Genomic DNA, 72089 nt, shown 5'->3' on the forward strand with positions numbered 1-72089 from the left:
CCGTAGGAAAATTACATGGTTGCTCATGGGACTATCAAAAAATCTGAAGCAATGCAAAAGTACGAAAAATAACATAAAAACAGAAAGAAATACAGAGGGGCTTGCTCCATTACCTTGCAAAGAAGGAAAAACAGAAGGTCAGGTATAAACAGTACAGAAGTCCAGATTGTACGTCGACCCTTAGATGATCTGGAAAAAAAGTGCATGCATACTTCGACTAATCCCATGATTTCCCACGAGACAAACTCTAAAAATAACATCTCAGGAACTAAATTTATTAAAAAAAAGAAAAAAAGAAAATATATAGCACCATGCACCTTCGCCTTGCAAAATATGGAATGCAATATGGAAAACCAGAAGTTCAACCATTAAATAGAAAGAAGTCCAGCATCTACTGAAGATGGTGATTATCAAAAATAACAACCATTGACTGAAGTCCAGCATCTACTTAGAGCACGGAAGTTCAGTTGCGGAAGTTCTAGCAGTCTAGCTTGTACAAAAAGAACGAAAATTGATTGAAACAACAACCCCGATTAAATTTGGTTCCCAGATTTACTCGTTTGGGTCAATTACGACACGTCAATAGCCATTTCGAATGTCGTCCTACTCCAGATAAAAACATCCAAAAAAGATCAGCCATCAAATCAGTGTGCTCGATGTGGCGACCGGATTTTCCGGGTATTAATTTCTAGAAAATGGCCTTTGTGCTCATCAGCCCCAGGATTACTGTTAGCTGATGAGGCACCAACTTGATACAGGAATTCCAAGCAAAAAGCAAAATATGTAGTACAAGACCATTCTGGCCTGTGAGTACAACAATTTGGTTTCAAGAGGTTGATGGCGGAACGTTTTGTGGATCATCAGCGTCTATGGGACTCCCCTTCCCACAGGAACAGCTGACCAGGTTAACTCCTATCTTCGCGAGGCTGCTATCACCATTGCTTAGCTTCCGGGGCTGTCATCACGTTCGCTCCTCTCCGCGCAAGAAATCTGGCCAAGACAATAGCCAGGGACAAGCCAGTGAGTACTTTTGAATGTACTCGCAAACATTATGAACACGGGTATAATATAACAATGATAATTCTGTATTGAAATATTTTATGATCATGACGTCAGTCACAAAAATAGAAAAATCTCTGATGCATGCAAGCAAGTTATTTAAGGATATGCAATAACATAGCAGTGATAGAATTATAAAATAAATAACAAGTATGTCATAGTCGGGCGTCTCAGCGACACCACATAAAGGGCTTATAAAATAAATGCCACAGTCGGGCGTCTCAGCGACACCACATAAAGGGCTTATAAAAACAATACCACAGTCGGGCGTCTCAGCGACACCACATAAAGGGCTTATAAAATAAATGCCACAGTCGGGCATCTCAGCGACACCACATAAAGGGCTTATAAAATAAATGCCACAGTCCGGCGTCTCAGCGACACCGCATAAAGGGCTTATAAAATAAATGTCACAGTCGGGCGTCTCAGCGACACCACATAAAGGGCTTATAAAATATATGCCACAGTCGGGCGTCTCAGCGACACCACATAAAGGGATTTAGAAATAATCACAGTGAATATCCAGTAGGTAAATCCATGTTCTGGTTTAGCAGTCTTTCTCCTCCGAAGACCGACACTAAGACCGACACTTGACCCATCCCAGACTGTAATCCTTAACCATGGACATGGCTATTCGAATAGGATTTAATCTCTGCAGAGAGTGTACTCTTTACCCACGAGTAACGGATTCCATTAGTCCATCGGGACTAATTCCGTCTACGGTATTTCAATTGAAAACACACCTATCCGCACACACCAGTCCAACTTACCGGTGTCTGGAATCACCCACGACACCCGTTAAGCGAAACTCTAAGTGGGGAGGCTACAACCTTGACGTAACATGGGATCACAAAATTTATACCGCGCGCAAACTGGGGGAGCTACCCCTTTGGCTACAACCAAAACACCCATGCTCCCGGACCAGGTGGCATGTCTACCGGATGCCTCCAGTATCTTCCACCACGGTGTGTGCTAGGAAACGGGTTGACAATTTACTGAACCGTACCCTACCTATGGCAGGGACAAGTGGAAGAACGAAACAAGTATGGGGGTTACCGGAACAAGAGTCGATCTACGGTTGACTCAGGAGGTTTAAATATTCCCTGCATGATTAGCATAACGAATATATTTCATCCAACAGACAGAATCACCACTCATCATACCCCTCATGCCATGCCAGACACACTCATCTCGACGAGGAACTAGGGACAAGCTCGGGTCTAACCAAGACAGAAACTTTCCCGTTTTCCTTCCGGTAGGCATGAACGGCATACGAGGATGATCATTATGACAAACATGTCCATTTTCAACAGCAAGGAAGTTTTCAAGTAGGCATTTATGCAAGTGATCATATCACCACATAAAATAACGAGTTCCACGCATTGAGGTAGTGTCATAAACATGTCAAACAATGCATGCAAAATATTATGCCTGGGTTCAGTATGCTTGCCTTCAAGGTGTGGAAAGGCAGGGTGCACTCCAAAACTCTTGGAAGCTTTCTCCTCTCTTCAAAAAAAATCCTATTTAAAAATATATTTGAATTAACACACAATTTCAAAACAGCACAAAAAGTTGTCTTGCAAAATTTTAAAATAAATCTTAAAATAGACTAGACAATATTTGAGAGAGGTAGGAAAAAGAATCAACTCATTTGGAGTTGTATTTAGAAAGTTAAGCTCAGTCAAAGTTTTGGTCAAAATTCGTTAATTTAAAATAAAACAGAAAAGAAAAACGATTCGAATATATACGTACACGTCGAAAGTGTAATCTGGAAAGACGTTTCCACTTATCCAGCGTGGACCGCGCCTGAGTCACTGACAGTGGGCCCGCCTGGCCCACAGGTCAGGTTTGACTGGTCTTCCCTCCCCTCTTCTTTCTCTGTCCAAGCGGGGCGGAACTCCAGCGAGGCTCGCCGGCAAACGGTGGCACCGTTCGGGAAACCGAGGCCACCCGCGGTCTCAGGTGATTGAGGCGATCCTACCGGTGGTCGCTTTGGTCTCTGGGGTGGATGAAGCTGCCGGCGGCGAGGTTCGCAGCGGACGGTGGCCGTCGGGCAAAGTGAGCTTTTGGCTCCGGCGGTCCCTGACCAAAATCGAGCAGGGGGATGGACTCACGAGAGAGAGAGGGGGTTCCTGGTGAAGAGAGTGGAGAGGGGGAGGCCCTGGTTGCGCCGAACGGAGCCAGGAGGTGGCGGTGGCCGAGCTAGCCGGAGTGGGGGAAGACGGCCTCTTCCTCTCCACTTGACGGCAACGGGGGCACTAGGAGTACGGTGCGAGGTTGCTTGTGTGCTCGGAGGGCTCGAGGGGCTTCCTTTTATAGCGCTCCCACGTCGGTTCGCGGCGGCAGTGGATGAGCTCGGCGGCGACCAACGTTCTGTAGCTTGCAGGGCACCATGGCGGGGCTGGGGATGGCGGCAGAAGCTAGGGGACGAGCCAGTACTGCTCCAAGGGCGAGCTGGCCAGCGGGCGTGGCTCGCGCGACGCCGACGAGTGCAGGGGCTGTCAGGCGGCAGTGGCGGCTACCTGTTGGCTTGTTGGAGACGTGGCGAGGGCTGCGGTGCTCGTGGGGAGCAGAAGGGGACATGGCATGCTGGCTGCGGTCGGCCAAGGGCCAGAGTGAGTGCGGGGCGAGACGCAGCGGCTCGGTTGCGGCACGTGCAAAACGCGCGCTCTGGGCGCGCCCAGAGCACGCACAGGACATGCTCAACAGAATGCTAAGGCATGTTAGGGGGCTCTAAACCACAAGAGGGTTAGCAGGGTGGGGTTAAAGGCTAGGGCAAATCCATGGGGCATGCTGGTCTGGTCAGGGGATCAAGTTCATAATGTAAACAAAAACTCATGCCAAAACTGTCCATGCCCTCAAGGTGTTTGACAAAATGCCAAAGGCACCTAGGCAGTTCTTGGAGTGGCCAAATGTCCCAGAGTGGGGTCTCTTTAGATGAAAGAGAGGGTCGTGGGGTTAGTTTGACAAATGAAGAAACTTGCTAGTGCAAGTTTTGCAAAACTTCAATTCTGGACCGGGAGTAAATGGCATCATTACATGAACCAAAAATGTCCCAAAGGGTGCATGCTCCTGGACTTAGGGGTTTGGTAGGGTTGACTACAAGAAGGTGAAGGCACAAGGTCACTAGAGCAAAAATAAATAGGGTTGCAGTAGAAAACACAAGGCTGGACCAGAATGAAAAATAGGTTGATTCACTCAATTTTTCCAAAGAGCATCACTAGGTTTTTGCATAAAGTTGGATGGCATGCTACCACTGACATCCCATAATTTTGGTGGAGGATGTAAAGAAATATTTAAATAGGCTGTAGTGCAAAAATGCCCACTGGACCAGATTTGGAAAACAGTTGTAGAACTCAAAATATGCAATGAATGAAATATATTTTTGCATAAAAGTGATTTAGAAACATCACATGACATCTCCAAATTTTAGTTGGAATTTTAGTTAAATTTATCAAATGGTTGTAGTTCAAAAAGAGCTCCAAAATTGATGAAAGTCATTTTAAGGAATAATGCTCAGGAAGATATAATTCAATAAATTAAAATTCTACTGATTAAAAAAAATTGTTATATTGAGAGAGCATAGAAATCCAATACACTTTTGGAAAGTTTCCACTTGGGTAAAACTCCTCAATATTAAAAGGTTCTGAAGTCAACAGAAAAAATCCAGAAAGCAACAATTTTTAAACTCCTGGCAAAATTTTAATAATTAAAACCTGGTTAAATTTTTGGGGTGTTACAAATACTATCCCCCTTAAGAAAAATCTCGTCCTCGAGATTTGCTAAGGATTATTTTTGAAAATGAGACTTTTACCAGGTCAAAACGATTACTTACTTAAGCGGTAAAATGCGGCTACAGTGAGAGGGCAATAAGTGGTGAGGAACTACAGTGTGGGACACTGGCGTTGTGTGGAGAAATCCACGTTTAGGAAAAACGAGCGATTCCTGCGTTGGATGTAGTAAATTTAGAATAAATTCTAAATTCTAAATTACGCTAGTCGTACCCGAGAGCACAGTGCTCCCTCTGGCTGACAGGTGGACCCAGGGCCCACTGTCAGTCTCTCCTTCTTCCTCTGGCTCTCTCTTCTTCCTCTCTCCCGCACGCTTTCTCCCCCGGCGACGTCTAGCGCGTAGGACATCTAGGCCGTACTGCGGTAGTGCGCGGCATGCTTGCTGCCGGTGCAGTGTGCACTCACTTCGCGGGCCAGTGTGCTGTCGGCACTGCTCGCGGATTCGCCTTCGAACACCGGTGATTGGGCGACGAGCGGTGCTGGTGGACTTCGCCCACTGTACACCGATCTCGAGCTATAAAACGACTCCGGTGCTCCTTCTTCTACTTCGCACCTGGCTTCGTTTCTCCTCCTCCTCCTCCATTACTGCTTACAGGAGCTTGAGACGAGGCTCTAACGGCGGAGGCGGCGCCGGACTGGTACGTGATCCTGGTGTGTAGAGGGCTGGCGGCAATGCTAGGGCTCTCGGTGCTCCTGTGTGCGTTGATCCTAGATGATCGCCGTGATGCTGCCGCTCGAGTGCTGGCTCTCCGCGGTGGCGGTGATCACGAGGACTAGGTGTGATGCCAGGTGTTAACTGTTGTCGGTGTGCCGGAGGTGATGAGTATCCGGATGATTCTCCGCTAATCTCTCCTTTGGAGGCTGTGGTGTGCTTAGGGAGGGAATTGGTAAGATGCAACACGGTTAGGTGTCTTTGCAAGCAGAGTAAGAGTCCGAGTGGTTGTGGGTCTGCTGCCGTGGTGCTGCGTGAATAAAAATAATCAATGACGTGAGAAGATAGGTGATGCAGCAACTCAGGGAAAAGAAATTTCACTCCAGGATTTTTTGCGGGGACAATGGTTAAAAGAAATCACAATGAAAACTACTCATATTAGTAGAAACTAAATAAATGACTCGTCGCACAAACTTGGGGTACCATGCATAAGTTACAACGCAATAATAAATGTTGCAATAATAAACACAGTAGTGACGTCTAAAATGCAAATGGTAACTGGACGGGGTCTTGTGAAAATGTCTCAGGTACTGGAACACACTCCTCTTCTATCGGAGGAAGTGGATTGACCAGTCGATGGATGAGTCTCTCCTGGTCGGGCCTCAGTGCTCTGCCGATGGCAATCTGAGGAGTCAAATCAGCGAGACTCTGGAGATAATCCATTACTCGCTGGTTCAAATGTTCTTGAGCGATGATGTACTGGACAAGGTTGGCCAGTACTGGGTCTCTCTCAAATCGTCCACCAGGAAAAGATGTTACTCCTCCGAGTGCTGCACGGCTCGGAAAGTAATAATACCCTCGTTCGCTGGCATAGGGTACCGCGAATCGAAGACGAGCAATTGCTTCGTACGCAGCAACTTCTATGGCCATGTGTGGGGTTGGCATAGATCTCCCCATGAAGGAGACCTCCGTTGGGTCTTGGTTGGAGTCTACGGGAGGGATGTGTACTGCTGCCCAATATTTCGAGGTGGAAGGGGTGATCCTCGATTTGAACAGCTCGTACTGGGGTGGCTGGGTAGAACCCATGGTACTGCAGGTAAAGTCCCACAATATTTTGACAAAGCTACCCGGGGTTGCATCTGGGGTTCTCAGATAAATATTAGGGCTCGGCATGGCCAGAAATGATTGTGAGGGTGGTGCACGAGGTGAGGGTGCTGGGTAAGGTCACGAGGTGGCCTTCTTATATAGCATCCGGGCTGGTTTATTTACCGTGGTGAAAGGTAATAAATTTGCCGGATCATCTCAAATGGTCGGGGTCAAAACCACAGATACACATATCTCAAAAAGGGGACGTGTTACTGTGGGTGTCGTCGGGGTTGGTTTTGGTAGTTGTGCCTGAAATAAAAATGCAACTGCAGGCTGACACAATCATGCAAGGGCTACTACTAAAACAGAGGCAAAACAACAGACTGCGTTTATTTACACAGTCACACGATTACAAAGCGAGGATACACCGAGATTCGGCACTACTCGGGTGACTTAGTCTACCTCGTTTACATCCAAAGGGGCGTGCCTTGTGGATGTCGAGGCTTCTCCACGGGCCTCACCGTCAGGATTAGCTGGAGGTGGTAGAGGGGCTGCAGGGTCGGGGTGGCGATGATGACCATCGCGGGGATTGTTGGCCACAATCCCGTTGGAGTGTGCTTCCAAAAGGCGACGGAGCACTTCTGGGGTCATCAAAGCACCTTGGTTGATAGTTGGGGCTGACCTCAGGGTCTCGATCGGGTGTCCTAATAGTACGACTGGGTTGTCGGTGTCGGGTTTGTCTTCCCTGCTTGCCGGGGCTCAGCGAACCAGCTCTCCACGAGCTGCGATCAGATCAATGATGATTTGATCGAACAGGTCCTCTAGTGCACCTACATAGCGTACTAGGTGCAACAATGCAGGATCCGTCTCATGATCTCCGTTGGCAACTTGGGGTGGTCTACCATACCCTTCACGCCCGGGGTAGTAGTAGAACGAGCGACAGTTAACTCTGGGCGACAACTGCCGGAGTTGAACTATAGCCTCTCGAGCAGCTAGCTTGATGGCTTGTGGCTCAAAGGAAGTTGTCCTTCCGGTGAACCTGTAGGGGCGTTCTGGCGACAGACTCCTACCGTAGATGTGCACAGTGGCCCAGAATTGACGGTCCTCACCGCTCATGGGTCCTTGGCACACAACATATTCTGGGGGCTCTTCTAACACATAGGCATGACAGGTGAGGTTTGCGAGTATGGTCACAAAACCTCCAAGGTTGGTTGCTGTGGTCCTATTGTGCACTACGGGGCCAGGCATTATGGCTTGGTTCGGGGAAGAGGCTGTGTTGTGCTGGGTTGAGGCTAGTGTGCCCTTTTTATAGAAAAGGGAACGAAGTCTTCCTTCGCACGCTTGCGGATGGGACATATGGGGCGTCGGTCACTAGCGCGTGATCGATGGGCTAAGATGATAGGTTGGGCACCGACTGCCAAATCGTGTCGGGGTCACAGTGTGGCTATCTTGCACGAGAAGCTTGGCCGGGGTTTGGTTAAGGTCTGATGGGTTGGTTTACCTAGGTTTTTCGACCTGGCTAAGATAGGATTAGCCAATGGTCAGCCTGGCTCTGATACCAAGTTTGTGTCGACCAGATTTTCCAGGTATTAATTTCTAGAAAATGGACTTTGTGCTCATCAGCCCCAGGATTACTGTTAGCTGATGAGGCACCAACTTGATACAGGAATTCCAAGCAAAAAGCAAAATATGTAGTACAAGACCATTCTGGCCTGTGAGTACAACAATTTGGTTTCTAGAGGTTGATGGCGGAAGCATTTTGTGGATCATCAGCGTCTATGGGATTCCCCTTCCCACAGGAACAGCTGATCAGGTTAACTCCTATCTTCGCGAGCTGCTATCACCAAAGCTTAGGTTCCGGGGCTGTCATCACGTTCGCTCCTCTCCGCGCAAGAAATCTGGCCAAGACAATAGCTAGGGACAAGCAAGTGAGTACTTTTGAATGTACTCGCAAACATTATGAACACGGGTATAATATAACAACGATAATTCTGTACTGAAATATTTTATGATCATGACGTCAGTCACAAAAATAGAAAAATCTCTGATGCATGCAAGCAAGTTATTTAAGGATATGCAATAACATAGCAGTGATAGAATTATAAAATAAATAACAAGTATGCCACAGTCGGGCATCTCAGCGACACCACATAAAGGGCTTATAAAATAAATGCCACAGTCGAGCGTCTCAGCGACACCACATAAAGGGCTTATAAAATAAATGCCACAGTCGGGCGTGTCAGCGACACCACATAAAGGGCTTATAAAATAAATGCCATAGTCGGGCGTCTCAGTGACACCACATAAAGGGCTTATAAAATAAATGCCATAGTCGGGCGTCTCAGCGACACCACATAAAGGGCTTATAAAATAAATGCCACAGGCGGACGTCTCAGCGACACCACATAAAGGGCTTATAAAATAAATGCCACAGTCGGGCGTCTCAGCGACACCACATAAAGGGCTTTAGAAATAATCACAGTGAATATCCAGTAGGTAAATCCGTTCCAGGGATACTCAATACTTCAAATATTATAAAGGGGTTAGTCCATAATAATCATAATTATCATAAGTCACCAGTCACGATCCATGATCTGGTTTAGCAGTCTTTCTCCTCCGAAGACCGACACTAAGACCGACACTTGACCCATCCCAGACTGTAATCCTTAACCATGGACACGGCTATTCGAATAGGTTTTAATCTCTACAGAGAGTGTACTCTTTACCCACGAGTAACGGATTCCATTAGTCCATCGGGACTAATTCCGTCTATGCTCTTTTAATTGAAAAGACACCTATCCGCACACACCAGCACAACTTACCGGTGTCTGGAATCACCCACGACACCCGTTAAGTGAAACTCTAAGTGGGGAGGCTACAACCTCGACGTAACATGGGATCACAAAATTTATACCACGCGCAAAGTGGGGGAGCTACCCCTTTGGCTACAACCGAAACACCCATGCTCCCGGACCAGGTGGCATGTCTACCGGATGCCTCCGGTATCTTCCACCATGGCCTCTCTGTACGGTGTGTGCTAGGAAAGGGGTTGACAATTTACTGAACCGTACCCTACCTATGGCAGGGACAAGTGGCAATACGAAACAAGTATGGGGGTTACCGGAACAAGACTCAATCTACGGTCGACTCAAGAGGTTTAAATATTCCCTGCATGATTAGCATAACGAATATATTTCATCCAACAGACAGAATCACCACTCATCATACCCCTCATGCCATGCCGGACACACTCGTCTCGACGAGGAACTGGGGACAAGCTCGGGTCTACCCAAGACAGAAACTTTCCCGTTTTCCTTTCGGTAGGCATGAACGGCATACGAGGATGATCATTATCACAAACATGTCCATTTCCAACAGCAAGGAAGTTTTCAAGTAGGCATTTATGCAAGTGATCACATCACCACATAAAATAACAAGTTCCACGCATTGAGGTAGTGTCATAAACATGTCAAACAATGCATGCAAAATATTATGCCTGGGTTCAGTATGCTTGCCTTCAAGGTGTGGAAAGGCAGGGTGCACTCCAAAACTCTTGGAAGCTTTCTCCTCTCTTCAAAAAAAATCCTATTTAAAAATATATTTGAATTAACACACAATTTCAAAACAGCACAAAAAGTTGTCTTGCAAAATTTTAAAATAAATCTTAAAATAAACTAGACAATATTTGAGAGAGGTAGGAAAAAGAACCAACTCATTTGGAGTTGTATTTAAAAAGTTAAGCTCAGTCAAAGTTTTGGTCAAAATCTGTTAATTTAAAATAAAACAGAAAAGAAAAACGATTCGAATATATACGTACACGTCGAAAGCGTAATCTGGAAACGCGTTTCCACTTATCCAGCGTGGACCGCGCCTGAGTCACTGACAATGGGCCCGCCTGGCCCACTGGTCAGGTTTGACTGGTCTTCCCTTCCCTCTTCTTTCTCTGTCCAAGCGGGGGCGGAACTCTGGCGAGGCTCGCCGGTGAACGGTGGGACCGTTCAGGAAACTGAGGCCACCCGCGGTCTTAGGGGATCGAGGCGATCCTACCGGTGGTCGCTTTGATCTCTAGGGTGGACGGAGCTTCCGGCGGCGAGCTCCGCAGCGGACGGTGGCCGTCGGGCAAAGTGAGCTTTTGGCTCCGGCGGTCCTTGACCAAAATCGAGCAGGGGATGGACTTACGAGAGACAGAGGGGGTTCCTGGTGAAGAGAGTGGAGAGGGGGAGGCCCTGGTTGCGCCGAACAGAGCTGGGAGGCGGCGGTGGCCGAGCTGGCCGGAGTGGGGGAAGACGGCCTCTTCCTCTCCAATTGACGGCAACGGGGGCACTAGGAGTACGATGTGAGGCTGCTTGTGTGCTCAGAGGGCTTGAGGGGCTTCCTGTTATAGAGCTCCCACGTTGGTTCGAGACGGCAGTGGATGAGCTCGTCGTCGACCGACGTTCTGTAGCTTACAGGGCACCGTGGCGGGGCTGGGGATGGCGGCAGGAGCTAGCGGATGAGCGAGTACTGCTCCAAGGGCGAGCTGGCGAGCGGGCGTGGCTCGGGCGGCACCGACCAGTGCAGGGGCTGTCGGGCAGCAGTGGCGGCTAGCTGTTGGCTTGCCGGAGACGTGGCGAGGGCTGCAGAGCTCGTGGGGAGGAGAAGGGGACATGGCGTGCTGGCTGCGGTCGGCCAAGGGCCAGAGTGAGTGCGGGGCGAGACGCGGCGGCTCGGTTGCGGCACGTGCAAAACACGCGCTCTGGGCGCGCCTTGAGCACGCACGGGACGTGCTCGACAGAATGCTAAGGCATGTTAGGGGGCTCTAAACCACAAGAGGGTTAGCAGGGTGGGGTTAAAGGCTAGGGCAAATCCATGGGACATGCTGGTCTGGTCAGGGGATCAAGTTCATAATGTAAACAAAAACTCATGCCAAAACTGTCCATGCCCTCAAGGTGTTTGACAAAATGCCAAAGGCACCTAGGCAGTTCTTGGAGTGGCCAAATCTCCCAGAGTGGGGTCTCTTTAGATGAAAGAGAGGGTGGTGGGGTTAGTTTGACAAATGAAGAAACTTGCTAGTGCAAGTTTTGCAAAACTTCAATTCTGGACAGGGAGTAAATGGCATCATTACATGAACCAAAAATGTCCCAAAGGGTGCATGCTCCTGGACTTAGGGGTTTTGTAGGGTTGACTACAAGCAGGTGAAAGCACAAGGTCACCAGAGCAAAAAGAAATAGGGTTGCAGTAGAAAACACAAGGCTGGACCAGAATCAAAAAAGAGGTTGATTCACTCAATTTTTCCAAAGAGCATCACTAGGTTTTTGCATAAAGTTGGATGGCATGCTACCACTGACATCGCATTATTTTGGTGGAGGCTTTATAGAAATATTTAAATAGGTTGTAGTGCAAAAATGCCCACTCGACCAGATTTGGAAAACAAGTGTAGAACTCAAAATATGCAATGAATGAAATATATTTTTGCATAAAAGTGATTTAGAAACATCACACGACATCTCCAAATTTTGGTTGGAATTTTAGTTAAATTTATCAAATGGTTGTAGTTAAAAAAGAGCTCCAAAATTGATAAAAGTCATTTTAAGGAATAATGCCCAGGAAGATATAATTCAATAAATAAAAATTCTACCGATTTAAAAAAATTGTTATATTGAGAGAGCATAGAAATCCAATAAACTTTTGGAAAGTTTCCACTTGGGTAAAACTCCTCAATATTAAAAGGTTCTGAAATCAACAGAAAAAATCCAGAAAGCAACAATTTTTAAACTCCTGGCAAAATTTTAATAATTAAAACCTGGTTAAATTTTTGGGGTGTTACACTCGAACAACGAACCACGACGGGAGGCCGAAAGTGCAATCAGCAAATTCGGAATGAATGATCCAGCCAAATTGAATTAACAAAAATGGGAAGGATTCAACCGACATTTCGAACGTCATCATGCTCCAGATATAAACATCAATCTGATTCTCATCACGTCGTCCCTCGGACAGAAAACTACGACGGGAGGCAGAAGATCCAAATCACCAGATTTTGATTTAAATTAGCCAGCATAATCAAATTAACAACATGGGCAGGATTTAGTGTCACTAATGCACGCAAATTCACACCCAATTTGAACAGAAAACCTACAAATCTACAACAGCGGACGAAACCACTCCCGCGGAAGAAGAACAGAGCCGGCAGAACACCAAATCGAATTCGTTCCAAAAGAACAACAAAACATGGAGTAAACTCGTACCTAAACCCAATTCTCATCGTTTTAGAGATTCTATAACATCCAGTACATGCAAAAGACTTGTGACAGACCCATGTTCATCACCGCCCAAGAGCAAAACCGCCAACGAGCTAGATTCCTAATCAAAACAAGCATTTATATTCTAAAAACATGTAAACATTTCACTTACATCACAAACAACACGAATGATCAAAAAAACTCGCGGTAGAAGGCATGGTTGAGAAGATAGCCCGAAGGTCGGGTTCGTCTAGAGGGAAGTTCAGGCGCGTTACTCGGGCAGTTCAGGTTGTGATCAGAATAATATTCTGATCCCATGATCAGAATAGTGTTTATACACACACACACACACACACACGCTGGAGGCTCAGCGTTCCTTTGGTAGGGTTTGCTATATTCACAGTCTCTCACCCTCTCTTCACCGGATCTAAACTAGACTGCGTTGGCCTCTTGTCTCTCTCTCTTCCCCCTCACAGCTAGTGAAGGAGGCGTCATGACCCCGTCGCACCGGGAAGGGGAGGAGGTGCAGTGTTCACTCTATCACCTTCGGCGAGGGAGGCAACCCACTGCCGGCTGCGCTATTCTCTTTCACCCAGCGCCTATGCGGGAGGGCCACTGACCCCTTCTTCCTCGCTATTGTACGTAGTGTGGGCAGATCTATCCTCCCGCCGCAAGCCTTGCCACATCCCGACGACCCTAAGGTATAAGTTTCTTTGAAACCATCGTTGTTGTAGCTGCATGTGGATCTTTTTCGATCTGTAGTTGAATATAGGTCTTGGTTCAAAGAGGAAAGAAGAGTACGGTGGGGTGGAGCATGAATCTAGGACGTGGTTCAATGAGGAAAGGAGGGACGAAAAGTAGTATAGACTGGCTATCCAGCCACTTTGTTGGTCGAAAAGGGAAAAAGGGGGTAACCTAGTAAACACATCTCTAAGGAACCGGTCTCTTTGCTGAAAAGGAAAAGAAACTGGGGGGGCCAGGTAGTTTGTGCAGGACTAGATTTGCTGCCCTCACATAGGAAAAAGGTTGAAAGAGAACAAATATGGGACCAACGCAGATATGCTGCTTGGCTACATACTCTACATCACCCATTTATACGTGTGGACGCACGTGGTGCTGGCATGTCCCATACAACTATTTTGCTATTGTTAATCTAAGGATGTCACCGAAAAATTGAAGCAATGCCACTGTTAAAAGTAAATTACATTCTTAACGAATGTTGTTTTAAGAGAATGTCTCTATTAATATAAATCAATGCAACCATTTTAGAAATGCTACTATCCTACTTTGATTTCCATCAAGATAAGTTAGATGCTTTTTTCTGTCACCGTTTGTTTCATCCTCCTTTATCGGCAAGTCATTGTTTCCTTTTTTGCCTCTGTTAAAACAGGGGTATCTATTCAACTTGTTGCTATTGCGACATTTTGCTTCGCTACGCGAAACACTTTGCTTGATTTCAGTGCACCTGCACAAAACGAGATTGGATTTGCTATTCGTGTTGGTAGATTCGTATTTTATCCTGGTCGTCTCATGAAAGGTTAGTACAGGCCTTCATCCACAAGATTGTGCAGTGTGCTTTGAGATGTTGTGCTACTTGTATTGGTACTGTTTTTAATAAATGTTGAATTGAAGCTATTGTATTGATGTCTTTTCCCATTAAGTAGTGAAAAAATGGGACCAACCCAGACATGATGCTTGTTGCTTTGTTACAACAAACTTTGCATCACCCCCTTTATAAGTAGATGGAAGCACATATTGTTGTTGCGCCCACTCTCCCCTGGAACTATTTATGCTTTTTGTTAATCTAATGCCGCTGGTAAAATTAAGCAATGCCACTCTCAGAATTAACTACTAAATCTTATTTAAAAACTGCAACACTTATTATGGATTGGCGAGATTACCATTTTTGTGGTCGCATTTTTCATCCTCCTTTATTAGCTAGTAATTGATTCCTCTTTTGCCTCTATTTAAATAGGGATATCTATTCAACTTGTTGCTATTGTGACATGTTGCTTCGCTACGCGAAACACTTATGTTTTAAGAGTGTTTTCTGCAGTTCAAGTTGAATGTCACACCGGCGACTTTACTTAATTTTGGTGGAACTGCACAATAGGAGATCAGATTTTCATATATGTGTTGGGATTTTGTTCAAATCCTCCTCCCGAGCTGTTTCAAATCTTGGTCAAGAAAGGTTAGTACCGACTTTCATCCACATGATGGTGCAGTGTGCTTTGAGATGTTGTGCTACTTGTATTGGTACTGTTTTGGATAAATGTTGAATTGAAGCTATTGAACTGTTGTCTTTTACCATTAAGTGAGAAAAAACGTTCCAACCCAGACATGATGCTTGTTTCTTTGTTACAACAAAACTCTGCATCACCCCCTTTATATATAGATGGAAGCACATGCTGTTGTTGCGCCCACTCTCCCTTGGAACTGTTTATGCTTTTTGTTAATCTAATGTCGCTGGTAAAATTAAGCAATGCCACTCTCAGAATTAATTAACTACCGAATCTTAGTTCAAAACTGCAACACTTGTTAGGATTGGCGGGATTACCATTTTTGTGGCCGCATGTTTCATCCTCCTTTATTGTCCAGTAATTGATTCCTTTTTTGGCTCTATTAAAAAGAATCAGTCGCATTGTTTTAGGAATGGTACTATCCTGCTTTGTAATTCTTTCTACATGTTTAACCAAGGTATTGTTAAGATAATGCCTCTGTTAAAATGAATCAGTCGCATTGTTTTAGGAATGGTCCTTTTCTGCTTTGTCGTTCTTTATACATGTTGAAACAAGGCATTGTTAAGATAATGTCTCAGTCAATATGAATGAATCACACTGATGGAGAATTGCTGCTCTCCTGCTTTGTTTCCCATTAAGATAAGGTAGATCAGTAGATGCTTTTCTTCTGGGAGTACAAGTCATCAACCGCTATTTCTCAGTAGTTGTTTCCCTTATACCTGTTGTTGCTTACAGGGGTATCAAAATTAAATCTTGGTTTTATTCTGACTTTGATTTTAGTTGAACTTCACAAAAGGAGCCAATGTGTCCAAGGCAAACTGCTACATTACTGGGTCCAATTGGTAATTCCACTTTGCAAAAAGAAGTAGTCACTGTTTGCGCTACATTACAGAAGGAATGACCGAGAAGCTTTACAAAGTATTATTAGACACTGGTGACATGACTAGTCTGCAGAGAGCATAGGCAACTCTACAACACATGGAGTGCACTGGGCAAAAAGTGCCCAAACAAGTACGAGAAGACGTGATAGGACTCCACGATCATAGGCTTGTCAAAGTTTAATCATTGATGTTAGCAAGAAGACATTAGTTTAATATATTGGAATTGGAAAACCTTGTCAAAATTTTCTCATTGATGTTAGCCAGAAGACATGCATTTGATATTTTTGAGTGGGACGCCCTTTGCTGTGAGCAGCATTGATCGTTTTTCCTATTCCTGTGTTCAGTTTAGAAGTAAATAGTTACTCTGCTAAGATATTCCTAAGAGTTTGTTCTGAATATTGTCTATGTAATGTCGGGCCTTGTGTTTGATTGCAAAGTTGAGCTTGGAATGTTGTGGCATGTGGCATTACGAGCTGTTCACCGTGCCTCCTGGGAATAATGCTTCATATTATTTTGCATGTCGATCTAATGCCAGTGATTTTCTTGTTAAGAAGATCATCCTCTTATGTTGTTTCCATGCTAAAGAGTCTTATGTTTCATTCATATCCTATATGACAAGTCAGGTAGGTTAGACGTGAAACCATATGATCTTCCGACCAACTCATCATCTTAGGCCGTGATTGAATCGTCGTTTTCTGACCAAAACCGCTTGTAAAACTGACGCTTGTAAATAAAAGCAGATGGTCTCGGGCGAAGCGCTTGATTGGTCGATTTCGACTAGTAAAATATACACTGGTCTCTCAAATTACACGCGTAACCCGCCGATTTTACTTACAGACCTCGGGCCCTCGGTTTCATTATGCCTATATTTTATGCGTTGTTTCGGATGACGAGTAAATTACACTTGTATCTTAATACAGGCGTGAAATAAACCAGATTCCCAAGCGCGGCCTTACCGTTTCATGTCGTCTTAGTCTCTTGAAGGTGCTCATAGGTGTCCGATGATCCTGCCTTCCTGAATGAGTAGCGGGCGCTGTATCAGACCATCCGTAGGGCCCACGAGGCCCTCTTTATTATGTACTAGGGCCATATCCGTATGTATGCAAGTGCCTCCTTATTATGTACAACTATATTTTTTTTGCTTCCTCCTGGTTTCCTGACATCATGGTCCCACACCATTGTCAACCTATGTAGTCAATATAAACGAGAGAATTGCACAAGGTGCGGCCGACAGCTGGGACCAAGCAACTCGAGCAGTATTTGTGTTTTTGAGGCGTGAGCACTGCCGAGTTTTTCTTGGCGATGTTCTCGTTGTTGTTCAGAGGAGAGCAGGGTATTAACTGGGTGGGTTGTGGCCCATCTAGCCCAGGCTAGATATCCAGCCTAGATATTAATTTTTTTCAAGATGAAAATGGCTAGCCCAGCTATATGTTTTTTTGAGGAATACCTAGGCAAGGCCAACTTGTTATTCAACGCCTCGCCGGGCTGCAAATCTTTCCTAGGAGGGATGCATTAGGCTTAACAGGAAAATGGGCTTTAAAACATAATAAATGTGATGTAATTATAATATCTGGGCAGTAACTATTAAAAAATGCACCAAACACAAAATTAGTTTCTAAAATATTATTTATGAATTTTGAAAATCTTAATTTTTAATTGTTGCGCGTGCAATGTTTCATTTGATTTTTATGTAATACAAATTTATATTTAATCTGACTATAAATTTTGGGATAAAACTATTTCGGATCCCATCAAAATGTCGGAGATTTTATTGAATTCTGTCTTGAACGGTTGGTTGAAATTATTAATCATTGTCCTAGCTAGAAAATGGGCTGTACTTTTAACAAACTGTAAATGGGATGTAGTAAATTCTATTAGAATTCAAAAATGGGTTGTACATTCTTACAAATCGGAAATGGGCTATAAGTTCTCTGCCACACACTTGTGGGCCTACTAAGTTGACGCGTCCCCCCGTAAAAGAAGTTGACACGTATTCCTCTCTCCGTGGGCATCCACTGCCGCACCTTCCCCGGCTCCGCGTCCTCCCCTTCCTAGGCCTCACCGTCGTCCACCGTCATGGTGCTCTTGGCGTGCCGTGGTCAATGTGGTCAACGACCGACTCCCATCGAAAGAGTATTGTACGTGGGGAGGCTGAAAGCTGGGTCCACGACAGCCGCAAGGAAGTGCCTCCTTATTACGCGCAAAATAATTATTCCTCCACCTGATAGCAGGGACCCACCGGACGGGCCACCGTATTTCGCGAACTACGTTTCCCCCTGACTTCTGGGACCCACCGGACGGGCCACCATATTTCGTGAAAAAATGTTCCCCCCTCTGTCAGCTCGGACCCACCGGAAGTGCCTCCTTATTACGCACAAAAAATGAATACTCCCCCTACTAGCTGGGACCCTCCTTGGTGGGAGGCTGACTTGTGGGCCTACTAAGTTGACGGGGACGGAGGGCTTTGTCAACTTAGTCAATATGAATGATTCTAGCTCCAGTGACCGTACGATGTCCATCCAATGGCCGTAGTGCTTCTTCAACCTCTAGTCTTCTCGCTCCAGCCGCCTAAAGCAGTGTCGGTCGTGCCGCATGCTCCTGCCTCCCGTGGCTGGCTGTGCTGCCACGAAAGCCTCACCGACCTACTATTCCCGCCACTGGCCAGGCCCTGCGGCGACGGCAGCCTCACACCGCAGCCAAACCAGTGAATCCTCGTACTCCTCTCCACACGGGCTTCCACAGCCGCGTCTTCCCTAGCTCCGCGTCGTCCCCTTCCTAGGCCTCGTCGTCGTCCACCGCCCTGGTGCTCTCGGTGCAGCATGGTCAACGTGGTCAAGGAACGACTTCCATCGAAAGCGTTCTCTACGTGGAGAGGCTGTCAGCTGGGTCCATGGCGGCCGCAAGGAAGTGCCTCCTTATTACGCGCAAAATAATTATTCCTCCACCTGACAGCAAGGACCCACCGGTCAGGCCATTGTATTTCGTGAAAAAAATGTTTCCCCCCATGACTGCTGGGACCCACCAGCTACATCTTTGCACATAAGGAAGTGTGTCCAGGCAAAAAAAAATGATTCTCCCCCTGACTGCTGGGACCCAGCAGCTACATCTTCACACGCAAGGAACTACCTGATAGTCGGGACCCACTTGGTCGAAGCTACATAGTGTTGTCATTCTGGTAGCGAACGTGTACGTACATACTGGTCGATGTAGAGGCACGCACATGTCGTAGTTGAGGTGCGCACATAGCATGTACATGTACATACAACGGCCAGTGTGCAAGAAAGAAAATACGACCAGGTACGTACATACGGATGGGGTCTCGAACGCCTACTCGCGCATACGTATGGCCAGGTCTCGTGTACATGGCTGGGTCGGAACGGAGAAACAGCGTCGTCGTCGTGTTCATGGGGAGCCAGCCGGCTGGGTCCGAACGGAATGCATCATCGTGTTCATCGGGAGGGCTTGGACGGAACAGGCGATGGAAACGAGGCCTGGCGTACCGCAGAACAGAGGAAATGGCCTTGTGTTCGACCGACCAAGTACGAAATGGGATCCTGTTCATCGGGAGGGGTCTGGCGTGCCGCAAAATTGAGGAAACGGACTTGTGTTGGACCTCCTATGGTCGAAACGGGGTCCTGTTGATCGGGAGGGGTGTGGCATACCGCAAAACAGAGGAAACGAACTTGTGTTGGAGCGCTACGATCGAAACGGGGGTCCTGTTCATCGGGAGGGGTGTGGCGTACCGCACGGGACTCCACGTGATACTGTTCATCTCCACCGTCGACCTCCTCTAGCCTCCACGGGCAACTGTTCATCCACCGTCGACCTCCTCCAGCCTCCACCTGCGACTGTTCATCCACAAGCTCCTGTTCATCCAGCCTCCACCGTGCGCTACTCCACCGGCTACTGTTCAACCACCCCTCTCCACGGGCTCCTGTTCGACCACCCCTCCACGGGCCACTGTTCATCCACACCTCCACCGTCTACTGTTCATCCGCACCTCCACGGGGTCGTCCTGTTCATCCAGCCCTCCACGGGGTCCTGTTCATCCAGCCCCAACCGGCTAGATCGATCGGGGTCTTGACGCTCAGAGTTCATCCAGAGGCAGCATCGATCGGCTTCAGTTAGCAGCAGTAGCATAGGAATTGCTCGATCGGGTTAAGTTAATAGCCATCGATTGATAGCTCGGGTTCAGTAACACGTAGCCTGCAGTGTAATCACTCGGGTTCACTTAGAGCCCAATGCCTCGCTCAGGTTCAGTTAGATCCCAACGCCTCGCTCGGATTTAGTTAGAGCCTAATGCCTTGCACACCGCGCGTATGTGTACGAGAGAAACGCGCATCGCTCAGCCCCCGACCACCCACCATAATCGGGAACTCCCTGAAATTTTCCTCGCCCTCGCTTCTACCATGATGTTTTCCGTCATGGACGGCCCAAAGAATGTCATGCAGCTGCGTCTCCGGCCCGCCCAGGACGAAAAGCCCATTTTCTGCTATGATGATACCGGGTTTTGTCACAATTATCGTCATAGAAGTGTCATAACTATGACAAAAAAAATTTCGTTCGGCCCAAAATGTCACGGATGTGTCTTTTTTTTGTAGTGTCCCCCCTTCCATTTCCTGTTCAAATCAAGTGCTAGATTCATGCTACAACTTCCCCCCTTTCGTCGATGTTTGAACCAAGTCCTAGATTCGAGTGAATGAAGTAACTTTACCTCTAATAATACTAAAAATTTAGGTGGCTTCGGAAGAGCTGATGAAAGTAGAAAAATGTCCACATGTAGACATGTGGGGAGTGGGGGCAGTAGAGCAAGGCCGCTTTCGAAGGAACTTATACCTTAGGGTCGTCGGGATGTGGCTAGAAGGCCGGTCATATCTGCGCACAATACGACAGGGAGGAAGAAGGGGTCGGAAGACCTCCCGAGTCGGCGCTGGGTCGGAAAGAACATCATGGGCAGAGGATCGGGACCCGTCGGCAGCTGTGGGTTTCCTCCCTCGCCGTTGATGACCGCGTGAATGATGCACCTAGTCCCCTGCACACCCCGGCCGAAGGGATCCTGCAGGATCTGTGACCAGCGGTGAGTAGAGAGAAAATGTCACTACCGCTTTCTTGTTTAGATTTGGAGAGGATGGGAGAATGAAGGGAGCAACCCTAGTAAAGCAAGCACTCAGGCCCCTGCCTGTATATATAGAGGAGTGATTACTTTTTTATATCCATAACAAGCATTTCAATATGTGTGCGTGGCATTAAAGAAAAGAAACTATCTATTTAACATGACTAACTATATGTCGCACTTACTGTAGTGTACTACTCCTACTTACTAGTAGTATTTTTCACTTGTGCTCCTTGGCCCTCCATTCATTGAACAACTCCACGGGTGAATAAACATACATTACTATTTATATAGAACGAACAAGCTCGAACTATTTTGGCTTTGAGATATCAATCGTACAGTTTGACCAGATGGCATCAATGGACTCAGTAGTTTGAAGTAACCTATACGTATAAACACATGCATGGTTTACATTCCAAATCGCTAGCTAGTGCTTGAACTGTATTTGTTTACATGTACCACCTTTTTCTTTTGGTTTTCTACTCCATGGCGCAATTCATTGATACAAAATTATACTATTAGTATTTAAACATTGAGGGCGGGGCTTTTCCCGGGCAGTACGCATGACAGCTTTTGCGTAGCCGGTTTGACAAAGAGGCCAGGAGAGTGAGGGAGTAAAATTCAACTTACTACTGGAAAGGTAGGGTTGTGCGATTTGATGGCTCGTTACTATTGGAAAGATGGGCTCTTGTGATGTGACTACTCACTATAGTCATTATTACTGCGGTGCTATGACCGGGGTGATGCACCCTTCCGTTCCCCACTCTAATCTGGTGCATGACACATCGACCCGGATGCTGGCTCTCCCGCATGTTAGCGAAGTAAGAAGGAGCAAAGAATCATGCAGTATATTTAGTACTATGTAGTATATAATACTACTCACGTCGGAGGAGTGCGAAACATGACAACCCAGTGAACCAGTGATGGCCCACAAGTATATGGGATCAATTGAAGCCTCTTCAATAAGTAAGAGTGTCAAACCCAACGAGGAGCAGAAGGAAATGACAAGTGGTCTTCATCAAGGTAATGTGTGCAAGTGCTAAAATTGTAAGTAACAAAGTAGTTTGATAGCAAGGTAGTTGTAACGAGCAAGTAATGGTAGTAGTAACAAAAGTGCAGCAAGGTAGCCCAATCCTTTTGAGGAAAAGGAAAGGACAAAATGATCTCTTATGATAAGCAAAGTGTTCTTGAGGGTACACGGGAATTTCATCTAGTCACTTTCATCATGTTTGTTCGATTCATGTTCATTACTTTGATAATTTGGTATGTGGGTGGACCGGTTCTTAGGTGCTGTTCTTACTTGAAAAAACCTCCTACTTATGATCAACCCCCTTGCAAGCATCCGCAACTAAGATAAAACTATTAAGAATAAATTCTAACCATAGCATTAAACTTTTGGATCCAATCGGTCACTTATGGAATAGTGCATAAACTAGGGTTTAAGCTTCTGTCACTCTCGCAACCCAACATCTAATAACTACTCCACAATGCATTCCCTTAGACCCAAATATGGTGAAGTGTCATGTAGTCGACGTTCACATGACACCACTAAGGGAATCACAACATACATATCATCAAAATATCGAACACATATCAAGTTCACATGATTACGTGCAACATGTTTTCTCCTGTGACCTCAAGAACAAAAGTAATTACTCACAAATTGTAAACATGCTCAAGATCAGAGGGGTATTAAATTGCATAATGGATCTGAACATATAATCTTCCACCAAATAAACCATATAGTAATCAACTACAAGATGTAATCAACACTACTAGTCACCCACAAGCACCAATCTATAGTTCCGGTACAAAGATTGAACACTAGAGGTGAACTAGTATTTGAGAGGAGATGGCGTTTTTGAAGATGTTGAGGGATATTACCCTCCACAAGATGGGAGAGTTGTTGGTGATGATGATGACGATGATTTCCCCCTCCAGGAGGGAAGTTCCCCCGGCAAAATCGCTCCACCGGAGGGCAAAAGTGCTCCTGCCCAAGTTCCGCCTCGAGACGGCGGCGCTTTGTCCCGAAAGTCATCTCCTTATTTTTTTCTAGGTCAAAACGACTTATATACTATAAGAGGGGCACTTGAGGTGCGCCAAGGGGAGCACAACCCACTAGGGCACGCCTGGTGGGCCCCCTCTGGTACTTATTGGCTCCAATTATTCTCATTTATTCCATAAAAAATCCTCGTGAAGTTTCAACTCATTTGGAGTTGTGCGGAATAGGTAGCCTAATGTAGGTTTTTCATGTCCAGATTTCCAGCTGCCAGAATTTTCCTCCTTTGTGTGTACCTTTGCATATTATGAGAGAAAAACCATTAGAATTACTCCAAAAAGCATTATTATGCAATAAAACAACATAAATAACAGTAGGTAAACATGATGCAAAATGGACGTATCAAATCCCCCAAGCTTGGACCTCGCTTGTCCTCAAGCGAAAACCGAAATCGAAAAAAATGTCCACATGCTCAGAGAGACGTGTCGATAAAAACAAAATACGGACATAGAAGCATCATGTAACTTATTATGACAGCAACAAACTTTAACATAAAACTTTTATCATAGACTTCTCATGGACAAGTAACAATTCATCACAACGTCGAAGTATCAAGCATAAACTCTATTGAAAACCAACAAACTATGTTCTCAGTCAACTTTGCAACTACAATTCATCATCTTTTCAGGAAGGGACACGTGTCGGAGCCTTTTTGGCAAGTCCACATACTCAACCATCATATAGTCTTCTATGATTGCTAACAGTCACCGCGTACACATGAGCAAAACTTTTCAACTGGACACGTAGAAAGATAGGGGCTTATAGTTTCGCCTCCCAACGTATTCACCTCAAGGGTGATGACAACAATAATAACTCATGCTACCCATATTCAATTGGATATATGTGCCTAGATCTTTCCTCACCACATGATGCTTGCCAAAAGAGAAAATAAAAATGAATAGAGAGAAGAATTTTGACTCTTGTATGAAAGTAAATACATAAAAATAAAAGATAGGCCCTTCGCAGAGGGAAGTAGAGGTTCCCATGCGCTCTTTGTTTGTATTCTCAACCCCTTAGTGCAAGAGAACACCACGTTATATTGCCCCCTGTGATAGCAACCTTTATTATGCAGTTCATCGATTTTATTCTTTGCCATCACAAGTTCGTACAACACTCAATTTTCTCTTACACTAAATGATCTAACACTTTTAGAAGCAATTTTTATTGCCTTATTGCACCTATGACAACTTACTTGAAGGATCTTACTCAATCCATAGGTAGGTATGGTGGACTGTCAAAACAAGATTTGGGTTTAAGGGTTTTGGACGCACAAGTAGTATCTTTTTACTTTTTTGGTGTTCTTGTTGTTTCCAATAAAATACAAAATTATGCCTCTATTTAGATGTGTTTTTGTGGTTTAAATTAGTGTTTGTTCCAAGCAAGGGCTTTGGGATGATTTGGGTGAGAGTTGATTTGATCTTGCTGAAAAACAAAAACGTTTGTGCTGATGAAATTATTTTTCATTTTTATCAGAAGAGTGCTGAGTTGATTCTTTTTGAAAAATATTAATAAAAAAATTATTCACATTGTCCTGATTTTTAAAAAAATTGGAGTTACAGAAGTATTCGAAGTAGTTAGATTGCTACAGAATGTTCTGTTTTTGACAGATTCTGTTTTCTTTGCGTTGTGTGCTTGTTTTGATGATTCTATGGTTTTCTTTGAAGAGTTTTTGCCATAGAAAAGTTGGAATACAGTAGATATAATGCAAAACTAAAATATGAATGGGTTTGCAACAACACTTCTAGTAGTGGTTTGCTTTCTTATACAAACGGATCCCATGAAGGTTTTGTTGAGTTTTGTGTGATTGAAGTTTTCAAGTTTTGGGTGATCTTACGATGGATGAAGGAATGTGAATTATCAAAAGGCTAAGCTTCGGGATGCCCAAGGCACCTCAAGATAATATTCAAATAGGTAGCAAGCAACTAAGGTTGGGGATGCCCCGAGTGGCATCCCCTCTTTCTTGTAACAACCATCGGTATTTTACTTGGAGCTATATTTTTATTCCTCACATATTATGAGTTTTGCTTGGAGTGTCTTATATGATATGAGTCTTTTCTTGTTTTGCTTTGTGCTTTAAGTCTTGAACCCTTTCTGGACACACCCTTTTCAGAGAGCCAAAAATTATGCTATGCTTGCTCCTATGCTTCACTTAAATTTTTAGAGCCATGGAATTGCTCTAGTCCTCCACTTATATCTTTTTGAGCATGGTATGCTTTCTTATTTTGGAAGAAATGCTCTCATGCTTCACTTATATTTATTTGGGAGTTAGTAATTTTTTTATAAATTATCTCTTGCTTCACTTAAATTATTTTGAGAGAAAGAAATATTATGCTAATGATCTTCACTTAAATTTGTGTGAGCTTATTAAAAGCAACTTATGAAACTAGTCACAAAGTGATAGATATCCATGGAGGATATAATAAAAACTTTCATGAAGATCATTGGACAAAATAAACTTGTTTCTTAGTAATGGTTTTGAGATATGACGATGTGATATGTGAGTCATGATGATGAGTAATTGTGCTTTAGTAAGAATATTGGTGTTAAGGTTTGTGATTCCCTATGCAAGCACGAAAGTCAATATTTATGCAATAACATTTATATCCAACTTTTGGTGCACTATTCGGTGTTACTTATGCTTAATGCTTGGGTACGAGATTTTTCGTTTCTTGGTTGGTCGCTTCTCAATCTTTTTGCTAGCCTTCATTTTTGCACTAAGTATGATCACTACTTGTGCATCCAAAACCCTTTAAACTAGTTTTGCCATATGAGTCCACTATACCTACCTATATGCGGTATTTTCATGCCGTTCTAAGCAAATTTGTATGTGCCATCTCTAATTTTCAAAATAAATTTCTCTTTTGTGTGCTCGTACCGCTCGTGAGGCGGTGAGGGGTGGCCAATATTTACCATGCTAGATGTGTTATTCTCATGATGAGTGTTTATTCACTTGTCATTGCACGAGAGTGTGGCAAAGGTATTAGGTATGCCCAGTCCCGAAATGAAAAATGAATTTACTTTATGTTGTCAAATAATAAATTCCATGGTAAGTGTTGGTATGGAGGGCACCCGTGGATACGGTTAGCCATGGAAAGTGAAAGTATGGTGGAAAAAGGAATAAACTTTATTTTCTGTTTGGGAACCGCCTATGATGTATCTAGCATGGAAAGTGTTGGGAGCTCTAAGTCGTTTTCGTTGGTGGGAAAAGTATGCCTCCCAAAATGTTTTTATCTCTCGATTTTTGCTTTGAGCTCTGTTACCTGTACAAATCCCTACTTCCCTCTGTGAAGGGCCTTTCTTTTACTTTATGCAATTTTTATTTTGAATTTGAGTTTCCATCTTCTCTTATAAAGCACCAACTAAGGGGCACTATGATCGTATTTGAGCATTGGGTGTAGCTAATATTCGAGAGTGTTTCATGAATGGATTAATGATTGAGCATAATGGGCTAGGTATAACTTGCTTTAGTGTTGATATTTTGAAAGACATGGTTGCTTGTTGGTATGCTTGAGTATTGAAGTCTTCGAGTCAAAACTAGACTATTGCTCTATAAATACCCCAATATTCCAGAAACCCTAGGGGAGTCGATGAAAATCAATTCCATCCGCCACAAGTTCCAGAAACACCAGATCCAATCTGGACACCATAACGGAGGGGTTCATCATGTCCATTGGTGCCTCTCCGATGATGCATGAGTAGTTCTTTGTAGACCTACGGGTCCGTAGTTAGTAGCTAGATGGCTTCCTCTCTCTCTCTCTCTCTCTCTCTCTCTCTCTCTCTCTCTCTCCTGATTCTCAATACAATGGTATCTTGGAGATCCATATGATGTAAGTCTTTTGGCGGTGTGTTTGTTGGGATCCGATGAACTTTGAGTTTATGATCAGATATATGTTTTTATCCATGAAAGTTATTTGAGTCTTCTTTGATCTCTTATATGCATGACTGATTATAGCCTCATATTTCTTCTCTGATATTTAGATTTTGTTTGCCTAACTTGATTTATTTATCTTGCAATACGAAGAGGTGCTTTGTGATGGATTCGATCTTACGGTGTTTTATCCCAGTGACAGAAGGGGAGATGACACATATGTATCGTTGCTATTAAGGATAACAAGATGGGGTTTGTTTCTACATAAATAGATCTTGTCTACATCATGTCATCGTTCTTATTGCATTACCCCGTTTTTCCATGGACTTAATACACAAGATGCATGCTGGATAGTGGTCGATGTGTGGTGTAATAGTAGTAGATGCAGGCAGGAGTCAGTTTAATAATCTTGGACGTGATGCCTATATAATGATCATTGCTTGTATATCGTCATGATTATTTTAACTTCTATCAATTGCCCAACAATAACTATTTTCCCACCGTTTGCTATTTTTCTCCAGAGAAGCCACTAGTGAAAGCTATGGCCCCGGGTCTCTTCTTATCATATTTTCCTTTGCAATATATTTTCCTTTGCTTTTATTGTCAGATCTATTAAACCAAAAATACAAAAATACCTTGCTGCACTTTATTTTATTTGCGATCTATTTATGCTATCTATCACAACTTTATCATGTCTTCTCGCCAATTTGTGGCACTGTTACCTGAAAGGGATTGACAACCCCTTTAACATGTCGAGTTGCGAGTATTTGTTATTTGTGTGCAGGGGATGTTTACATTGTGTTGCTTGGTTCTCCTACTAGTTCAATAACCTTGGTCTCATCACTGAGGGAAATACCTACCATCACTGTGCTGCATCATCCCTTCCTCATTGGGGAAATACCGACGTAGTTCAAGCAGGCATCAGGGGGCAAGCACCACATGTTGAAGGATCTATGACAATATAACTTTTATGTGAATATGAACCAACATAAATCACTACATTGTCTGCCTTTTCCAACGTCAACAATTTTGGCATATAATATTTTGCTGGGTGCTCACAATCACAAAAGATTTCCAGGATAGTGTATTTGCATGTGAATCTTCTCTTCCCTTATTAATTCTTTCATGAATTGCATCACTGACCAATGCTATGTTTGTCAATCTACAATAAAATTTTGTACTTCTATGTTTCCTTATGTGGTGTTATTACTCTCCGTAAGATTAGCATATGATATTTTTCATTTATTCCCTTTCTTTTTATTGAACAAGAAAGTAAAGAAAGCAAAACTCAAACTAAACTTTATTATATATCTCACACACAATTACAACGATAGATCACTAAGCAAACTTTCAAAAAAAGGATCGAACTAAACTTTTTTTGTCTAAATCAAAAGATAACTATGGATTGAACTAAGATAAGTAAAGGCAAAAGATAGTGGAGCTCATACGATACCGGGGCACCTCCCCCAAGCTTGGCGAAAGCCAAGGGGAGTGCCCATACCCGATACTTAATTTTCTTTTAGTGATGAAGAAGGAGGTGGTGGCGATGAAGAGGTAGCGATCTTCTCCAAGATAGATCTGAATGCCTCTCTTAAATTGCAAATCTCCCAAAGATCATGGTGAAGCAACTTAGTGTTCTTGTTTACTTCAGCCATGATATGCTTATTTTCCGGACGCCAAGAGTTTGTTCCTGCATTACTTTCTCTTGGATGAGATATGACCCAATTGGACGGTATATGCACATGAGGAGTGTTTTTGAACCCATAGTTATGAATCAAATTGTGAAAATTGTTTTGATTTGACCTGTGTAAAGGCCTCCTGGAAGGGAGTTCTTCTTGTACTTCAGAGCCCTCTCGATTGTTTCATTATCTCATGGCTTGATGAGGATTAGGACGAGTAGAGATACCAGCTAGTGTGCCTCTCTCGGATGCTGGAGGGTGAACTCCAAGAGAATTCCGTTTGTCTTCCTCCATGGAAACCTCCTGAACTCTTTCCCCCTCTAGCTCCTCCTGCAGCAACCCCGCATCGTCTTCTCCATTGTTGGAAGAGGGGGAAGACATAATGCCTCGCTTAACAGATCTGACAGAAAACAGCAAGAGAAGAAAACAGAAGATTTCTCCGTGATACGGAGGTCAATAGGTTTGGGGGTTATATAAAGATTTTTTATCTTGGGTAACAAGCAAACCGAAGAAAAATGGAGTTCGGAAGGTACCCGAGGTGGGCACAACCCACGTGGGCTCGCCTGGCAAGCCAGGCGCGCCCTGGTGTCTTGTGCCCACCAGGGTCACCTTCCTGGTAGTTTCTTATTTTCCTAATTTTCTAAATATTCAAAAATTGACGAAAACTACTTTTGCGGATTTTTCAGAGTCGGTTTACTTATCGTATCACGTACCTCCTCTTTTTCATGATTCTGGAGTGTTCCGGAAGGTTTCCTTTATGTGTTCCTCTAGTGTCATAGTTTAGACAATATTGTTTTCAGCGTTAATGGGCGTACTTGAGATATAGTGTTTTATTCGTTGCCCAATAACAACCTTCGAGTTAGTACCTTCAGCATTATTTATTTTGGTGGCTCCAGATTGATAAACCTCCGTGATAACATAGGGTCCTTCCCATTTAAAGAGGAGTTTTCCTGCAAAGAATTTTCAATGAGAGTTGTACAAAAGAACGTATTCTCCAACTTTGAACTCACGTTTTGGATTCTTTTATGATGCCATCTTTTAACCTTTTCTTTGAATAACTTTGCATTTTCTTAAGCTTGGGTTCTCCATTCATCTAATGAGCTAATATCAAATAACCTCTTCTCACCAGCAAGTTTGAAATCATAGTTGAGTTCTTTAATTTCCCAATATGCTTTATGTTCTAACTCAAGAGGCAAATGATAAACTTTTCCATAAACTATTTTATAAGGAGACATACCCATAGGATTTTTATATGCTGTTCTATAAGCCCAAACTACATCATCTAATTTCTTAGAGCAATTCTTTCGGGACCTATTGACAGTCTTTTGTAAAATTAATTTTATTTCGCTATTGCTAAGTTCAACTGACCACTAGACTGAGGATGATAGGATGATGCAATTCTATGGTTAACATCATACTTGGCAAGAATTTTACCAAAAGCATCAGGAATAAAGTGTGAACCACCAACAATCATTAAATATCTAGGGACTCCAAACCTTGGGAGAAATAAATTCCTTATGCATTTTAATAGAGGTGTTGTGATCAACACTACGGGTTGGAATAGCTTCTACCCACTTAGTAACATAATCAACAGCAGCCAAAATATGAGTATACCCATTAGAGGAAGGAAAAGGTCCCATGAAATCAAATCCCCAAACATCAAATGGTTCAACAACAAGTGAATAATTCATGGGCACTTCTTGACGCTTACCGATGTTACCTATTCTTTGACATTCATCACAAGATAAGACAAACTTACGAGCATCCTTGAAGAGAGTAGGCCAATAAAACAAGATTGCAATACCTTATGAGCAGTTATGTCTCCCGCATGTTGTCCTCCATAAGTTCCGGAGTGACATTTCCGTAGGATTTGTTCCTGTTCATGCTCAGGTACACAACGTCTAATAATACCATCCACTTCTTCTTTATAAAGAGGTGGGTCATTCCAAAAGTAATGTCTTAAATCATAGAAGGATTTTTTATTTTCTTGGTATGTAAAGCTAGGTGGTATGTATTTAGCAACAATATAATTAACATAGTCAGCATACCAAGGAGTATTATGAGAAACATTTATTGCGGCTAACTGTTCATCAGGAAAGCTACCATTAATAGGTTGTGGGTCTTCAAGAATATTTTCAAGCCTAGAAAGGTTATCAGCTACGGGGTTCTCCGCTCCTTTTCTATTAGTGATATGCAAATCAAATTCTTGTAGTAGAAGAACCCACCTAATGAGTCTAGGTTTAGCATCTTTCTTTTCCATAAGATATTTTATAGCAGCATGATCCATATGAACAATTACTTTTGAATCTACAATCTAGGATTTAAATTTATCACAAGCAAACACATCTGCTGAAAATTCCTTTTCAGTAGTAGCATAATTTCGTTGGGCACTGTCTAAAGTTTTACTAGCATAGTGGATAACATTCAATTTCTTATCAACTCTTTGTCCTAGAGCAGCACGAACAGCATAATCACTAGCATCACACATAATTTCAAAAGGCAAGTTCCAATCAGGTGGTTGAAAAATTAGTGCAAAAATTAAGGCTTTCTTTAGTGTTTCGAAGGCTTCCAAACAATCATCATCAAAAACAAAAGGGATATCCTTTTGCAAAAGATTTGTAAGAGGCCTAGAAATTTTAGAGAAGTCTTTGATAAATCTTGTATAGAAACCAGCATGACCAAGGAAACTACAAATACCTTTGATATCTTTAGGACATGACATTTTCTCAATTGCAGCAACTTAGCTTTGTCCACCTCAATACATCTTTCAGAAATTTTATGGACCAAAACAATACCTTCGTTAACCATAAAGTGGTACTTCTCCCAATTCAGGACAAGATGTGTTTGCTCACATCTCTGCAAAACTCGATCAAGATTGCTTAAACAATCATCAAAAGACTTCCCATAAACAAAAAAGTCATCCATGAAAACCTCAACAATCTTTTCACGAAAAATAGAGAATATAGCAATCATACATCTTTGAAAGGTAGCAGGTGCATTGCATGAACCAAAAGGGATACGTATATAAGCATAAGTTCCAAAAGGAAAAGTAAAAGTGGTCTTTTCTTGATCAGGTTGAGAAACATGTATTTGTGAAAAAATAGAATATCCATCAAGGAAGCAAAAATGTGTGTGCTTAGATAATATTTCTAGCATTTGATCAATAAAAGGCAGAGGGTAATGATCTTTCCTAGTTTCTTTGTTTAATTTTCTAAAATCAATTACCATTCTATAGCCAGTGACAATTCTTTGTGGAATAAGTTCATCTTATCATTAGGAGCAACAATAACTCCCTTCTTAGGGACACAATGAACAGGACTTACCCATCTACTATCAGCTATAGGATAGATTATACCAGCTTCTAGCAGTTTCAATATTTCCGTTCTTAACACTTCTTTCATCTTCGGATTTAACCGACGTTGGGGATCAACAACGGGTTTAGTGTCAGGTTCCATATTAATCTTGTGTTGGCATAGAGTGGGACTAATGCCCTTAATATCATCAAGAGTATATCCAATGTCAGCTTGGTGCTTTCTTAGAACTTTCAATAATCTTTCTTCTTCATGTTTTGAAAGGTTAGCACTAATAGTAACATGATATATCTTTTTCTCATCAAGATAAGCATATTTCAAAGTGTCTGGCAATTGTTTTAATTCAAACAGAGGATCACCTTTAGGTGGAGGAGGACCTCCTAGAGTTTCAATAGGCAGATTGTGTTTACGTAGAGGTTGTTGTTCAAACAAGATTCTGTCTATTTCATTTCTTTCGTGCATATGCAAATCATTTTCATGGTCTAGCAAAATTTCTCTAAAGGATCAATAGGAGGCACATCAATAGAAGCAAGACCAATAATTTCATCCTTACTAGGCAAATATTTACTATGATGCTTTCCACTAAACTTAGAGAAAATTAACTCATGAGATTCATCACCAAAACTAACACCAACAATTTGTTTCTCACAATATATTTTAGCGTTAACGGTGTTCAAGAAAGTTCTACCAAAGATAATGGGATAAAAGTCATCTTGTGGGGAACCAAGAAAAAGAAAATCGGTACAGTATTTTATTTTCCCACACAAGACTTCAACATCTCTAACATTCCCAATTGGTGATATAGTATCTCTATTGGCAAGCTTAATAGTAACATCTATTTCTTCTATCTCAGCGGGTGCTATGTCATTCATAATTTCTTGATATAAGGTAAAAGGAATAGCACTCACTCTAGCACCTATGTCACATAAACCATGATAACAGTGATCTCCTTTCTTAACTAAGGCAATAGGCATGCCAACAACAGGTCTATGTTTATCTTTTTCATCGGGTTTGGTAATTCTAGCAGCTTCATCACAGAAGTAAATAACATGCCCATCAATATTATCTACCAAGAGATCTTTAACCATAGCAACACTAGGTTCTACTTTGATTTGTTCAGCTGTTTTAGGTGTTCTAATATAACTTTTGTTGACCACAGTAGAAACTTTAGAATGTTCCTTCATCCTAACAGGGAAAGGTGGTTTTTTAATATAAGCAGTGGAACAACTGGATCAACATTATAAATGATAGTTTCATCTTTAGCTTTTACCGGTTCTTTAATTTCTTCTTTAATTGGTGGGTGATATTTGAACCACTTATCTTTAGGATGATCAACATGAGTAGCAGAAGAATCACAAAAGGAAGCTACTATCTCAGAGTCAAGTCCATATTTAGTGCTAAACATTTGAAAAGGATCAGTATTCATAAAAGATTTAACACAATCAAACTTAGGCTCAATACTTGACTCTTTACCTTCTTCAAGTTCCAAATCTTCAGAGTTGCGTTTAATTCTTTCTAAAAGATCCCGACGGAATTCAATAGTCTTCTTCATAAAAGGAACCAGTAAAAGAAGTATCAAGCATGGATTGATCATTACGAGAAAGTCGGTCATAAAAGTTCTGAATAATAATCTCTCTTGAGAGCTCGTGATTGGGGCATGAATATAACATTGACTTAAGCCTCCCCCAAGCTAGTGCGATACTTTCTCCTTCACGAGGCCAAAAATTATATATATAATTCTGATCACGATGAACTAGATGCATAGGATATTTTTTTGATGGAATTTCAATTTCAATCGATTCCAGTTCCAAGATCCAATATCATCGCATAGCCTATACCATGTCAATGCCTTTCCCTTAAAAGATAAACGGAAAACCTTCTTCTTAGCTTGATACGTCTCCAACGTATCTATAATTTTTGATTGTTCCATGCTATTATATTACCTGTTTTGGATGTTTATGGGCTTTATTTTATACATTTATATCATTTTTGGGACTAACCTACTAACCGGAGGCCCAGCCCATATTGCTATTTTTTTTTGCCTATTTCAGTATTTCGAAGAAAAGGAATATCAAACAGAGTCCAAACTGAACGAAACCTTCGGGAGTGTTATTTTTGGAACAAATCTGATCCGGAGAGCCTGGAGTGCAAGTCAAGAAAGCTCTGAGGGCCCCACGAGATAGGAGCCCCCCCCCATAGGGCGCGCCCCGCTATCTCGTGGGCCCCTCGGGCGTCCACCGACGTACTTCTTCCTCCTATATATGTCCACGGACCCCGAAAACATCCAGGAGCACCACGAAACACAATTTCCACTGCCGTAACCTTTTGTATCCGCGAGATCCCATCTTGGAGCCTTCGCCAGCACTCTGTCGGAGGGGGAATCGACCACGGAGGGCTTCTACATCAACACCATAGCCTCTCCGATTAGTTGTGAGTAGTTTACCACAGACCTACGGGTCCATAGTTATTATCTAGATGGCTTCTTCTCTCTTTTTGGATCTCAATACATTGTTCTCCCCCTCTCTTGTGGAGATCTATTCGATGTAATTTCTTTTTGCGGTGTGTTTGTCGAGATCCGATGAATTGTGGGTTTATGATCAAGTTTATCTATGAATAATATTGGAATCTTCTCTGAATTCTTGTATGTATGATTGAGTTATCTTTGCAAGTCTCTTCGAATTATCAGTTTGGTTTGGCCTACTGGATTGATCTTGCTTGCCATGGGAGAAGTGTTTAGCTTTGGGTTCAATCTTGCGGTGATCTTACCCAGTGACAGAAAGGGTTGCAAGACACGTATTGTATTGTTGCCATCGAGGATAAAAAGATGGGGTTTATATCATATTGCATGTGTTTATCCCTCTACATCATGTCATCTTGCTTAAGGCGTTACTTTGTTCTTTTGAACTTAATACTCTAGATGCAGGCAGGAGTCGGTCAATGTGTGTAGTAATAGTAGTAGATGCAGGCAGGAGTCGGTCTACTTGTTATGGATGTGATGCCTATATACATGATCATGCCTAGATAACGTCATAATTATTCGCTTTTCTATCAATTGCTCGACAGTAATTTGTTCACCCACCGTAATACTTATGCTCTCGAGAGAAGCCTCTAGTGAAACCTATGGCCCCCGGGTCTATCTCTTATCATATTTCCTTACAATCTACTTTTATTTGCATCTTTACTTTTCTGCATCTATATCACAAAATACCAAAAAATATTATTATCTCTCTATCAGATCTCACTTTCGAAAGTGACCGTGAAGGGATTGACAACCCCTTTATTGCGTTGGTTGCGAGTTCTCAGTTTGTTTGTGTAGGTGCGTGGGACTTTTGAGGAGCCTCCTACTGGATTGATACCTTGGTTCTCAAAACTGAGTGAAATACTTATGCTACACTTGCTACATCACCCTCTTCTCTTTGGGGAAAACCAACGCTAGCTCAAGACGTAACAAGAAGGATTTCTGGCGCCGTTGCCGGGGAGGCCTTTGCTCAAGTCAAGACATACCAAGTACCCATCACAAACCCATCTCCCTCGCATTTACATTATTTGCCTCTCGTTTTCCTCTCCCCCACTTCACCCTTGCCGTTTTATTCGCCCTCTCTCTCCCAATCTCCTCCTCTCTTTTCCGTTTGCCTTCCCTTTGCCATGGCCGAGTCAAAAAGAACTAAGGGTTTTCTCCTGAGATCTAGTGCCTTGGACAACCCATCTATCCTCTCTAAGCTCATGAACAATGACACTATAAGACCCACTAGGGTCTCCAATGAGAGCTTGAATAATTTTGATGAGGATGAATCTGGAATTTTTTGTTATTTACTTGATGAGTCTTTAAAATATGCTTGGGATAGGTTATTAAGAATTCGGGCTAGCTATGTGCCACAATATCAAATTGAAGATTACTTAAAGAGTTTTTATGTGGGCTTGCCTGCTTCCTTTAAACAAGTTTTAGATTCTATTTTTGAAGGAAGTTTTCTTGAAAGGGATGCTATAGATACTTATGAAAAGATGAAAACCATATTTGGGCACCCTTTGAATGATAAGGTTGAATCAACTACTCTCTTGTGCTTTTATCAAAATGAAATTATTAAAGAGATGAAGTATAGTTTGGAGGCAAACTTCCGTAACGTGCTTAATCTTACTTCTTCCATTAGTGGACATGTGCTTACTTTGAATATAATAATGAATGCCATAAAAAGAAGATCCCCCTCATCAAGTGCCAAAGATGGCACTAGTTAGATCTATCTTCGCTTTTATGCCTAGCTAGGGGCGTTAAACAATAGCGCTAGTTGGGAGGCAACCCAATTTTTCTTTATGTTTTTTGTTTTTGTTCCTGTTTAGTAATAAATCTTGCATCTACTTTCTGTTTAGATGTGTTTTTATCTTTTAATTAGTGTTTGTGCCAAGTAGAACCTATAGGATAAACTATGATGATAGTTGATTTGATTCTGCTGAAAAACAGAAACGTTGCGCTCACGAGAAAAAATTCAATAAATCACAGAAACGTGATTTTGCATTGATTCTTTTTGCTTCTGATCAATATACTAATTGTCCAGTGCGACCTATTTTGGTAGGATTTTTAGAGTTCCAGAAGTTTGCGTTAGTTACAGATTGCTACAGACTGTTCTGTTTTTGACAGATTCTGTTTTTCGTGTGTTGTTTGCTTATTTCAATGCATCTATGGCTAGTAAATTAGTTTATGAACCATAAGAAAGTTGGATAAAAGTAGGTTTAACACCAAAATAAATAAATAATGAGTTAATTGAAGTACCTTATGTGGTGGTTTTTTTTTCTTTCACTAACGTAGCTTATAAGATTTCCTGTTGAGTTTTGTGTTGTGAAGTTTTCAAGTTTTGGGTAAAGCCTTTATGGACTATGGAATAAAGGGTGGAAAGAGCCTAAGATTGGGGATGCCCATGGCACGCCAAGATATTCAAGAGTATCCAAAAGCCTAAGCTTGGGGATGCCCCGGGAAGGCATCCCCTCTTTCGTCTTCGTTCATTGGTAACTTTACTTGGAGCTATATTTTTATTCGCCACATGATATGTGTTTTGCGTGGAGCGTCGTGTATTATATGAGTCTTTGATTTTTAGTTTACCACAATCATCCTTGATGTACACACCTTTTGGGAGAAGCCTATTTGATTAGAATTTGCTAGAATACTCTATGTGCTTCACTTATATCTTTTGAGCTTGATACTTTTTGCTATAGTGCTTCACTTATATATTTTAGAGCACGACGGTGATGTCTTAATTTTGAAGAAATTTCTAGTCTCTCATGCTTCACTTATATCATTTTGAGAGACTTTTAGAACAGCATGGTATTTTCTATTGTTACAAAGTTGGTCCTAGAATGATGAGCATCCAAGTTGGGTATAATAAAAACTATCATAGGAAGTGAATTGGATGCTATGATCAACTTGATACTTGATAATTGTTTTGGGATATGGAGGTAGTAATATTAAAGTCATGCTAGTTGGGTGATTATGAATTTAAAGAATGCTTGTGTTGAATTTTGTGATTCCCGTAGCATGCACGTATGGTGAACCGCTTTGTGATGAAGTTGGAGCACAATTTTATTTATTGACTGTATTCCTTATGAGTGGCAGTCGGGGACGAGCGATGATCTTTTCCTACCAATCTATCCCCCTAGGAGCATGCGCGTAGTGCTTTGATTTTTAATGACTTCTAAATTTTTGTAACAAGTATATGAGTCCTTTTGATTAATGTTGAGTCCATGGATTATACGCACCCTTTCACCTTTCCACCATTGCTAGCCTCTTTTGTGCCGCGCAATCTTCGCCGGTACCATACACCCACCATACTCCTTCCTCAAAACAGCCACCATACCTACCTATTATGGCATTTCTATAGCCATTCCGAGATATATTGCCATGCAACTTTCCACCGTTCCGTTCATATGACACACATTAATTTTTGTCATATTGCTCTTTGCATGATCATGTAGTTGACATCATATTTGTGGTAAAGCCACCTTCATAATTTTCATACATGTCGCTCTTGAGTCATTGCATATCCCGTTACACCGCCGGAGGCATTCATATAGAGTCATATCTGGTTCTAGCTTTGAGTTGTAAATCCATAAAAGTGTGATGATCTTCATTATTAGAGCATTGTCCTCATGAGGAAAGGATGATGAAGGCTATGATTCCCCCACAAGTCGGGATGAGACTTCAGACTTTACAAAAATAAAGAAAAAGAAGAGAAATAAAAAAAAGGCCAAAAGAAAAAAAAAGGCGAAAGAAAGAAAAAAAAGAAGAGAAAAAAAAAGAAAAAAAAAGAAAATGAGAGAAAAGGAGAGAAGGGACAATGCTACTATCTCTTTTTCGACACTTGTGCTTCAAAATAGCACCATGATCTTCATGATAGAGAGTCTCATATGTTGTCACTTTCATATACTAGTGGGAATTTTTCATTATAGAACTTGGCTTGTATATTCCAATGATGGGCTTCCTCAAAATGCCCTAGGTCTTCGTGAGCAAGCAAGTTGGATGCACACCCACTAGTTTTCTTTTATTGAGCTTTCATATATTTATAGCTCTTGTGCATCCGTTGCATGGCAATCCCTACTCACTCACATTGATATCTATTAATGGGCATCTCCATAGTCTGTTGATACGCCTAGTTGACGTGAGACTATCTTCTCCTTTTTTGTCTTCTCCACAACCACCATTCTATTCCACATATAGTGCTATGTCCATGGCTCACGCTCATGTATTGCGTGAAAGTTGAAAGAGTTTGAGATTATTAAAGTATGAAACAATTGCTTGGCTCGTCATCAGGGTTGTGCATGATTAAATACTTTGTGGGATGAAGATGAAGCATAGCCAGACTATATGATTTTGTAGGGATAACTTTCTTTAGCCATGTTATTTTGAGAAGACATGATTAATTTGCTTAGTATGCTTGAAGTATTACTATTTCTTATGTCAATATGAACTTTTATTTTGGATCTAAACATTCATGCCACAACGAAAGAAAATTACATTATGAATTATCCTAGGTAGCATTCCACATCAAAAATTCTCTTTTTAACATTTACCTACTCGAGGACGAGCAGGAATTAAGCTTGGGGATGCTTGATACGTCTCCAATGTATCAATAATTTTTGATTGTTCCATGTTATTATATTACCTGTTTTGGATGTTTATGGGCTTTATTTTATACATTTATATCATTTTTGGGACTAACCTACTAACCGGAGGCCCAGCCCATATTGCTGTTTTTTTGCCTATTTCGGTATTTCGAAGAAAAGGAATATCAAACGGAGTCCAAACGGAATGAAACCTTCTGTAGCATTATTTTTGGAACAAATCTGATCCGGAGAGCCTCGAGTGCAAGTCAAGAAAGCTCTGAGGGCCCCATGAGATAGGAGGGCACCCCCCTGTAGGGCGCGCCCCCTGTCTCGTGGGCCCCTCGAGCGTCCACCGACGTACTTCTTCCTCCGATATGTCCAAGGACCCCGAAAACATCTAGGAGCACCACGAAACACAATTTCCACCGCCATAACCTTCTGTATCCGCAAGATCCCATCTTGGAGCCTTCGCCGGCACTCTACCGGAGGGGGAATCGACCATGGAGGGCTTCTACATCAACACCATAGCCTCTCCTATGAGTTGTGAGTAGTTTACCATAGACCTACGGGTCCATAGTTATTAGCTAGATGGCTTCTTCTCGCTTTTTGGATCTCAATACAATGTTCTCCCCCTCTCTTGTGGAGATCTATTCGATGTAATCTCTTTTTGCAGTGTATTTGTCGAGATCCGATGAATTGTGGGTTTATGATCAAGTTTATCTATGAATAATATTGGAATCTTCTCTGAATTCTTTTATGTATGATTGAGTTATCTTTGCAAGTCTCTTCGAGTTATCAGTTTGGTTTGGCCTACTAGATTGATCTTTCTTGCCATGGGAGAAGTGTTTAGCTTTGGGTTCAATCTTGCGGTGATCTTACCTAGTGACAGAAAGGGTTGCAAGACACGTATTGTATTGTTGCCATCGAGGATAACAAAATGGGGTTTATATCATATTGCATGTGTTTATCCCTCTACATCATGTCATCTTGCTTAAGGCGTTACTCTGTTCTTATGAACTAAATACTCTAGATGCAGGCAGGAGTCGGTCGATGTGTGGAGTAATAGTAGTAGATGCAGGCATGAGTCGGTCTACTTGTTATGGACGTGATGCCTATATACATGATCATGCCTAGATAACGTCATAATTATTCGCTTTTCTATCAATTGCTCGACAGTAATTTGTTCACCCACCGTAATACTTATGCTCTCGAGAGAAGCCTCTAGTTAAACCTATGGCCCCCGGGTCTATCTCTTATCATATTTGCTTTCAATCTACTTTTATTTGCATCTTTACATTTGTGCATCTATATCACAAAATACCAAAAAATATTATTATCACTCTACCAGATCTCACTTTCGTAAGTGACCGTGAAGGGATTGACAACCCCTTTATTGCTGTTGGTTGCGAGTTCTTAGCTTGTTTGTGTAGGTGCGTGGGACTTTTGAGGAGCCTCCTACTGGATTGATACCTTGGTTCTCAAAACTGAGGGAAATACTTACGCTACACTTGCTGCATCACCCTCTCCTCCTCGGGGAAAACCAATGCTAGCTCAAGACGTAGCATAGCTTCATCTCCGGGTAACCCTGCAAGCTTAAACAATCCACAAATTTCATCCACATATATCAAGTGCATATCAGGATGTTCGGTTCCATCTCGTGCATAAGGATTAGCTAGTAGTTGTTCTACTATACCTGAAGGAATTTCATATTCAATATTTTTAGTTGGTGCATTAGGTTGAGGGGCAACTAATTTTGGTTCCGATCGAGGTGAATTTCAGCACCTAGTAATAAATTTTCCACAGTAACAAGTGATAATAAATTTCAGCACCTAGTAATAAATTTTCCTTACCAATTTCCACTTACCAAGAGCGCTTCACTCCTCGGCAATGGCGCCAGAAAGTGGACTTGATGACCCACAAGTATGTGGGATCAATTGTACCCTTTCCGATAAGAAAGGGTGTCAAACCCAACGAGGAGAAGAAAGAAATGACAAGTGGTTTTCAGCAAGGTAATGTGTGCAACTGCTAAAATTGTAAGTAACAGAGTAGTTTGATAGCAAGGTAGTTTGTAACGATCAAGTAACAGTAGTAGTAACAAAATGAAGGAAATATGCCCTAGAGGCAATAATAAAGTTATTATTTATTTATTATTTCATGATAAATGTTTATTATTCCTCCTAGAATTGTATTAACCGGAAAATAATACATGTGTGAATACATAGACAATATAGTGTCACTAGTATGCCTCTACTTGACTAGCTCGTTGATCAACGATGGTTAAGGTTTCCTAACCATAGACATCAATTGTCATTTGGTAAACGGGATCACATCATTAGGAGAATGATGTGATTGACTTGACCCATTCTGTTAGCTTAGCACTTGATCATTTTAGTTTATTGCTATTGCTTTCTTCATGACATATACATGTTCCTATGACTATGAGATTATGCAACTCCCGATTACCGGAGGAACAATTTGTGTGCTACCAAACGTGACAACGTAACTGGGTGATTATAAAGGTGCTCTACAGGTGTTTCCGGTAGTACTTGTTGAGTTGGCATAGATCGAGATTAGGATTTGTCACTCCGATTGTCGAAGAGGTATCTCTGGGCCCTCTCGGTAATGCACATCACTATAAGCCTTGCAAGCAATGTGACTAACGAGTTAGTTGCGGGATGATGCATTACAGAACGAGTAAAGTGACTTGCCGGTAACGAGATTGAGCAAGGTATCAAGATACCGACGATCGAATCTTAGGCAAGTAACATACCGATGACAAAGGGAACAACATATGTTGTTATGCGGTTTGACCGATAAAAGATCTTCGTAGAATATGTAGGAGCCAATATGAGCATCCAGGTTCCGCTATTGATCATGTCTACATAGTTCTCGAACCCATAGGGTCCGCACGCTTAACGTTCGGTGACGATCGGGATGAGTTTATGTGTTTTGATGTACCGAAGGTAGTTCAGAGTCCCAGATATGATCACGGACATGACGAGGAGTCCCGAAATGGTCGAGACATAAAGATCGATATATTGGATGACTATGTTCGGACTTTGGAAGTGTTCCTGGCAAGTTCGGGCATATACCGGAGTACCGCGGGGTTACCGGAACCCCCGGGGAGTATAATGGGCCTCATGGGACTTAGTGGAGAAGAGGAGGGGCGGCCAAGGTAGGGACGCGCACACCCTCCACCTCTAGTCTGAATTGGACAAGGAGGGGGCGGTGCCCCGCGCCCCCCTTTCCTTCCCCCCTCTCTCCTCCTTCCCCCTTCTCCTACTCCTACTAGGAAAGGAAGAACCTACTCCCGGTGGGAGTAGGACTCCCCCCTTGGCGCGCCCTCCTCTTGGTCGGACGCCTCCTCCCTAGCTCCTTTATATACGGGGGCGGGGGCACCCCAAGACACACAAGTTGATCAGTTGATCTTTTAGCCGTGTGCGGTGCCCCACTCCACCATAATCCACCTCGATCATATCGTAGAGGTGCTTAGGCGAAGCCCTGCGTCGGTAGCATCATCATCACCGTCATCACGCCGTCGTGCTAACGAAACTCTCCCTCGGCCTCAACTGGATCAAGAGTACGAGGGACGTCATCGAGCTGAACATGTGCATAACTCGGAGGTGCCGTGCGTTCGGTACTTGGATCGGTCGGATCATGAAGACGTGTGACTACATCAACCGCGTTGTCATAACGCTTCCGCTTATGGTCTACGATGGTACGTGGACGACACTCTCCCCTCTCGTTGCTATGCATCACCATGATCTTGCATGTGCGTAGGAAATCTTTTGAAATTACTACGTTCCCCAACAGTGGCATCTGAGCCAGGTTTATGCGTAGATGTTATATGCACGAGTAGAACACAAGTGAGTTGTGGGTGATACAAGTCATACTGCTTACCAGCATGTCATACTTTGGTTCGGCGGTATTGTTGGATGAAGCGGCCCGGACCGACATTACGCATACGCTTACGCGAGACTGGTTCTACCGACATGCTTTGCACATAGGTGGATGGCGGGTGTCAGTTTCTCCAACTTTAGTTGAATCGAGTGTGGCTATGCCCAGTCCTTGAGAAGGTTAAAACAACACTAACTTGACGAAATATCGTTCTGGTTTTGATGCATAGGTAAGAACGGTTCTTGCTCAGCCCGTAGCAGCCACGTAAAACTTGCAACAACAAAGTAGAGGACGTCTAACTTGTTTTTGCAGGGCATGTTGTCATGTGATATGGTCAAGACATGATGCTAAATTTTATTGTATGAGATGATCATGTTTTGTAACAGAGTTATCGACAACTGGCAGGAGCCATATGGTTGTCGTTTATTGTATGCAATGCAATCGCCCTGTAATTGCTTTACTTTATCACTAAGCGCTAGCGGTAGTCGTAGAAGAAATAGTTGGCGAGACGACAACGATGCTACGATGGAGATCAAGGAGTCGCACCGGTGACGATGGTGATCATGATGGTGCTTTGGAGATGGAGATCAAAGGAACAAGATGATGATGGCCATATCATATCACTTATATTGATTCAATGTGATGTTTATCCTTTATGCATCTTATTTTGCTTTGATTGACGGTAGCATTATAAGATGATCTCTCACCAAATTTCAAGGTACAAGTGTTCTCCCTGAGTATGCACCGTTGCCAAAGTTCGTTGTGCCGAGACACCACGTGATGATCGGGTGTGATAAGCTCAACATTCACCTACAACGGCTGCAAGCCAGTTTTGCACACGGAGAAATACTCGGGTTAAACTTGACGGCCTAGCATATGCAGATATGACCTCGGAATACTGAGACCGAAAGGTCGAGCATGAATCATATAGTAGATATGATCAACATAGTGATGTTCACCATTGAAAACTACTCCATCTCACGTGATGATCGGTTTTGGTTTAGTTGATTTGGATCACGTGATCACTTAGATGATAAGAGGGATGTCTATCTAAGTGGGAGTTCTTAAGTAATATTATTAATTGAACTTAAATTTATCATGAACTTAGTACCTGATAGTATTTTGCTTGTCTATGTTGTTCTAGATAGATGGCCTGTGTTGTTGTTCCGTTGAATTTTAATGCGTTCCTTGAGAATGAAAAGTGGAAAGATGATGGTAGCAATTACACGGACTGGGTCCGTAACTTGAGGATTATCCTCATTGCTGCACAGAAGAATTACGTCCTGGAAGCACCGCTAGGTGCAAGACCCACTGCATGAGCAATGCCGGATGTTGTGAACGTCTCGCAGAGCAAAGCTGATGACTACTTGATAGTTCAGTGTGCCATGCTTTACGGCTTAGAACCGGGACTTCAACGATGTTTTGACCATCATGGAGCATATGAGATCTTGTAGGAGTTGAAGTTACTATTTCAAGCAAATGCCTGGATTGAGAGATATGATGTCTCCAATAATTTCTATAGCTGCAAGATGGAAGAGAATAGTTCTGTCAGTGAACATATACTCAGAATGTCTGGGTATAATAATCACTTGATTCAACTAGGAGTTAATCTTCCAGATGATAGTGTCATTGACAGAATTCTCCAATCACTGCCACCAAGCTACAAGAGCTTCATGATGAACTATAATATGCAAGGGATGGAAAAGACAATTCCCGAGCTCTTCGCGATGCTAAAGGCTGCGGAGGTAGAAATCAAGAAGGAGCATCAAGTGATGATGGTCAACAAGACCAGCAGTTTCAAGAAAAAGGGTAAAGGGAAAAGAAAGGGGAACTTCAAGAAGAACAGCAAACAAGTTGATTCTCAGGAGAAGAAACCCAAGTCTGCACCTAAGCCTGAGACTGAGTGCTTCTACTGCAAAGGGACTGGTCACTAGAAGCGGAACTGCCCCAAATATTTGGTGGATAAGAAGGATGGGAAGGTGAACAAAGGTATATGTGTTATACATGTTATTGATGTGTACCTTACTAGAGCTCACAGTAGCACCTGTGTATTTGATACTGGTTCTGTTGCTAACATTTGCAACTCGAAACAGGGACTACGGATTCAGTGAAGATTGGCTAAGGACGAGGTGACGATGCGCGTGGGAAATGGTTCCAAAGTCGATGTGATCGCCGTCGACACGCTAGCTCTACATCTACCTTCGGGATTAGTTTTAGACCTGAATAATTGTTATTTGGTGCGAGCTTTAAGCATGAACATTTTATCTGGATCTTGTTTGATGTGAGACGGTTATTCATTTAAATCTGAGAATAATGGTTGTTCTATTTATATGAGTAATATCTTTTATGGTCATGCACCCTTAAAGAGTGGTCTATTTGTCTTGAATCTCGATAGTAGTGATACACATATTCATAATGTTGAAGCCAAAAGATGCAGAGTTGATAATGATAGTGCAACTTATTTGTGGCACTGCCGTTTAGGTCATATTGGTGTAAAGCGCATAAAGAAACTCCATACTGATGGACTTCTCGAATCACTTGATTATGAATCCCTTGGTACTTGCGAACCATGCCTTATGGACAAGATGACTAAAACGTTGTTCTCCGGAACAATGGATCGAGCAATAGATTTGTTGGAAATCATACATACTGATGTATGTGGTCCAATGAATATTGAGGCTCGTAGCGGGTATCATTATTTTCTCACCTTCACAGATGATTTAAGCAGATATGGGTATATCTACTTAATGAAACATAAGTCTGAAACATTTGAAAAGTTCAAAGAATTTCAGAGTGAAGTTGAAAATCATCGTAACAAGAAAATAAACTTTCTATGATCTGATCGTAGAGGAGAATATTTGAGTTACGAGTTTGGTCTACATTTGAAACAATGCGGAATAGTTTCGCAACTGACGCCACCCGGAACACCACAGCGTAATGGTGTGTCCGAACGTCGCAATCGTACTTTACTAGATATGGTGCGATCTATGATGTCTCTTACTGATTTACTGCTATTGTTTTGGGGTTATGCTTTAGAGACGGCTGCATTCACGTTAAATTGGGCACCATCGAAATCCGTTGAGACGACGCCTTATGAACTATGGTTTGGCAAGAAACCAAAGTTGTCGTTTCTTAAAGTTTGGGGCTGTGATGCTTATGTGAAATACCTTCAACCTGATAAGCTCGAACCCAAATCGGAGAAATGCGTCTTCAGAGGATACCCAAAGGATACTGTTGGGTACATCTTCTATCATAGATCCGAAGGCAAGACGTTTTTGCTAAGAATGGATCCTTTCTAGAGAAGGAGTTTCTCTCGAAAGAAGTGAGTGGGAGGAAAGTAGAACTTGATGACATAACTGCACCTTCTCCCTTATTGGAAAGTAGTTCATCACAGAAACCAGTTCCTGTGACACATACACCAATTAGTGAGGAAGCTAATGATATTGATCATGAAACCTCAGATCAAGTTACTACCAAACCTCGTAGGTCAACCAGAGTAAGATCCACACCAGAGTGGTATGGTAATCCTATTTTGGAGGTCATGTTACTTGACCATGGCGAACCTATGAACTATGAGGAAGCGATGATAAGCCCAGATTGCGCGAAATGGCTTGAGGCCATGAAATCTGAGATGGGATCCATGTATGAGAACAAAGTGTGGACTTTGGTTGACTTGCCCGATGATCGGCAAGCCATCGAGAATAAATGGATCTTCAGGAAGAAGACTGACGTTGACGGTAATGTTACTGTCTACAAAGCTCAACTTGTTGCGAAAGGTTTTCGACAAGTTCAAGGGGTTGACTATGATGAGACTTTCTCACCCGTAGCGATGCTTAAGTCTGTCCAAATCATGTTAGCAATTGCCACATTTTATGATTATAAAATTTGGCAAATCGATGTCAAAACTGCATTCCTGAATGGATTTCTAGAAGAAGAGTTGTATATGATGCAACCAGAAGGTTTTGTCGATACAAAAGGTGCTAACAAAGTGTGCAAGCTCCAGTGATCCATTTATGGACTCGTGCAAGCTTCCCGGAGTTGGAATAAACGTTTTGATAGTGTGATCAAAGCATATGGTTTTATACAGACTTTTGGAGAAGCCTGTATTTACTAGAAAGTGAGTGGGAGCTCTGTAGCGTTTCTAATACTATATGTAGATGACATATTGTTGATTGGAAATGATATAGAATTTCTGGATAGCATAAAAGGATACTTGAATAAGAGTTTTTCAATGAAAGACCTCGGTGAAGCTGCTTACATATTAGGCATCAAGATCTATAGAGATAGATCAAGACGCTTAATTGGACTTTCACAAAGTACATACCTTGATAATGTTTTGAAGAAGTAAGAAATGGTTCTTGCTTGTGTTACAAGGTGTGAAGTTGAGTCAGACTCAGTGCCCGACCACTGCAGAAGATAGAGAGGAAATGAAAAATGTTCCCTATGGTTCAGCCATAGGCTCTATCATGTATGCAATGCTGTGTACCAGACTTGATGTGTGCCTTGCTATTAGTTTGGGAGGGTGGTACCAAAGTAATCCAGGAGTGGATCACTGGACAACGGTCAAGAACATCCTGAAATACCTGAAAAGGACTAAGGATATGTTTATCGTTTATGGAGGTGACAAAGAGCTCATCATAAATGGTTACATTGATGCAAGCTTTGACACTGATCCGGACGATTCTAAATCGCAAACCGGATACCTGTTTATATTGAACGATGGAGCTGTCAGTTGGTGAAGTTCTAAACAAAGCATGGTGGCGGGATCTACGTGTGAAGCGGAGTACATAGCTGCTTCGGAAGCAGCAAATGAAGGAGTCTGGATAAAGGGGTTCATATCCGATCTAGGTGTCATACCTAGTGCATCGGGTCCAATGAAAATCTTTTGTGATAATACTGGTGCAATTGCCTTGGCAAAGGAATCCAGATTTCACAAGAGAACCAAGCACATCAAGAGACGCTTCAATTCCATTCATGACCAAGTCCAGTGTAACACCCACGATGCGGCTATATCTCCCACGTGTCGAAGCACGACTTAGAGGCATAACCGCATGGTGGTTTTGTTGCAAGAAGGGTCATCTTCACACAATCCCATGTAATGAACAAGAATGGGATAAAGAGAGTTGGCTTACAATCGCCACTTCACACAATACATAATTAAGATCATACATCATTCAAAATACACTCATAGACCGGCTACGGTCAAATTCAAAAGAAAAGAAGACAACCCCAAATGCTAGATCCCCGATCGTCCCGACTGGGCACCTCTACTGATCATCTAGAAATGATACATAGTAACGACCAAGGGCCTCATCAAATTCCCACTTCAGCTCAGTTGCGCCATCAGCGCTGGTATCCTCGGCACCTGCATCTGTTTTGGTAGAATCTGTGAGTCACGAGGACTCAGCAATCTCACACCCGCGAGATCAAGACTATTTAAGCTCATAGGTAGGAAAAGGGGTAACATGGTGGAGCTGTGGCGAGCACTAAGCATATATGGTGGCTAACATACGCAAATGAGAGCGAGAAGAGAAGAAGCACAATGGTCGAGAAGCTAGAAGTGATCAAGAAGTGATCCTGAAACTACTTACATCAAGCATAACTCAAACCATGTTCGCTTCCTGGGCTCCGCCGAGAAGAGACCATCACGGCTACACACACGGTTGATGTATTTTTAATGAAGTCAAGTGTCAAGTTATCTACAACCGGGCATTAACAAATTCCCATCTGCCTCATAACCGCGGGCACGGCTTTCGAAAGATTATATGCACTGCAGGGGTGTCCCAACTCGGCCCATCACAAGCTCTCACAGTCAAGAAGGATATACCTTCTCCCGGGAAGACCCGATCAGCCTCGGAATCCCAGTTCGCAAAACATTTCAACAATGGTAAAACAAGACCAGCAAAGCCGCCCGACGTGTCGACAAATCCCGATAGGAGTCGCACGTATCTCGTTCTCAGGGCACACCGGATAGGTCAGCCTACGAGTAAAACCAGCCCTCGAGTTGCCCCGAGGTGGCCCCGCAGTCTGCCCGTTTCGGACCAACACTCGAAGGAGCACTGGCCCGGGGGGTTAAAATAAAGATGACCCTCGGGCTCGCGAAAACCCAAGGGAAAAAGGCTTAGGTGGTAAATGGTAAAACCAAGGTTGGGCCTTGCCGGAGGAGTTTTATTCAAAGCGAACTGTTAAGGGGGTCCCATAAATCACCCAACCATGTAAGGAACGCAAAATCAAGGAACATAACACCGGTATGACGGAAACTAGGGCGGCAAGAGTGGAACAAGTCACCAGGCATAAGGCCGAGCCTTCCACCATTTACCAAGTATATAAGGTGCATTAATTTAAACAGGAGATATTGTGATATCCCAAAAATATCCATGTTCCGACCAGGAACAAACTTCATCTTCACCTGCAACTAGCAATGCTATAAGAGGGGCTGAGCAAAAGCGGTGACATAGCCAAACAACGGTTTGCTAGGACAGGGTGGCTAGAGGTTTGACATGGCAATATGGGGGCATGGTAAACAATGGCAGGTAGAGCTAACATAGCGATAGAGCGAGTACTAGCAAGCAAAGATAGAAGTGATATCGAAGGTATGTCATCTTGCCTGCAAAGTTCTCAGTGTTGTCGAAATCTTGATCCTCGTAAGCGTTCTCAACAGGTTCCTCGTGCACGTACTCGTCTCCCGGCTCTACCCAAAGCAATAACACAAGCAAAGGAACCACAATAAATCACGGGCGATGCACAAACAACATGATGCAAAGCATGGCATGATATGTGAGATGTGATATACAATGCATATGCGTTCTTCGGGAGGGAAGAGATGAACAAGGCATGAACTTGGCCAACCAAGTATGCCGCTGGAAAGATGAGATGATTTCGATTCAAATCAATATAAAGATCACCGGATTCGGATGCACAGTTTGCAAATGACAAGCAAGACAAGATATGATGCAAACTGCTTAAAACAGCAACATGGCCACTTGGATGCAAAGTGTAAATAAGCTATAGCACCCAAACATATGAACAAAATGCATAGCAGCGATGTACATGAGATGCTCTACGAAACATGAACACTGAGCTCAATCTATTAACCACTAGAGCATGACTAAAACAGCATGGCAATAATGCAAAAGATAACAGTTTCTACAGACTTAGTGAAAATACTAGACATAGCAGAAACAGATTCAACATGGCATCTTTACAAGCTTGATTAACTCACTACCAGGCATGACATGGCATGGAACAAGTACTAGCATGGAGTAGGCATGAAAATGGAGCTAACAATGTGCAAAACAACCACATAGCATATTTGAAATAAATCACGTGAAAAAGACAAAACAGCAACATGAAGTAAAACGACATGTTCATGAACTTGCTCAAATGCAGAAACTAATGCCACCACTAGATTGGTGGGATTTTTCTACCCCAAAAAAATATATAATATGTTGGGGTTGCTGTAGAAAAATATTCACAAGTGCATTAAGTTAAAACCTGCCCTAAATGGAATATGACAGATTTGGCATTCCCCTAAATTGGAAACGTCCAGAAATGGACTTACCCGAAATGGATAGATTCCAAATGCCAGAAATGGACTATTTGCTGGGAACTAAAATAAAAATAAAAATAAAGGGAAAACAGGGGCTAAGGGAGGATGACAGGTGGGGCCACCCTGTCATACACACACACGGTGCAAAACAAACAGAAAAAGAGGGGGGGGAGCTTTACTTGCGCCCGCAGGGGATTAAACCCGGGATGCTGGGGTGCAACCGAGTGGCTCGAGCCACTGGGCTAGGCGACGATGGCTGACAGAGGAGGGGGTTCTTCTCCTCTTACCTACTGCTACAACGTCTATCAAAATAGAGGAAACAGAGGAAAGCAACGGCGCGACCAGAGGCGGCGGAGGGATCACCGGAGCAGCTCCAGCGACCTAAAGGAGTGGCGGATGGGTGCTACGGGATCGCAAGAGGATCCCGCACTCGCGCTTGGAACGCACGATGCCCAACGGCGACGGAAACGATGCTGGCGACGAGGTCCAGAGCGGGTGGCGACAAACTAGTCCATGACGAGCCGCTGGGTTAAACAAGCGACAGAGAGCACGGGTCTACCCTACATGATACGAAGATGCCGATGGACACACGCAGAGGCGCTAAGGAGGTCGGAGCACTCGCCGGAGACGAGGTCCGACGGCAGCGAGATCGGGCAAACGCGGCGGCCGCGGTTAGAGCAAGGAAACGAGGCGGAAAAGGGGGCAGGAAGCTGTGCGTGCGCACCACAAGCACAGTGGTGCACTTGGCTTGGCGGGAGGTGGACAAAGACGGCGATGGCGATGGTTGAACTCGTTCGGCGGCTGGGTTCGAAGAGGAGGAAGAAGAGGTCGTTGCAGGGGCTCCGGCTCCATGTAGTCGACGACGGGGACGTAGTGGGCGACGGGGAAGAAGAGGGACACGCTAGGCGGGGTAGAGACCGAAGGAGAGCATGCCGGTGACGAGGACGTGCTCCCCGATGCGTTTGGGACGGCGATGTACAGGAGTTGTGCCTCACGAATTTCATCTTCCAAAGTAGGAGAGACTATGAGGTTGGCGAGAAAGCCTTGAGGAACAACTTGAAGATTCAGCTTGCGGAAAGCCTCACAAAGATCCGGTTGAAACGGCTTGAGAATCGGACTGTTGCAATAAGCCTTTCTGCTCAGAGCATCTGCAATCACATTCGCCTTGCCAAGAGTATACTCAATACTCGGATTGTACTCTTGAATCATTTCGACCCATCGAGTTTGCCTGAGGTTAAGGTTGGGTTGAGTGAAGATATACTTGAGGCTCTTGTGATCGGTGAAAATGTCCACTTGCCTTCCCAATAAGAGATGTCTCCATGTTATCAATGCATGGACAACTGCCGCCAACTCAAGATCGTGAGTGGGGTAGTTCTTGTCGTTGGGCTTCAACTGACAAGAGGTATAGGCCACAACTTTTTTCTCTTGCATCAACACAACACCGAGACCTTGAAGGGAAGCATCACAGAATACTTCGAATGGTTTGGATTCATCAGGAGGAGTCAAGACAGGAGCTGTGACTAGCTTCTCTTTGAGGGTGTTGAAAGCAACGTCACACTCAGGCGTCCAGACATACTTGACATGCTTCTGGAGGAGGTTGGAAAGAGGCTTTGCAATATTAGAGAAGTTCTCAACGAATCTTCGGCAATAGCTTGCAAGACCAAGAAAACTGCGAAGCTGCTTGACATTCTGAGGAGGTTCCCAATTCACAACTGCAGACACCTTTGCGGGATTAAGAGCAATGCCCTTGGCAGAGATGATATGACCAAGGTAAAGAACTTCATCAAGCCAGAACTCACATTTGGAAAACTTCGCATAGAATTGATGCTCTCTGAGCTTGTCAAGCACCAATCGCAAATGTTTGGCATGATCCTGCTTATTCTTGGAGAAGACCAAGATATCATCGAGATACACCAGAACAAATTCATTGGTGTAGGGGTTGAAGATAAAGTTCATCATGCGAGAGAACGTTGTAGGAGCATTGACAAGGCCGAAAGACATGACAGTATATTCATAAGAACCATAGCTTGTTCTGAATGTTGTCTTGGGAATATCTTGCTCACGAATGCGAATCTGATGATAACCCATATGAAGGTCAAGCTTGGAGAAAACTTTAGCACCTTTGAGTTGCTCGAAAAGCTCATTGATGTTGGGAAGTGGATACTTGTTCTTGATTGTCTTCTTGTTCAATGGACGGTAATCGACACAAAGTCGGTCCGTGCCATCCTTCTTCTGGACAAAAAGAACTCTACAACCCCATGGGGATGAACTCGGTCTGATCAAGCCCAGACGCTCTTGTTCATCAAGCTGCTTCTTCAATTCGTTGAGCTCCTTGGGTCCAAGCTTGTAAGGATGCTTGCAAACGGGTTCCGTTCCAGGCTCAAGATCAATAACGAACTCGACTGGCCGATGAGGAGGAATACCCGAAAGCTCTTCTGGAAAGACATCTTGGTACTCACAAACGACTGGAATCTGAGAAATAGCATCCAACTCGCCCTTCTCATTGAGAGAAAACAACCGAATGGTTTCATCGTGAGTGGCATAGATGATAACATCCTCAGAAGGGTGTGTTAATTGAATTTGCCTGGCAGCACAATCAAGCTGAGCCTTGTGCTTAGAAAGCCAGTCCATCCCGAGAATTAGATCAATATCAGAGTCACCAAGAACAACTGGAGAAGACAGAAATTTATAGTCGCCCGTCTTTATACCAACATTTGGAACCATCAAACGAGAACTCATGTGCTTGCCCGGGGAAACAATTGCTAGAGTTCTATCCAAATATTCCGAAGTGAAATCATGCTTGGTAAAGAACGGTATTGACATGAAACAATGCGATGCACCGGTATCAAATAAGACTTTTGCAGGAATATCATTAACTGAGAAATTACCCATGATCACATCTGAAGAATCCTCTGCCTGAGCTGCATTCATCATGTTCACCTTTGCATGCTTTGGATTATGCTTGACCACTGCATTGCTTGAAGATCTCACAGGAGGAGGAGGAGGAAGGCGCCTTTGATTGAAGCATTTGTTTGCGTAGTGACCTTTCTGCTGGCACTTGTTGCAAGTCACTTCTGAGAGCGGACGATGATAAGGAGCATTTGACCTTGGAGCTTGAGACTGAGACTTGTTCTGATAGCCTGGGTTGGGTGGGTGGGAAGATCCACGAGCACCTGAGTTCTTCTGTTGGTAAGGCTGACGAAAAAGAGGAGGAGGAAGGTAGAACTTCTGCTGCTTAGCTGCCACTTGTGAGGAAGAAGAAGACTGCACTGCATCCCTGATTCTCTTCTTAGAAGCCTCACACTTGAGCTGAGCACCTTCTTGCTTGAGTGCCATATTGTAGAATTGATCAAACTGAGTAGGCTCAACAAGAACGAGAGCTAACTGCAGATCCTCTCTAAGGCCACCTCTGAATTGATAGATCATACTCTTCTCATCAGGAACATCTTGCTTAGCGAAGCGAGCAAGTTTCTGAAACTGCTTGTTGTATTCGTACACTGACATGTTGCCTTGCTTGAGATTGCGGAACTCCTCACGCTTGCTCTCAACAACACTGGTAGGAATGTGGTGAGCTTTAAAGTCCCGACAGAAGTCAGTCCAAGTAATCACTCGACCTCCTCTGGAATCCTTGTATTGCTGGAACCAATCAGCTGCCTGATCCTTGAGCTGAAAAGAAGCGAACTTGACATAGTCCTCAGGCCTGACATTGCTGCATTCAAAATGCTTGTTGATATCCACGAGCCAATCATCGGCGTCTGTGGCCTCGACATAGTAGCTGAAAGACTTCGGCTGATTTGCAAGGAATTGGTTGAGGGTAGGAAATACAGGCTGATGATTGAACTGCCCTTGATCTTGATTCCCTTGGTTGCCTTGGCCTTGGTTGCGCTCTTGCATGAGCTGGATCATCATCTGGGAATTGGCGTTTGTGGCTGCCATCAAAGCTTGCCATGCCTCTGGAGGCGTAGGTGGAGGTGGAGGGTTCGCCTGATTCCCATCATTGCGTTCCAGATTCTGACGCATTGGCGGAGCCATCCTGAAGAGGGTGACATCCGTTAGCATCTTGATAGACAGATAGACAAGTTGAATCAACGGATAGAAATTGCAACATATAGTCTTCACAACAAACATTCGAACATAGATGAACGAATGAATTCCAAAGCAAACATCACACGTCCATTAAGGTGAGAAGCCACTTGATAAGAGATTGATGAATGAAATAAACAAGGTACAACTGGAACAAATAAGTGGTAAGGATTACCCAATCACGAACCAAATATTTGCGGGAAGAAATGCTAGAGCTACTTGAATCCCACCTATAAACTCCCGAAACTTTCTAGTTATGCAATCAGGTGTTGGGGATACAAGGGAAGCAATATATCTCACCCAAACTAACAATCCCTACATCCAGCTGTATCCATCCGTCAACACATAACCAAGAAACCTTCGGAAATCGTGTACCTCAACCTTCGAAAAGCATCCGTTATACGAGTTATGGCAATACTCCCGAACTCCCGCCCTAGTATTGGGTGGCGTCGAGGTTATCTCACCAACAACTGCATAAAAGAGATTTTCGATGTCGGCAAAACTTAGGTATTCCAGAACTGCAACGATAAAATTGTGACGACAACACCTCGGAGCTCGACTCCCCGGGTCAAAGCCACATAATAGACAGGAGGCACCAAGAACAATGTTCTCGCCACAAAACCATCGGAACGATTCCAAGATACCCGCATGATCCTAAATTTTTTTTTTGTGAAATTTGAGAAGAGGACAGACAAAACATCTACGTCAGGAGACCTCACCAGAGCGACGAAGGGACTGAGGAGTAAAAAGAATCTTCCTCTCTGATATATATAATCCTAAGACTCAAAACATTCTTGTTCTAGACTCAACATCGCCAGCAAACAATCAAGCAGGGGGCTCCTAAGTCGGGGGTGGCTCTGATTACCAACTTGTAACACCACGGATGCGGCTATATCTCCCACGTGTCGAAGCACGACTTAGAGGCATAACCGCATGGTGGTTTTGTCGCACAATCCCATGTAATGAACAAGAATGGGATAAAGAGAGTTGGCTTACAATTGCCACTTCACACAATACATAATTAAGATCATACATCATTCAAAATACACTCATAGACCGGCTACGGTCAAATTCAAAAGAAAAGAAGACAACCCCAAATGCTAGATCCCCGATCGTCCCGACTTGGCACCTCTACTGATCATCTGGAAACGATACATAGTAACGACCAAGGGCCTCATCAAATTCCCACTTCAGCTCAGTTGCGCCATTAGCGCTGGTATCCTCGGCACCTACATTTTTTGGTAGAATCTGTGAGTCACGAGGACTCAACAATCTCACACCCGCGAGATCAAGACTATTTAAGATCATAGGTAGGAAAAGGGGTAACATGGTGGAGCTGCGGCAAGCACTAAGCATATATGGTGGCTAACATACGCAAATGAGAGCGAGAAGAGAAGCAACGCAACGGTCGAGAAGCTAGAAGTGATCAAGAAGTGATCCTGAAACTACTTACGTCAAGCATAACTCAAACCGTGTTCGCTTCCCGGACTCCGCCGAGAAGAGACCATCACGGCTACACACACGGTTGATGTATTTTTAATGAAGTCAAGTGTCAAGTTATCTACAACCGGACATTAACAAATTACCATCTGCCTCATAACCGCGGGCACGGCTTTCGAAAGATTATATACCCTGCAGGGGTGTCCCAACTCAGCCCATCACAAGCTCTCACGGTCAACGAAGGATATACCTTCTCCCGGGAAGACCCGATCAGCCTCGGAATCCCGGTTCGCAAAACATTTCGACAATGGTAAAACAAGACCAGCAAAGCCGCCCGATGTGCTAACAAATCCCGATAGGAGTCGCACGTATCTCGTTCTCAGGGCACACCGGATAGGTCAGCCTACGAGTAAAACCAGCCCTCGAGTTGCCCCGAGGTGGCCCCGCAGTCTGCCCGTTTTGGACCAACACTCGAAGGAGCACTGGCCCGGGGGGGTTAAAATAAAGATGACCCTCAGGCTCGCGAAAACCCAAGGGAAAAAGGCTTAGGTGGCAACTGGTAAAGCCAAGGTTGGGCCTTGCTGGAGGAGTTTTCTTCAAAGCGAACTGTTAAGGGGGTCCCATAAATCACCCAACCGTGTAAGGGACGCAAAATCAAGGAACATAACACCGGTATGATGGAAACTAGGGCGGCAAGAGTGGAACAAGTCACCAGGCATAAGGTCGAGCCTCCACCCTTTACCAAGTATATAAGGTGCATTAATTTAAATAGGAGATATTGTGATATCCCAAAAATATCCATGTTCCAACCAGGAATAAACTTCATCTTCACATGCAACTAGCAACGCTATAAGAGGGGCTAAGCAAAAGCGGTGACATAGCCAAACAACAGTTTGCTAGGACAGGGTGGTTAGAGGTTTGACATAGCAATAGGGGGGCATGGTAAACAATGGCAGGTAGAGCTAACATAGCGATAGAGCGAGTACTAGCAAGCAAAGATAGAAGTGGTATCGAAGGTATGGTCATCTTGCCTGCAAAGTTCTCAGTGTTGTCGAAAGCTTGATCCTCGTAAGCGTTCTCAACAGGTTCCTCGTGCATGTACTCGTCTCCCGGCTCTACCCAAATCAAGAACACAAGCAAAGGAACCACAATAAATCACGGGCGATGCACAAACAACATGATGCAAAGCATGGCATGATATGCGAGATGTGATATACAATGCATATGCGTGCTCCGGGAGGGAAGAGATGAACAAGGCATGAACTTGGCCAACCAAGTATGCCGCTGGAAAGATGAGATGATTTCTATTGAAATCGATATAAAGGTCACCGGATTCGGATGCACGGTTTGCAAATGACAAGCAAGACAAGATATGATGCAAACTGCTTAAAACAGCAACATACCCACTTGGATGCAAAGTATAAATAAGCTATAGCACCCAAACATATGAACAAAATGCATAGCAGCGATGTACAGGAGATGCTCTATGAAACATGAACACTGAGCTCAATCTATTAACCACTAGAGCATGACTAAAACAGCATGGCAATAATGCAAAAGATAACAGTTTCTACAGACTTAGTGAAAATACTAGACATAGCAGAAACAGATTCAACATGGCATCTTTACAAGCTTGATTAACTCACTACCAGGCATGACATGGCATGGAACAAGTACTAGCATGGAGTAGGCATGAAAATGAAGCTATCCATGTGCAGAACAACCACATAGCATATTTGAAATAAATCACGTGAAAAAGACAAAACAGCAACATGAAGTAAAATGACATGTTCATGAACTTGCTCAAATGCAGAAACTAATGCCACCACTGGATTGGTGGGATTTTTCTACCCCAAAAACATATATAATATGTTGGGGTTGCTGTAGAAAAATATTCACAAGTGCATTAAGTTAAAACCTGCCCTAAATGGAATATGACAGATTTGGCATTCTCCTAAATTGGAAACGTCCAGAAATGGACTTACCCGAAATGGATAGATTCCAAATGCGAGAAATGGACTATTCGCTGGGAACTAAAATAAAAATAAAAAAAGGAAAACAGGGGCTAAGGGAGGATGACAGGTGGGGCCACCCTGTCATACACACACATGGTGCAAAACAAACAGAAAAAGAGGGGGGGAGCTTTACTTGCGCCCGCGGGGGATCGAACCCGGGATGCTGGGGTGCAACCGAGTGGCTCGAGCCACTGGGCTAGGCGACGATGGCTGACAGTGGAGGGGGTTCTTCTCCTCTTACCTACTGCTACAGCGTCTATCAAAACGGAGGAAACAGAGGAAAGCAACGTGCGACCAGAGGCGGCGGAGGGATCACCGGAGCAGCTCCGGCGACCTAACGGAGTGGCGGATGGGTGCTACGGGATCGCAAGAGGATCCCGCACTCGCGCTTGGAACGCACGACGCCCAACGGCGACGGAAACGCTGTCGGCGACGAGGTCCAGAGCGGGCGGCGACAAACTAGTCCACGACGAGCCGCCAGACGAGGAAGAAGAGGTCGTTGCAGGGGCTCCGGCTCCATGTAGTCGACGACGGGGACGTAGTGGACGACGGGGAAGAAGAGGGACACGCTAGGCGGGGTAGAGACCGAAGGAGAGCACGCCGGCGACGAGGACGCGCTCCCCGATGTGTTCGGGACGGTGATGGCGCGATCGATCTGGTGGCTAAACCTACCAGGAAACATCGGCGATGGACGAGGGAAACCCTAGGCGAAGCAGGGGACAAGGAATTGGGGCTTAAAAAGGCTAGGGTGAGCGGCGCGAGCTCACGCGCGCTCGTGCTCACGGTCCCCATGGCGACGGCGAGAGGAGAGGGAAAAGGTGGGTGCGGGGAACAGGGTAGGCACTGACGAGCGGGGCCAAACTAGCCACGTGGCGAGGGTCTATCGGGGGTGCACGCTCGCATAGGTGGGAAAAGCAGGGAGGAGAAGACCGAGCGGGCCGGCTTGCGCGATGGGCCAGCTCACGCGGGGAGCGAGCTGGGCCGGCCTAGGAGGCCGAGGCCCAAGGGGGGGGTGCTGCTGCTGGCTAAAATGCTGATGCATTTTCCTTTTCCTTCAGGCAGAAAACAAAAGGAAAAGCACAGGGGAATTTGGGAGGACTTTGAGAAAAATGACCATGCTCTCAAGGACCTGAGATTGGGTAGAATTTGATAAAATTGATTTGGGCATTTTTAGAGGAAATAAAATAATTCAAGTTTGAATTTGAGTGCAAACTTGAGCCATTTTAAAACCTAACCAAAACAACTTCAAATAAGGAGATATTTGGCAGAGAGGTTTAGGACATGGAGCAAGATTTATAGGGAGAATATGAACATTTAAGGAGAAGGTAAAAGGTGCACTTGAAAAATGAAAGAAAGGAAAGGAAGGAGAATTGGTGATGATGCAAGATTTATACATTGAACATGCAACAACATAATATGTATGAGATCACACCATGCACATGATGAGGATGGAATGCAAAATGACAAGAGGCACAAATGCAATATGGTAAGGTGAGCATGACAAAGAAAAGAGTAAACCACATAACAAACAAGATGAAGCCAAACATGATAAAAAAACCCACAAGAATTGGATGAAGGTCAAGTTGATATATTGTCAAATTGGGACATGTTACAACTGGGGTGTTACATCCAGGTGGGAGACATAGAGATTATCAAGATACATACGGATCTGAATGTTGCAGACCCATTGACTAAGCCTCTCTCGCGAGAAAACATGATCAGCACCAAGACTCCATGGGTGTTAGAATCATTACTATGTAATCTAGATTATTGACTCTAGTGCAAGTGGGAGACTGAAGGAAATATGCCCTAGAGGCAATAATAAAGTTATTATTTATTTCCTTATTTCATGATAAATGTTTATTATTCATGCTAGAATTGTATTAACCGGAAGCATAATACATGTGTGAATACATAGACAATATAGTGTCACTAGTATGCCTCTACTTGACTAGCTCGTTGATCAAAGATGGTTAAGGTTTCCTAACCATAGACAAAGTTGTCATTTGATAAACGGGATCAAATCATTAGGAGAATGATGTGATTGACTTGACCCATTCTGTTAGCTTAGCACTTAATCGTTTTAGTTTACTGCTATTGCTTTCTTCATGACATATACATGTTCCAATGACTATGAGATTATGCAACTCCCGATTACCGGAGGAACACTTTGTGTGCTACCAAACGTCACAACGTAACTGGGTGATTATAAAGGTGCTCTACAGGTGTTTCAGATAGTACTTGTTGAGTTGGCATAGATCAAGATTAGGATTTGTCACTCCGATTGTCGGAGAGGTATCTCTGGGCCCTCTCGCTAATGCACATCACTATAAGCCTTGCAAGCAATGTGACTAATGAGTTAGTTGCGGGATGATGCATTACAGAACGAGTAAAGAGACTTGCAGGTAACAAGATTGAGCTAGGTATTAAGATACCGACAATCGAATCTTGGGCAAGTAACATATCGATGACAAAGGGAACAACATATGTTGTTATGCAGTTTGACCGATAAAAGATATTCGTAGAATATGTAGGAGCCAATATGAGCATCCAGGTTCCGCTATTGGTTATTGACCGGAGACATGTCTTGGTCATGTCTACATAGTTCTCGAACCCGCAGGGTCCGCACGCTTAACGTTCGGTGACGATCGGTATTATGAGTTTATGTGTTTTGATGTACCAAAGGTAGTTCGGAGTCCCGGATATGATCACGGACATGACGAGGAGTCTCTAAATGGTCCAAACATAAAGATCAATATATTGGATGACTATGTTTGGACTTCGGAAGTGTTTCGGGCAGGTTCGGGCATATATCGGAGTACCGGGGGGTTACCGGAATCCCCCGAGGAGTATAATGGGCCTTATGGGCCTTAGTGGAGAAGAGGATGGGCGGCCAAGGCAGGGCCGCACGCCCCCTCCCCCTCTAGTCTGAATTGGACAAGGAGGGGGGGCGGCGCCCCCCTTTCCTTCCCCCTCTCTCCTCCTTCCCCCTTCTCCTACTCCTACTAGGAAAGGAGGAGTCCTACTCCTGGTGGGAGTAGGACTCCCCCCTTGGCACGCCCTCCTCCTGGCCGGATGCCTCCTCCCTACCTCCTTTATATACGAGGGCGGGGGGCACCCCAAGACACACAAGTTGATCAGTTGATCTTTTAGCCGTGTGCGGTGCCCCCCTCCACCATAATCCACCTCGATCATATCGTAGTGGTGCTTAGGCGAAGCCCTGCATCAGTAGCATCTTCATCACCGTCATCATGCCATCGTGCTGACGAAACTCTCCCTTGGCCTCAACTAAATCAAGAGTACGAGGGACGTCATCGAGCTGAACATGTGCAGAACTTGGAGGTGCCGTGCGTTCGGTACTTGGATCGGTCGGATCGTGAAGACGTACGACTACATTAACGGCGTTGTCATAACGCTTCCACTTACGGTATACGAGGGTACGTGGACCACACTCTCCCCTCTCGTTTCTATGCATCACCATGATCTTGCGTGTGGGTAGGAAGTTTTTTGAAATTACTATGTTCTCCAACACAAAAGTGCAGCAAGGTAAACAATCCTTTTGAGGCAAAGGATAGGCTAAAACGGTCTCTTATGATAAGCAAAGTGTTCTTGAGGGTACACGACAATTTCATCTAGTCACTTTCATCATGTTGATTCGATTCATGTTCGCTAATTTGATAATTTGGTATGTGGGTGGTTAGGTGTTGTTCTTACTTGAAAAAACCTCCTACTTATGATTAACTCCCTCGCAAGCATCCGCAACTACGAGAGAAGTATTAAGAATAAATTCTAACCATAGCATTAAACTTTTGGACCCAATCGGTCCCTTACAGAATAGCACATAAACTAGGGTTTAAGCTTCTGTCACTCTCGCAACCCATCATCTAACAACTACTCCACACTGCATTCCCTTAGGCCCAAATATGGTGAAGTGTCATGTAGTCGACGTTCACATGACACCACTAAGGGAATCACAACATACATATCATCAAAATTTCGAACACATATCAAGTTCACATGATTACTCGCAACATGATTTCTCCCTTGACCTCAATAACAAAAGTAACTAATGACAAATGATAAACATACTCAAGATCAGAGGGGTATTAAATAGCATAATGGATCTAAACATATAATCTTCCACCAAATAAACCATATAGTAATCAACTAGAAGATGTAATCAACACTACTAGTCAGCCACAAGCACCAATCTATAGTTCCGGTACAAAGATTAAACACAAGAGATGAACTAGGGTTTGAGAGGAAACGGTGTTGTTGAATATGTTGATGGATATTGCCCTCCCCAAGATGGGAGAGTTGTTGGTGATGATGATAACGATGATTTCCCCCTCCGGGAGGGAAATTCCCCCGACGGAATCGCTCTGCTGGAGGGAAAAAGTGCTCCTACCCAAGTTCTGCCTCGAGACGGCGGCGCTTCATCCCGATAGTACTCTCCTTATTTTTCTAGGTCAAAATGACTTATATTCCATAAGAGGGGCTTCGGAGGTGGGCCAAGCGGAGCACAACCCACGAGGTCGCGACTGGGCTCCCTGGTGCGTCCAGGTGGGTTGTGCCCACCTGGTGGGCCCCCTCTGGTACTTATTGTCTCCAATAATTCTCATTTATTCCATAAATAATCCTCGTGAAGTTTCAGCTCATTTGGAGTTGTGCAGAATAGGTAGCTTGATGTAGCTTTTTTAGGTCCAGATTGCCAACTGCCGGAATTCTCCCCCTTTGTGTGTACCTTGCATATTATGAGAGAAAAGGCATTAGAATTACTCCAAAAGTATTATTATGAAATAAAAAACATAAATAACAGTAGGTAAACATGATGCAAAATGGACATATCAACCAGCAGTCCAGTCTCTTGCATCTATAATACTCCTCTTCCTCCTCTCGGTTCATCGCCATCATATTATCCCCATTCCCGTGTTTTCAGTATCCTGCGAATCAAAGAGGCACTTATTCTGTTTTAGGTCCGGTCGTTTTTTATAAATGTGTTATGTCCAAACTTAAATGAACATGCTCCGGTTTCTATGAAAATAATCCGGTTTGCATGTAGTAATTCCTTTATTTATTTATTCTTTTGCAGGGGGGTGGTTGCATGTAATTCGTCAGGTCTGAAATGTAAAGTACACTGGCACGGTTGCATATACTTCGAGTCATGCATGCACTATGACCTATATGCTCTATGTCCCACATGTCGGCGAAAGGAAGCACATGGAAATTGCCTATGAGTACATATAGGATGAAAACTGCTTGAAAAAATATGTACTATGAAGCGTAGTTGCGGTTCAAAAAGGAGACCTAAAGTGATGACAGGTATAGGTCGCACACACACACCTAGTGGTACTCAGTACTAGATGTACGAGTACTCAGTACTCCTATTCTATCAATACGAGTCCCATCCGACAACAGCGTATGTGCTACAGCTAGCTCTTCTCCCCCGTTTCTCTCTTCTAATTCTAACTCAGTCGACGTGCGGTGGGCGGGGTGGGAATGTGCCGATAGTCCAGTTGCTCAACTGCGGCCCCACCTAACCGTGAAAATGCTAAGATAACAAGTGTTCCCTAGCTTGAGCGGCATGCCTGACAGACCTTGTGGGGGTGCGAGGCGAAAACGGCAGTCTTTACCTTTATAGCGTGTAGATAGAAAATGCCAAGCCAATCCGCACTGAGCGATGGGCCGGAACATCAGTGTGGGGTGCGACACGAATGGCGCAGGCGTGCTGTACTTGTTCCACTTTCTCATTTTGAACTCATGACATGTAGTAATGCTCAGTTTTGAATATATATATATATATATATATATATATATATATATATATATATATATATATATAAGTTTGGTTGTCGCGCCAATATATATAGTAGTCCCTCTCTTGTAGGTTGGGCTGCTGAAGTCAAAAATTGGCACAAAACACGATGGTGACCAGTCTACTTCCGTCCTGGTTTATTGCTCCCATTGTAATTTGTGCCAAAGTTTGACCATAAATTTGACTAACAAAAGGTTCATGCATGTCACCAAAATTATAGCATTGAAAACTATGTTAAAATATAAATCAAACGATATAATTTTTTTTGACATGCGCTAACATTTTGTCTATTAAATCTTTGGTCATAATTTAGCACAAATTACAAAAGGGACTAATAAACCAGGACCTAGGTAGTACACCAGGACGAAGATAGTGATACTACATACAATTAACGCCAAATAAGAGAAAGGGATCACACATGTCATTTACGACGGGAATATAAATGTCGTACACCAATAAAACATTAAGGCCACAAGGCGATGCAGTGCTGGTTACAGGAGGTAAGAAGAAAGCTGCATCCATCGACGAGCTCCTCCTCCTCGAGTCAGGCCGCCAGCCCAACGAACGGCGGCTAAGTAACAACGTCTTTGGTGGCCAGGTCAACGTGCTTCTGAACAATGGCGTCCAAAGATTCCAGCTGGTCGAAGAAGGCCAACGTCTTTCTATCCTCCTTGTCCTTGTAGTGGCCTATGTAGATGATTTCCTCATAGACGTGGACATGTAGGTCGACGGTTTCTTGCATGGTGAGGCGCTGCGCAGCAAGCGCGGCCTCGAGGTGCACATTCTTCGTCGCGACCTCCGGCAGCCGCAGGGCCACCAGGGCTTGAAAGAGTTTATCACCATGGAGGCCGATGAGGGTGGCAGGCAACGAGGAGCCTGGGCGTGCGGGATGGAGCACTATGGCAACGTTGTCCACACCCTTCTTGACAACAGTGAACTTGCGGATGGAGCGGACCATCATCTCGTCCATGCGAGAGGCGTCGGTGAGGGCTACGATGCCGGTGGTCGCCAGCACTATCTAGAAACGTAGCACGATGCGGGGCCGCAGGCCGGCGTCTTGGATGATCTGGCACAGCCGACTGCCGCTCACGTCTATTGCCTCCATAGGTGCTTGTGGCTTCTGGTCACTTTCTCTTGGGTTTTGGATTGGAGTCAGCAGTGGTGCGTGAGATTTGGTATATGGATTGGAGTGGTGGGGCGGCTTCAAAGAGTGCAAACTAAATTGCATTCACATCGTGCTGGCTCCATTCTACTTCTCCAATGAATTCCCTCTGCATTCTAATTGAGGATGCATCATTGACCGTTCAACATCTGGGAATCGTTACCCTCTCCTTCCTTAGCATTCAAGCTGTATCAATGTAAATGCGGGTCAAGAAGAGACTAGTCATTACTACATTGTGCACCGCGACCAAGGCGAAGGGGAAAATGAGAGAACTTAATATTTACTGTAGTAGTACCATTGCATGCAATGAACTGACAGCAACATGCCATGCTAGGTAGTCTCAAGGCATTAAAAACATACACGACCCACGTCTCTTATTGGTTGATTCCTTTATTCATGTCAAGAAACAAGAAACGAGGTCGATTTAATCCACCACGCCTAAGTGTTTTGGGATTATAAGGTTTTTGTAAGTGATCAACACAATAACCGTAAGATCTCCATCCGACTGTGGCACCTATTGGACGCAAACAACAAAATAAAAGAAAGGCCACAAAACTGCGACACCACGCCCCTCCCCTACACATATGACTGGCACACGAGCGTAGGAAACTCCCATGTTCCGGTTGCGCTTGGCTCTTCACCTCTTCGAGAAGTCAAACAATTATGTCATTTATGACTGGAATAAAAATGTCATACACTAATAAAACATTAAGGCTACGAGGCGATGCACTGTTGGTTACAGGAGGCAAGAAAAAAGATGCATCCATCGACGAACTTCCCTTCTCGACTCAGGCTGCTGGCCAACCGAATGGCAGCTAAGTAGCAGTGACTTTCATGGCCAAGTAAACGTGCTTCCGAACAATGGCGTCCAAAGATTCCAACCGGTGGAAGAAGGCCAACGTCTTTCTGTCCTTGCTGGCCTTGTAGTGGCCTATATAGATGATTTCCTCGTAGACATGGATGTGCATGTCGAAGGTTTCTTGCATGGTGAGAGGAGTTATGCGACGAGTACGGACTTGAGGTGCACATTCTTTGTCGTGACCTCCGCTAGCTACAAGGACACTAGTACTTTAAATAGTTCATCACCTTGGAGGCTGATGAGGGTGGCAGGCAATGAGGAGTCTGGGCGCGTGGGCTAAAGGAGTACGACAAGGTCGTGCGCGCACTTCTTGACGGTGGTGAACTTGCGGATGGAGCGGACCATCATCTCGCCCATGCGAAAGGCGAAGCCGGCGTCGACGAGGGCTATGACACTGGTGGTCACCAGCACCGTCTAGAAATGCTACATGGTGCAGGGCCACGGGCCGTCGTCTTGGATGATCTGGCATAGCCGACTGCCGCTCGCGTCCATCGACCCCATCGGTGCTTGTGGCCTCGGGTCACCTGTTGGATTGGAGTGAACAGTGTTGTGCAGAGACTAGGAGTGGTGGGGCGCCTTTATATGACAGTCCAAACTGTGTTGCATTCACATCATGCTGACTCCATTCTTCTTCTCCAATTACTTCCCTCTGCATGCTAATTGAATGAGGAGGCATCATTGACCGTTCAATGTTTCGGGAACCGCTACCCTCTCCCTTGTTGCCATTCAAGCCGTATCAATGTAAATGTGTGTCAAAAAGAGACTAGTCTATAGTAGTAGTACTCAATATTGTGCACCACGACCAAGGCGGAGAGGAAAATGAGAGAACTTAATATTTACTCCCTCCCTTCCTAAATATTTACGGTGTAGATTCACTCATTTTGCTCCGTATGTACTCATTTACGGAGTATTCACTTGTTCAAATCTCTATAAAGACAATTATTTAGGAACGGAGGAATTTTTGCTAATTAATACTATTGCATGCAATTAACTGACCGTTGCATGTCATGCTAAGTATGTCTCAAGGCATTAAAACATACATGGCCCACGTCTCTTATTGGTTGATTCTTATTCATGTCTTGAAGCAAGAAATGTGCTCAGGTTTGTTCTGGGATTATTTGATTTTCGTAAGATGACTATAACTAGCAATCGCCACAATAACCATAAGATCTGCATCCGACAGTGGCACCTATTGGACACAAACAGCAATAGAAAAGAATTGCCACAAAACCAGACCGTGCCCCACCCCTATACATAAGACTGCCATGCGTCGTTCGCAAATGCCACGTCCGGGTTGCGCTTGGCTCTTCGCCTCTTCAAGAAGTGGAACAGTGATGTTACTACTTCTACAGTATCGAATCAACTCCTGCATGTCAGTCCACCGCATGGGGGAGCGGCAACTTGTTGTAGGAGTAGCAAGCAAAAGCTTCTCCTCGTCTGCAAGCCATCGCGCGCATGGGAGAGGGAGATGGAGTACTAGTAATCAAGCTTCTCCTTGTTGTACGAGTTGATGTGACACATCATAGCATGGGCCCCACATGCTTGCCTCTAAATTTGGCTAAAAGATCAACAGTGTACAATATTTTCTGCAACCTCTAACATTTACCCCACCACAAATTAAAATATGCATTCCTCTTTTGGCCAGATCAGTGTGCAAACTACAATCACCAGGATGACAGGTAGGGCCATAATATTATTTTAATCAACAAAATGCTTTGAGACGGCCTCATAGCATGGAGCCGACTCCAATGATTTTAAGCTTAGAGGTACGGTACATGCTATCCTAGACTATGTTACTATACTACCTCCCCTGCACATGAAACTGCCACACGAGCATTCGGGTTGCACTTGGCTCTTTGCCTCTTCTGGAAGTCGAACAATGATGGTACTACTACAGTGGAGTACTACTAGTATGCTTCTGGCCATCTGACACTGAATGAACTGTTGCATGTCCACCGCATGCGGGAGGGAGAGCGTGTAGCGAAAGCTTCTCCTAGTCCTGCGAGCCAACATGCTCATGGGAGAGGGAGAGGGTGTTGTAATCAAGCTTCTCCTTGTTGCATGAGTTGACGTGACACGTCAAAGCAGTGCACTCGATATATTTCAATAATTTGCGTTCACCGATGCATTAATTACAATGCATGCATGCATGTATGTCGTGACTTTCCTTTTGATACTTGCATGTGTTGATTTAATGCACCTTGAAGTAGTATAAATATGTGATGGTAAAACTTTCTAATGCCCCAGCCCTAAAGCGAGAGATGGTGGTGCACGAGGAGGGCGAGATCATGCCGACGGTACAGGACACGACGATGGAGGTCTCTATGGACCTCACCTTGCTCCATGACCCCTTGTGCCTCCGCCCCTTGAAGCCTCCAGTGTACGAGGTTCGAATACACCTCGTCCGTTTGGCCGATCGAGCAAGTTGTAGGTTTCTTGATTGATGTGTTGTTCGATTGATTTGTGTAATGCGTGGGAGGGCACCTGGCCTATGCGGACTGCCACGACGAGCGCCCGAGAACCAGCAGTAGTGCGAGTGCGGTGGTGGCTTCGACATGTGCAACATGGTGATGGATGCAGTCCTCTCCTTGGTGAGAGTGGAGTGCCCGCATGAAGATTGTGGGATCTACGTCACTTACCACAAGCTCGTCAATCACTAGAGCATGTGTCCGCTCGCGCCCTACAAATGCCTCATGCCCGTCTGCGACTACGAAGGCCTGCCACCAGCGCTCCCCCACAACATCAGCATCGTGCATCCCATGCCCATGCATAGGATCCAGTATGGCAAGGTGCTCCAGCTGCAAGTGCTAGTGTCGGAGCCGTGGCGCTTGTTGTTCGCGGAGGAGGATAGCCACGCGTTTTTCGTGGTCGGCGTTGTGCTCGACATCGGCACGCCTGTCATCATGTCTGTCATCTGCATCACAGCAGGGGCATCCCCACCACCGCACTACACGGCCAAGGTGTAGGCGAATGGCCTGTCGGGGGAGCCCAAAGGAAGGACTGATGCCATCAAGGTGGAAATCGAGGTGACAAGCAGCAAGGATCCTGGCGCCATTGTTGTGCATGAGCTAACCTTCTCAATAGTGCCGCCCAAGCTGCTGGCCGAGGCTGGGTTGTCGAGGGTGGTGTCCCTCCACATTCGGATTGACAAGCTCACCTCCTAAATGATTCTATAGTGCCTTATGTTTATCTTAGTAATATGCTAATATATGGGTTACCTCGGTCTACTTTAGCTTAAGAGATGGTGGATTTTGGTGGCGATGCAGCAATTACTTCGACATCAGATGAGCAATTAAAGTAATTTACAATAGTTGTAGGGATATTTTGTGTCTGTTGGATATAAAGATCCTTTGGGTAAGGAGTATAAGCTGCTTATATGTTTTTTTGTTAAGGAGGTGTTGCATACTTCTGCGAGTTGACGCGACCCATCAAAGAAGTACTACTAGTAGTAGTACTCACCCGACTATGCACCAGGCAGACCAAGCTCGTGTCGTGTTGGTGTCGTGTGTGGCCCGCACATTAACCAAAACATCGCGCCTCGAGTTGAGCCTCCGCGTTTTAAAATTCTCAATCTCAAGGCCAAGGAGCAACATGAACCTATGATAGAGCCAATCCGATGGTTGAGAACACTACAATTTGTATCTACATATGCGTGTGTGAGTGAGCACAAGTGTGTGCGTGCACCTCTTCTCTTCGTGTACAACATACTAAATGTAGTGTATGTGGGTGGGATCGACCTAGATAACTAGAGATGGTGCATGCGAGAAGTCCCGAGAGACTAGGTGTGTGTGGGAAAGAGGGAGAGAGATGATATATGTTGATGCAATGCGTGTGCAAAAAAGACAAGTCAATAGCTCGCCATGAGGCTATTCCTGTCAAATGCCCCAATAAGCGTAAGATATGTATCCAACAGTGCCAGTTATTGCACGTACACAATAGTAGAAAAAGAAGCATTGTGGCATATTACAAAACTGCCACACCACGCCCCTCCCCTACCCATGAAACTGCCACTCGAGCGTTTGTAGTTGCCATGATCTGCTCCTATGTGCAATCTTCATTATTTTAAAGGGATCTACAATAAAAGGACGGCTTTAGGTGCACAATAAGCGGGGGAGCTTGGCCTGTGGATTTCCTACTGCTCACATGTGACCGAACATAAGTGATGTACCAAGCTGATGTGCGTCGCTTTGGTGAGCGGCGGGCCGAACATACCGTTGCTTCATGCTAAGCGGCGGAGGACCTTGTGTTGGTTCTAGTGCTTACATGCAGATTCACATGTTAGTGACGCACCAAGCCGATGCGCGTCCCTTCGATGAGCGGCGAACAGCAGCAACCGTCTGTTGGGGCATCACTAGAGCGAGCGGACTGTAAGTTTACCACCTAATTTAATTTGTGAAGGTTAACACTTGGTTTGCCTCCTAAATGACATCGGTTGTTAGAAATCCTCATTACATACATTTTTGGACGCATACGTGGGCCGGTGTTCTCAGAGGTTGTCGTGGCGGAGCCACACGACCGCAACCTCTCAGAGCAAAAAATGAGTCACCCGCTGCTGGCTATTTGTATAACCAGTTTAAAAATTCTCAATTTCATGTGTGACACGCTACTAGACATTCATTGATGTTGAACCAATGGTCTAAGTGCCTCGGAATGGCTGGGATTCGCGTCTACAGTAACCTCATTGTACCCAACAGTGTCTACGTTCTTCTGAAAGTATCAACACGTCAGTGTGATCAATCCACGCAAGAAGCTAGCAAACAACACCTCCACACGTGCCACGTGGTTTCATTGATCTCCCCCATCATTTTATTAAAAAATATATTGTCTGAAAAAGAGAGACATCTCCCGAAACAAAAACTTCCTAGTATTTTGTTTCCTACTTGCTTTGCACATGCCGGAAGAGTAAGTATAATAAGTTACGGTCAGCAGGCTATAATGATTAACAAGCATATTTGTGTTGATTTGGATGAGAGAGAAGAGGAGAGAGAAGGGAAGCGGGTTGTAGATTAACATCTGGCTACAGAACAGACTCTAAGAAACATTGTGACAGTATACAGTGGGTCATGCATTAATAAAGTAGTACTGCTTAGCAACTAGCTATATTGTACACGTTGGCTATTAGGTTGACTATATATGACATGGCAACTCCATATAGCCAGTTTTTGGCTATAATATTAACCATGCTCAAAGTACTAGTGCCACGTCATCTAACAAGTCTTTCAACATGCGTCAAATTATTACGAGGGCTAACTCTCTTTAGAGAAATGTGCTCCACCGTGTACCCGCGTGTGTGTGAGAGGGTGGCAGTCCGTGTGTGCGTGCACCTCTTCTCTTCATACCTGTCCTCCATGGCTCCACCTAGCCCTGTTTTCATACGACTCAGTGATTCCATTGCTCTATCCGGCCACAAGATTCGACCGCGTACAACACATGGGTGTGTTAGAGATAGAGAGGGAGATGGTGTGTCCGACATGCCTCTACACATATGTTTCTATCAAAGAGAGGCCTGAATACATAGTATATGTATGTGGAGGGTGCGATATATAAGAATAGAGGGGGAGGGACAGTTTATGCAACATATTGATACACACGGATACAGGGAAGAACTTTACAAGCATAGAAGCGCTAGGAAAGAGGGGGTGCATAATGGAAGATGTTGCGAGAGGCCAACTAGGCGAAGACAATGAAGGAGTACAAGTGTGAGATCGATCATTAAAGAGAGGGGATGATAACGTGCGTGGGTGCGCTTATCTAGTTGATAGACAAAGCGGAAGGCATGGATGATGAGACGGGGAGGGGCAATTAATGTCTATGGTGTAGCCGGTCTATGTAGAGAGGTCGTGGTTTGGTTGATGTATGTGTGGGTAAAGATGGGGAGACTTAACTAGAGATATTGATCAGACATTTTGTGTGGGGAAATAGCGAGAGACCTGGCCGCACATAAAGGAAAATCGATTGGTGCACATGCATGCATGTGTCAGAGATAAAGAACACCCTGAGTGATGAAGATAGCTAGGGGGAGGTGTGTGTGTAGCGAGGGGGTGCAGCTAGGTTGTGACATTGTACAAGTACAAGATAGGTAACAACAGAGGGGTGATAGTGCCAGCGTGCCTCAGAGTTAGGGCGGGAGGCATGGATGGTGAGAGGAGGGGAGGTACTATGTGTGTCGTAGGCATGCCTACCTAGCTAGAGGGGTATATCGATCAGCGTGTGTTGGAAA

This window comes from Triticum dicoccoides, chromosome 7B (assembly GCF_002162155.2).
Source record: "Triticum dicoccoides isolate Atlit2015 ecotype Zavitan chromosome 7B, WEW_v2.0, whole genome shotgun sequence".
Taxonomy (NCBI): domain Eukaryota; kingdom Viridiplantae; phylum Streptophyta; class Magnoliopsida; order Poales; family Poaceae; genus Triticum; species Triticum dicoccoides.